The sequence below is a fragment of the Citrus clementina genome, unplaced genomic scaffold (assembly GCF_000493195.1).
Source record: "Citrus clementina cultivar Clemenules unplaced genomic scaffold, Citrus_clementina_v1.0 scaffold_3, whole genome shotgun sequence".
NCBI classification, from domain to species: Eukaryota; Viridiplantae; Streptophyta; class Magnoliopsida; order Sapindales; family Rutaceae; genus Citrus; species Citrus x clementina.
Window position 1 is genome coordinate 30,462,412 of NW_006262339.1, and position 71,885 is coordinate 30,534,296.

Genomic DNA, 71,885 nt, shown 5'->3' on the forward strand with positions numbered 1-71,885 from the left:
TAATTTTACAATCTACACTTTATATAATTGAATATGTAAACGTGAGAGTTAATTTTCTTCTTATTTTTCACATTCACTTTTGTATGGCTGGGCTTCTAGGTTAGGCTTTTGTGGGCTATTTGTATTATAAAACATAAATAATTAATTTTTCTTTTTTAACAAAATAGTCTACTCATGCAGAAAACACAACATGTAGCCTTGGTTTTCTTTATACAATTATTTATCTAAAAAGTAGATTTTCTTTTACACTTGAATTAATAATTTATAATTACGCCGTTCTGTTTAATAATCTTCACATCATCTGAGCAAAACAATGGGTTAGTTGAGTGAAAAAGCGCGCAACAGCAACTAACTGAAGCTGATAATCAAACTGCACTGAGCAATCCGCCATCTCAAAGCCGTAGCAGAATTTTCTAAAATGGCAGCAATTTCCACACCAATTTGTTTTTCATCACTCGTTATTCCTTGCAAAACTTGGAAGACAAATTCCAGTCACCTTTTTCTGGGAAAGTTTGCAGAGCCACATGCGAATTCGTTCAGAAACAACCCTTGCTCTTTGCTTTCTGCATTTTCTGCTACAAGAATTCAACCACATTTCACCGTTAAAGCTTCTTCTTCTTCTTCAGGTAAATTTCCATTAGACTCCTCCAAATTGCTCACATTGCCTTACTTTTCTGCTGGTAAAAAATGTCATTTATTTATTTATTTATTTATTTTTTTGAACTTCTATATGCAAATGGGTTTTTGTAAGAAACATATTGAACTGAGAAAGTGTGTAAATTATACATTTTGGGATTACAAAAATTTATCAGTGGATTCATTTACATGTAGATTGGTTAAAAAGATTTGGCTACTAGGAGCATTAGAGAAATAAAGTTAAAGACTTGTTGAGTATGCAGAAAGTTTTGAAATTGGGAAATTTTCGAATCACAAGTTGAAATTTTGGGAAAAATGATAGGCGTTGTACATTTTTCAGATTTTAAACCATCATGAACACAAGTTTTCACGAAAATGTGAGAAGTAAATTTAGAAGGTATTTTAACTTCGGATTATTTTACATTGGTTTACAATTAATCGTGGAATTTTGTTTTAATGAGAGTATTGACTGACAATTTTACCGTGAAATTGGACTCCTTTACAGTTGTTGGCTTTCAGCTTAGCAGTTTCTTTGGTTATGTTAGATTCAGGTAAAGAAATACAGTATGAGCCCAAAATTTCTTATTGTTGTATTGGACAAGGTGTGACTTGAGAAATTGTCCTTGTCAAAGAGCTAAGAAATTTTCTTCCTTCATGTCATTTGTAGCTAGAACAAACACACACCAAATTTATGTGCATACTATGTAATAAGTTTAAGTAGTGACATCCCAACTTCAGATTACATATGTATTGTATAGAGCTTTAATAGGGTACACAAGGTACTCACAATTACCAGTTGATATCTCTGTTGATCAAACTGATCCCCTTGCGAGCTGCCGTGAATTATAATTTCTCTTTTCCCACTTGCAGTTGGAAGTGCAGAGTACACGGAGGAACCTGTAACTAAAGTGAAATTTCAGAAGTCTTTGAGTTTGCCAGGTTACTCGAGTCCATTGTCTTTGCTTGGAACAGGTCAGATGCTTTAGTGTGATACTGCATTTTATCAATGAAGATCGAGCATAGCCATTGCATTAAGCATATGAAATAGGATACGCATGCTGACAATTTAATGAATTTACCAAAATAGTTATAACTAATTGGATTACATTTACAAATTCAGAACTTCCAGATGTATATCTCCATGCAGAATTGTTTATGATAACTCCAAGAGAAATCACATTATCCTCACTTTTTAAAATAGGAAGTAGTACGCACATGTCTCACATGCGTGGTCCACAACATGGACCACTGAGTTTCGTTTGTCTCTGATGTAATTGCAGAACCTATAACTTGCTCATGTATAGGATGCTGGGGAATATAGTAGTTCTGCCAATTCCTATCTTTGCAAAACGTGAGAAACAAGAAATTAAAACTTTAGCAGGGAGTTGTTTTGGGGAATAAGTAGTTGATATGCATCTTATTTCTTATACTGTTAACCAATTTGCTGGTAACGAGTAACCTGAGTAGGTAATTGATTTCTTTCCAAAGTTGTTGGAATATTTTTCTATTTTCTTCTGGGTTAAGGATCTTTTGCTGAAACATTGTATAACACCTCATGGATTGATATAAAGTAGCATTTTAAAGATACAGACTTGTTTTTTTGAAACATTGTATAACACCTCATGGATTGATATGAAAGTATCATTTGAAAGTATTGCTAAATTATACATACAGAGTACTTGTTTCTCCCTATTATTTGTCTTTCATATTGTGAATCATTTCATGTAAAGTATCAAACAACTATACAACCATGCATACATACAGACTCTTGTGATTTTGTGTGAAAATTAAACGAATTAGGTAGTGGCTCTATTTTGGATATGCTAATAAGTATTTCGCTTAACATGCCTCTGATGTAGTCTGAAGTCGGCCCAAGATCTTACTAGCCTCTCAGCTGAATATTTGCAGGACAATAACTTTGATTGTTTGCAAAATTTCAGGATATAGGGAGAAAGTTTTTGCTATCATTGGCGTTAAGGTCTATGCTGCTGGACTATATATTAACCAATCCATCTTAAGTAAACTGAATGCATGGAAAGGAAAAGGGGCAGCTAACATTCAAGAGGATTCATCTTTGTTTGACACAATCTATCAGGGTAATACACATCATTACATCAATACTTTAATTTCTCATATAACTTAAACTTCTGAAGCCAAGCTGATGTTGTTAAATTAACTTCATACCGCAGCTCCTTCGGAGAAATCATTAAAGATTGTTCTGGTCAGAGATGTTGATGGAAAAACTTTCTGGGATGCTTTGGATGATGCGATCTCCCCAAGAATCAGGATACCAACACCTGTTGATGAATCGGCCCTGTCCACATTCCGAAGCATCTTCCAAGGGCGAAATCTTATGAAAGGAACTTTCATATTCTTAACTTGGCTGGATCCTTCGAAGATGCTGGTAAGTTTATTCTATTAGACATGAAATGTACATTATGGTACAAAGTACTTTTTGTTTACTATTTTTCAGATCTTTTTTCGGTTTTCCCCTTGATGTACTCACCTGATGGTTGTACTGTGATTCAGGTTAGCATTTCAGGAGATGGGTTGCCATCCGGGGTGGATGCTACAATTGAGTCAGAAAATGTCACTTTTGCTCTTTATGATGTATTTTTTGGAGGAGCTCCAGTTTCCCCTTCTTTGAAAGCCTCAGTTGCCACTGGACTAGCTACAATTCTCAAGTGAAGTTAATATCTTAAACTTTTTGTTATCTCTTTATTCCCTTGTTGTTCTTGATCATGTCTCTATAACTTATGTATTTTTGTATAGTTTTCTGCTTTAAACCTGGTCTGGATAATGCCTTGTAAATTGAGCTTGATGTTATCCATCACAATTAACATGTATAGCAGTAAGAGTCTTTCTGCACATGCGTCATGCTCATGGATGCAAAATCTCATCATTTGAATAAGCATTTTTGCTGGTAATTTTGTTCATCATCTTTAAAATTGGCTGCAGCTTTCTTCTTTCTTGTTAAAGATATTCCATTTCATAATCATCTTCATTAGTGTTCCCCCCTCTCCCCCCTTTTTAGAGAATTGCTCTAATGTTTATTATTAGATGTTTCTTCTAAGAAATTATCCTGCATGTTTAAGTGTCAGCATTTCAATAGAGGCAAACTGCATTTATTTATTCTTTCTCAATTTTGGATTCCCTTCTTGCCTATTATTTTGGGTCCAGGGCTGTTAGGCCACAAGTACGTTTCACATATGCAAGGCGCAAGGGTAATTCCGGAAATACCAATCGTGGCTGACGTGTTATCAAGTAGTATAGAGAGAAGAGTTTGTTATGCATTTCTGTTAGTAATAAGTTGATGGTATTCTGTTTTGATAATTCGTTAGAGTTTTTCTGTTATTCTATTTGGGCGTAGAAGTGAGGAGGTTATATGGAGAGGAGCTGGTTTTTGGGAGAGGGGTGTAGAGAATTATTTTTGTAGTGAGCTTGCTCATTTTGGGAGAGATACCAAGCCTCTCGAATGCTTGGGTGTTTTGAATTTTTTCTGCAGATAAATACCAGTTTTCCTACTTCCCACAATATTCTGCTCTCTACTGTGTTGTTTATCCAATCCTTTCAGTTTAGGCCGTAACAAGGGCCCACTAGTTACCGGTTTAGATATGTGCTTCTCTTGCTTGGAAGACAAGTTCTTGCTAATTTCATTTATTCCTTATTCTTGAGAAATAGTTACATCCTGCATTACTCTACTTATGTCATTTTGTTCAGTGCATGTTTATATCTTCTGTCATTTGATTACCTAAACATGTTACCCTTTTAATGCATTGGTCCTCATATTGTCCTTGTATTACCTTGATGATTATAAATTTGATAATGATCCTAAGAAAACATGCGTGTATATGGTTTCTGGCTCTGTCCTCCCTTACCTGTGTTTGTTAGCTAAAAATTTCACAATTCTCATTAAAACAAAGAAAATGAAAAATGGGAAAGAAGGGACAAAAATTGCCATGTCTAATTAAGAAGCTGTCATTGGATATCACTATTGGGATAGGCATCAAGGGAAGCCTATTAGTCTTATACAACTTTTTCTGATTTAATTAGCTCAAGCATCTTGACAACCTCAGTCATAGTTGGTCTCTTGGAAGGTTCTGGTTCGAGGCACATTGATGCAATACTGAATACATCGTTTATCTCATTGATCGGACAACCCTCTAAGCTGGTATCAATCACGTACTCCTCCCTCTTGTCCTGCATGACTGCTTTGACCTGTTTCAACATTAAGAAACAATTTGTAAGGTGATGACTAATCTATCAATCCATACAAGACGCAATGCCAAACTTGTCTAGTGCTTTTGTAGAAGGATACAGAGAAATGAAACTGTGAAGGAACACATTCTTAGTATGACCACCTGGTCAATGAGGCCAAACTTGATGTAACTATGTCAAAATACATAGAAGAATTAGAAACATAGCAATCGGTTAAAATTCTTCAAGCTATGTGTGTCCTCTAGCCACAAATTAAACAGATTATCATAAGCTTATCTTTTGTTGTATACTCAATAACTCTCTTAAACTTAACTGCACCATTCTATAATACTAAAAGTTATAACTTCAAACTCTTAGAACTTTTATCCTTGTACTAAAAACTAATGAAAAAGAAAATTGTTTTAATGGAAATTTTTTTTGCTGTCTTTCTGTTTAATGAAACCAGGAACAGGGATTGTATTTGTCGCATTTAAATAGAGTAGCCTGAATTCCAGCTTGATTATTTTTCTACTACAGCGCAAAGGGTTTTTACATTCAAATTATCCCAAAGTTTCAGACTAAATTATCTAGGGTGAATAACCATTTTATAAGAACTATACACACACACACACACACACACACACACATGCTGCTATGATTGGTAAAATAAAAAAAATAAATAAAAAAAAGATTAAAGCAAATGTGCATACTTTTGAAAACTTACCCATGTCACAAGCTTCGTTCCTTCCTCTAGAAAAGCTTCATCCATAGGTCTCTTTCCTGTTAAAAGCTCAAGCAGAACAACTCCAAAGCTGTAAACATCGCCTTTTGCTGTAGCCCTCCCTGTATCAAAATATTCTGTAGAACATATAATAGTTAACTCAGTATATCAGATAACAACTTTCCAGAGGGGAAAAGTTTTAAACTTTTTATCTATTTAATGCCTCCTACCAGGGGCCAAGTATCCAAAAGTGCCAGCTACAATTGTCGAAACATGAGTCTTTTCGGCTTCCATCAATGTGGCGAGTCCGAAATCAGACACTCGAGCCTCCATATTTTGATCCAACAAAATGTTGCTTGACTTGATATCTCTATGGATTATGTGTGGAATGCAATCATGATGAAGGTATGCTATTCCTCTTGCAGCACCTACTGCTATTTTGTATCTGGATGGCCAATCTAAATTCTTCTTGTTAACTGATTTTCCTGCATCATCGTTAATGTTACAATCACAGATGCAAGTAATGCAAAATGCAATTTTATTGTTTCAATACATTTTTCTAATCTCCAAGTAGATTATGGTTTTCACTTTACTTCAAATTTAAGTAATCTGTGTTGCAAAATTTCGAAAATATGCCTCTTTTTGAAAGTTCCCTGACAGGTGAATTTGCTATAAAAGGAGGAGCTTTTAGTATAATATTCATTTCTCATTTTTCGGAGATAGTTAATCATACCATGTAGAAATGTATCCAAGCTTCCATTAGGCATGAGCTCATATATGAGAAGATTGTACTGAGAAGAAGTGTAGTATCCATGAAGAGTGACAATATTCCGATGCTTTATATCGCCCATTGCCTCCAATTCTCTCTCAAAACCTCTGTCTACCTCCGTGGTTCCCCTGTGTAGTCTTTTCACGGCAAAGGCTGTGGAGTCATTTACAGTCAATCTATAAACCGTTCCGAAGCCTCCAGAACCAATGACATCTTTGCTGCTGAACTTTAGTGTCTTCTTGAATATTGCGTCGGATTGCAGAGAATGTATCAATGGAGACCTAAACATCACCATTTTCCCACCTGTATTTTACCCGAAACACAGATTAGCAGCGTTTTTTTAAATCTTTATTTACTTTCCAGGAAGCTAGAATTCAAGAAAATTTTCTCATAATAGCTACAATACCTGAGACGCTGTCTGCATAAACCATGTTCTTTCTTTTCCATCTTCTATAAAGGAGAACTGAAATAATAATCTTTGATATAACAAAAGCGATACAGCATATTGTGACGTAGAATGCTATGATCCTAGCATTGCCCATTTAATTCTACAGAGTGATATTCAACGAACAAAATAAGTGATTTTTAGTAACTTAAAGAAGAAAAAGGCTGCAGTATGTGAAAGAGAAGAATTCAACCCTGAAGGGTTATTAGTTTAGATGATCTGCTCGGAGAACTACAGAGGTGTGAAATGAGAGAAGACTTGAACTAGCAGCAGCCTCTTTGTAACAGAAAGCACGTTACGTTGATGAAAGTGCTTCCAAGTTTTAATCATTTGATAGTTTGACGCATGCAACGCAAAGGTAGATGAATTGAATAATATGTACATATGAAGGAGCAAATTTCTTCATCTGCCAACTTATGTCGACGCAACGTGTTAATTTGTGACACCTAATGGTAGCTTGTGACTCTATGATTTCTTTTCTCACTTCACATCACATAGGCTGAGAACTGCAAAACGCTTTTTGACTTTTTAGAGAGTTTTTACCCTGTAATCATGGAGTTTAATTTAGTATTTTTAGTTTAATTCAAGTCTCGGCGGCTTATTCCAGTGAAAATTTACCTCTTCGGAAGGGTTATGGGACCCCAGTGGGGCCTCTTTGGGGCTGACACACGCCATTATGGGACCCACGTGGGGTCCAGTTCAAGGACATGGGCTGCAAAAGATGTAGCGTGGTGGTCTGTTACTGTTAGGAATCTGAAATAGAAATGTGGGCAGCACGACTGCTAGCTTAACTGCTTAAGCTTTCGGCCAATTAGCGAGCACCTAATCCTAGCAAGACTACATTGGCAGGCTCTTGCAGCTATGGCTACTGCTAGTATCACCATCTTTCATCAACATCAAGTCATCAAGGCAGTTTGATTCAACAAAACTTCAGTTATCGTAGTTAAGCTTGTGTATATACATTTTATGTGTTGAGTAAATGGTTCTACAGGCTAGGAAAGTAGTGATATATGGGGTTATATATAGGATAGATTACCTTCTAAAAGGTTATTATTCTGGGATGAATACTTTGAATGTGCAAGACTTGTCTCTCAACAAGTGATATCAGAAATGTGCTGGACTCAATATCACACAAATGGATCAGGGTCGATGCCACTTCCCCACTAGCAAGAGATTGTTGAGCAGTTGAGAGTTTTTTCACAGTTGCTCTTGCTCTATTGTAGAGGGATCGTTGAATAAATTGAGCTGTCTCATCTTAGTTAAAATTGAGTCACTTTACCAAATAGATCAATCTTAAGTCGGCCTCACCATTATGGGAAGAGAGCAATAACGTACTTTATATTTTTATGTTAGTTGGGAAATTGAAATGATAAATGTCTTTTCTACTTGTGTAAGGCCAGATTTTATAAAATATTCACTAGCATTAAATGTTTTGGATGACTCGACAACCTGATGATGTTGATTTCAAAAGGGTCTTTTTATCCAAAAGAACAATCGAGAGCAAAAAGGATGAACACATCATGTGAAATATTTGCTGTCATCATATGGTTTCTGCCACCTGTTTTTGCTGTACGAGTCGGGAATTTATAAAGCCAACTTAAAGTCACAAGGGAATCATTTTCTTGGTAGAAGAAGTGAATGCCGGTGTAAAAGCAATTGATTGCTCGGCAATTTTTGAAAAATAAAAAACTTACTGGTTTAAATTTATGGGGGGTGTTCATCTTAGTCGGTTGGAATTTTGATTTCAAAAAGATTTTGCCATTTTAAGAAATATACGATCAGCATTGTGTTCATGTGAACTGAAGCATTTGAGATCAGCGTCACCTAGACGAAATTATTACAACAAATTAGACACAACATATATTTCTGTTTAAGGGAATAAATAAGGAAACTAAATGTAATTCCACAAAAAAAAGTTGAAATTTCATGATTCATAATATCACATTTTTATGTTATAAAAAAGGTAATATTAATTTCAAACCATTTCTGATCTCTTCTTGTTGCCAAGGTAGGAAGTATAAGTATAATAATTAATTGTCAAAAAATCAATCAATTAAAAATCTCGGGGAGTAGATACTAAAAAATTGATTTAAAATTTGTCCACTTCTTTTTTTTTAATCATACAAAATAATGCTAAATATATGAAATTTCTGTTTAATATTCCAAATAACTTTTTTCTCCCCAAAATACAAAGTGCTGGAGAATTATGGCACCAAAAATAAAAATAAAAGTTATTATCATTTGACTACTTCTAGTATTACGAAATAATAAACTTTGAGGTGTATCGTTTTACTATTATTTCTTTTCAAAATTTAACATTTTACTATATTTTTCGTTATCATCTTTAGTTGACTTGTTAGTTAAGTTGTAAAATACAAATTTCGACTATTCAATGAAACATATATAAATTAGATGATTTCTTTCATTTTGTTTCATTTGTTCCATTGGTTAAAAAAAGATTTATTATGGGTTAAAAAATTTGTAGATTAAATTTGGGTTAAACTGAAAATTCTGTTCTTCAAATTTTATGGTATATTACAATTTGGCTAAAATTAAGTTCAAAAAAAGTCATTTTTACGCTTGTAGCATCATCATAATGTTATGTGTGTGTTCATATGTATATATAAAAAGGTTTTATAGAAAGCCGCTACTAAGTCACATTATCTGTAACTTATACTTGACCTAAAAGTAATTTTCCATGACCTCTAATTACTTAAATTTAATTTTGGATTGATATAACTTAGCTAAACCCTAAAGGCCTGGACGACAGGTTAATAATGTATCGGGATAATCTGTCGTTAAACCTTGAGCTTTCTCCATGTGCAGATCTCGGTTAATAACTTATTATGCTGAGAAGATCATATAGATTATGGATGTACATATTATATATACAAAACAGGCAAGAGCTAGGCAAAAAGAATACAACAAAAGTAACAGCCTCCCTCTTATCCACACCACCCAAAATTTGTAGAAGCAAAAAATATGACCACCATAACTGAAAGCAGTCGGCAATAATGCTACATCTGAAGCAAGCTCAATGAATTCTCACGATCCTGCATTTTCAAGCATTGAAGTTGTTAATATGAATCAAGTGAGCACATCACGGCAATTGGTAAGAAAGTATCAGCAATAATACTCTTAACAAATTGTAAGTGATGTAACAGTATGGTCATCACATTATTTGGGATAAACTACTAGAAAAGAGTAGAGTATTTAATGATTTAAAATAAATAAATAAATGAAGTCGAGATATCTTGCCTGCCCAATCGAGAGAGCTCAGGCTCTGTGAATAGCAAATCTTGCAAAGGTTTCACATCCATGTCCCTTCCATCAGAGTTGGGGGTAAAAAATCTCAGACAAATAGTCAATTTTGCGTTTTTGAAGGATATCAATTCTATCCTCCTTTACCACTTAATACAATATTTAGCTTTTTAAGGCAATGAAAATGAAAAATGATTTTACTCCCATTGATTATGATGCAAGAAGGAATGAAACAAGAAAGAAATACCTGTAAATATAATCGGAAGAAACCTGCCTGTGATGAAGAGTGTAGTCACTGCCCACGTAAGTCACAATTAAACTACCTGCATCTGGGTGCGGCCAGCTCCTTGAAGTAGGAAACCGTAGTACAAATGTCCCAGGCTCTTGAAGGCCTCTTGGACCCTGAAGTGAATATTCAGCTTCTTCCTTTGTAATAAATCCTTCTATCCACTTGGGAGATGTGGATCTCCATGGTTTATTTATCCAATCGCTTGATAATGTGAAAGCAACTGGGTATAACCAACACCATAGCTTCTCAAAGTTCTCTTGGGCTAGAAAATCTCGGCATCCAGCAATTCTCCTCAGAAGCTCAAAATCCTGAATATAATTATTTGACTCATCACATTCATTGCACGTTTATTCCGTTTTGGACATGGGATGCACATGATGGATTTTTCATGCCAAAAAGGGGAGAAAATTATTTTCAATATCATTGTTCGTTCACTAGTTTAAGAAAAGAAGCCAACAAACTTTACCATGATACAAAATTACAAAAAATGTTATTTCATCAACTTTCGAGGGTAAAACTGATAGAAGAATTGAACTGGTATATCAGCGATTCCCATAAGTGAATTTTCATCAATATTTACATTGAATAAACTGATGTTATCACATCTTCCAAAAATGCCATTAGTTAATCGTATGATTCAAAAAGACATAAGCCACAATAGCATGCTGTATGTAGGACCTCAAGAATACAATATAGGGAAATTATCAATCGTATACCCTCAGTTTACTCCGTTATTAAATTTACTACAACACTTTCAAAGTATATCAGTCGTCCATCCTAATTCGACAAAATGTATCTGCCGTCCACCAAACCGTTAGTTGCCGTTTAAATATGATGACGTCAGAGGGGTAACCTAGTCTTTTCAGATGATACAAGTGATAATTTAAGGGTACATAAGTGATAATAAGAGATTTTAAGGGTATACAAGTGATAATTTTCAAGGATAAAATCATCAATTCACTATAGTTCCGTTAACTTTCAAACAGCAGCTGACGGTTTAGTGGTCGGCATATAACTTTTATCAATTTAAGATGGACGATTGATATACCCTTAAAGTGTTGTAGTATTTTTAATAAAAGCGCAAATTTAAGGTATACGAATGATAATTTCCCTACAACATATTTAGTTATGAATCAAGAGCCAAAAAAAGAACAAAACAGAAAAAAAAAAGTGTTTTGGCGACTTGTGTGATGTAAGATTGCGTGTGCACATGCTTGTAAGAGAGAGAACCTGATGTGAGAGAGGTCGAGTACTACAGCAGGAAATCTTCTTGAATTGTTCTTCAATCTCAAAAACTGCACAATCCCAATGAACATGGGGGTTGTTTTGTGAGATCAAATTCCAAGCATTTCTTCCTTCTTCTATCAATCTCTTTGCAATCATTATCTGAAATCTGAAAAAAGGGAGTAGATTTCCTTGTTTAAAAGGATTCAGATTTATGGGGTACCAACAAGCAGAAATGAAGATTCCGTCTTGAGAAAGATGTATACACAGTCACTGGCAAAAAGCATCTACAGTACCATGTAATTGGTTCAGTTATGGACCCCTAAATGGGGATACAAAATCCCAAAAACATGCATATGTGTGATCCAACGAGAATACTAATATCATGATGTTCAGAAAATGGAAACAGAAGTAGATCACCTGTGGTGGGAACATCCTGTGTAAATGGAAACCTGATGTGCAAACTCCAATATTTCTTCATCAGAGAAAGAGGTCACAATTTCCTTCAGCAGATGAGATCTATCAGCCAAGCCTCCAAGGCAGTACTTAAAAATGGTCAAATCTGAAACTGACTTTCCACTATTCTTCAAAGCCACGTTTCTAACTCCCTTGCTCTCATAATCAGCCGGAGAGACGTCTGCATCTTCAGTGTTTTCATGTGTCCCATCCAACCCTTTTGCAAATGCACCCTCAGCCTAATAAAAAAGGTGAGCGATGAGACTAATGTTTCTATATTGTAGGTGTCATCTATTTCAATTGATAAAATCTCTTGAGTTGAAACAAGAGGTCTGGAGGCCGAACTCCATTCACATGGGTGGGGAGTGAATTGGGTTGCCATTAGGCTATAATTAATATATATTAAAAAAAAAGGAAAAAAAGAAGATTAATGTGCCCAAATAAATGCATATTACCAGAGAAAATTCAAAATATAGCAAGATACATGTCACCATCTACCAAATATTTGTGAAGATATAAATAGTTTCTAAGGGCACACCATGTCAAGAAAGAGTTTAAAGAATGATAGAAAACCTTTATTATAAATATACATATACGACCAACTTTTCAAGAATTTTTTAACTTCAACGCAAATAAACAAAAATTAAATGTTAAGCTACCACTTCAAAAAAATTAAAATCCTTGGCTAAGCTCTAACATGCCCCTCAAGTGCAAAAGGCCACCAATCAAACAAAAACACAAACACAACCAGAAAGAAAAAAGAAGAAAAAAAATGTAAAACCTGAAGTCAAATAACATTATATGATGATCCGAAACCAGACCACTACGTAAAACTAGCTCTGATACCGTGTTATATCTTCATCTGGAAACTAAAAGTTTATAAGGAAAACAATATTTAACTTTAACACTAGTCTAATATTATTCTCTTGTTACATTTTCTTTAATTCTGAAATAAAGAAGTAATCAACTTGCCTTCACAACAAGAAGGCTGACAAGTAACAAATCATTAAGCATTGGTCATGGTCATATAATAAGGAGGCTCTAAGACTACTAAATGCCTATGTCAATATATTATGATGGTTCCCTAACAGTTCACAGCTTTCAGACTGAAACTTTGACATGGTATAGAAGCAATGCCCTCAAGTTTCATTCATAATGGCCAGTTTTCTGCTGTTTTTTCAAATTTGGTTTTATTTTCAGGCTATGTTTCAAGCTCCAGGAGCACAGCCAACTGTCTCCAAGGGCTATTTGTGAGGGGAGTGTTAAAGATATCACCAAATTGGTTCTATGTTAAGTTCCACTTCGTCTCCTGTTGTTGAGCCTTCGGTCAAGAGCAAAGTTTTCAGTTGGAAAGATCAACCAGAGGGCGAAACAGTTATTTGTCTATTTCATTTACGTTTCAATTTACTACTAAATTATCTCAAAGAAGGGGTTAGAAGGGTTCTCATATTTTCTAAAATGGGGTTAGAAGGGTTTTCAAATTTTCTAATTTTATAAGTGAAGGGTCATGAATACATATTTGTACAAATTTTCTCTTCAGTGAATATTTATACACTTCTAAAGCCAACTAAAAACATATATATCAAACGTTTAAAATGCATTTTATAAAACTTTGGAGTTTTAAAATTAAAATGTACCTGTGTGGTAATGATTCCAGTAGATATGAAAATAAAAATAAATAGAAAATTAAAAAATAAAAAGTTCCACCTATCCTTCTAATTTCTGAACTATTTTAATGCAGTTCAAACAGTGATTTTGGGTTTTTCAACAAGTTTGAAAAATAATGATGAACAAAACTGTTTAAATACCTTATTAGCAGTCAAAGGATGAGGGCTGCCTTCCCCATCCAGTTGCTCCATTGCAGATATCTTTTCTTGTTCCAGCCTCACCCGCTTTGATGATGGACTAGGTTTTGCTTCAAGTACAGTGTTGTGATGAATTTCTAAAGATCCATCATCAAATCCACATGATTGAGATCCATTGGTTGGATGGATAGAAGCTGGTGTTCTTTTGAAGGGAACAGAGAATGTCCGAATAGTACGAGTCCTTGAGATACAACGAATTGGATAGGAGAGAACCTCTAGGAAAGGAAACCCCACAAGTTTCGGTACTTCAAACCTTATACAGAATAGCCTATTGTCGCACTTGGATGAAAGCTGAAATTAACAGAAGGGAGGGAAAAAAAAAAAAGTGTAAGCAACTGGACAAATTCTTAATGGTAAAAGAACATCATTGTCAAATCTAATTATCCAAAGCAACTTGCTCTAATTTACAAGAAGCCAAATTATTCTTGACGCTGTCTCTCACTTTACCCCATTGTGACACATCATAGGATGAAACATTCAGGGTGCATCATCAACAAAATCAAACAACCATGTCAAATAACTTAGTTTGAAAATAAAGAATAAATTTTCCGACAGGATATTTCAAATTAACCACATAAATCACAAATTTCTGAACTCAGACGCATGTGCAGAATTACAATTACAAGTCTACAACGACCACCACTTTGACTTTAATTCATAATGGCCTTTTCACACACAAGCAGAGCAGGATTTCCCTTGATATGTACTTAAATATTATCAACTAGAAGAGTTGAGCTGTTCAGAAACCAAATTTGGATTTGTCAGACACAGTATTGGGACACTCTGAGCACATGCAAAGTCCATAGGTTGAAATGAAAAAGTTGATATAAAAGCAAAGGGTATGTGATGATGGCATTCAACTCCGCAATCACCAAAGACTAAAAGTTACTGCAAGTCTTTAAAATATATGGAAAATAAAAGACAATCAATTTTGTACAGCACTAAAAGTATAATACTACAAAGTTAAGATTCACTAAATAGTTACAGTGATAAAGGTACTAATAAATATGCTTTCATATTAAGGAAAAGTGGTTTATCTCGAATGTAATAAGATAAGTGAATATTGCACAGCTACAAATAAGTACACAGTGATTAAAGCTCACAAGAAACATTTCCAAACTTCCTCAGGCTGCAGGCTGCACCTGAACTTTTATTGCAGTTTCCCATCATGCAGTTCTATGCTAAACTTATATCAAAGAGAAAACCATACCATATGACGTGTTTCTACATAAAGATGACAAATCGTCTGTGTAGGTAATGGGTGGACACTAACACATAAATCTTTACTGTTAACATAAGAGGACAGCTTTCTAGGAAGTCCCAAGTAACAACTTTGTTTTCTGTGGAACGAATGAAGGTCTTCCCTGCAAAATTCTTAGATGGTATCCCAGAAATCACCACACAAAAAGGACCAAAACTAAGGTTGGTATCTAATGTTTTACCTGAGATATTTTCAGCTTAAAAGATGCACACCCATTCAATAGTTTACTAGGCCTGTCATAAGTAGGAAATTCGATCCCATCATAGCTCGTCAAAAGGGGAGCTTCTCCATCACTTGTCTTCTCGACAAGGCTGCCATTGTCAGCATACAGAAGTGCAGCAGTGATCTGTTATGACAAGCAATGTTTCAAGTCTCAACATAATACCATCAATACCAAGAATCAGAGGCGAATATTCTATGATAAGCAAAAACGAAAGATGAAAACCTCCACTTCTTTGTTTACAGGCTGGCCAAAGGCATTTAATAGAACAACATCCAAGGAAAAGATCCTGCGGCAAGATGCCTGAGAAATAATAAATCTATAAGTTGAAATTAAAAATTACAATCATTGGATTACAAATTCAGTAAAAACAACTTCGATAACACAGCATCTATAATAGAATACTCAAAATCTGAGGAAAATTGAGATGACATTAGCATATTGAATGAACATATGAGAAATTTGATGTGATGCAGCCATAAACCCACATCCCAACTACTATGGGTCAGAGAACTGTACAGATGAAACACCAAATGCATAGCTTTCAGAACTTCCCTAATAATCTAACCTTTCCACCAACAATGCTCCAAACACCATCGCTGTCTTCTTCAATCTCAGAGGCAGACGAAGTATCGATAGACAATAGAAGTGGTGGGTCCTAGAATAAAACAAGTATATTTGTGAAATAAGAAAATAAAAAACACGGCTTTGACATAATAAACAAAGTAATTCAAGAAATATAACAGAGCACCTTATGGTAGTGATCCTTGATGGACAAGTTTAGGGGCAAGATTTTTGCATCGTGGACATAACCCTGCATATTGCTACCAACCAATGTTATCCTCGTCCGAGAATTTGACAAGGAACCTTTACAAAAAGATGAAGACACAGGCTTCTCTGCTACAATTTCCCCATCAATATGAAGCTGCACAGAATCAGTAGAAACCTGACAAAATAAGGCCAACCATTATTATTTCCCTATCTCTGAAGAAGAACAGGAACTGTCACATTTCAACAGAGTTGACATAAGGCCAAAAATGAGATATCAAAATACCAAGAGCAAAATGCATTTGACCAGGCAAAAAAAGTAAAATTAATAACGACATAAGATGGAAGACTGGACGTAGTGTTAGCTCAAAATGCAGAAGATTTAACCCAAATTCTTCATTATTGAATAATAATATTAATAACAAAGACTGGACATATTGTTAGCTAGCATGTTTCTGCATAAGATTCCTATGGTTGAAAAGTTGGTAAAAAGGAGTGCATGCCCCCAACTTCCGCGTTAAACTCCTTATATTTAGATTTATCAATAAACAATAGGCTTAAAAAATTATCCCATGCCACATTTATCTTACTATAAACCCAATTTTTAACATCTCAACACTCCCTCTTAAGTAGGAGAATCAATGTCTATCATGTTTAGCCTGATACATAAATAGATTAGCAAGTAGGAGCAGAGATTTATACAAGATACAACCAGGAGATTTCAGTGTTTTCTATCTTTTTACTCTCTAGAAATCAAAATATACAACATATGATATAGCATCACTCTATTCTGAACTCCCCTAAGGAATCAACCAATTTAGGTCACAAGAACTTAATGTCAAGTAGAAACAAAAAGGTCTTAGGATCACTATATTCTCTTCTTTCTCTATTTTCCCAGTTTCTTCCCATAGGTCAGTCACAGTTTCTTTCTGCAAGGATTAGATTGGGCAAACTTCTAACACAAGAAATATTGAAGAAAAGCCTTCCATGTGAACATGTCAATAGCTCACTCTTTCTCACTCCAGATACATCGGCCAATAGCCAAGTAGCCAATGAGGAAGTTACTATTAACATATCCATAGTGTAATTACTACAACTCAGTATATACCATAACCATAAAGTTTCCACTCCATCTACATACATATATATCAAAGCAGTCAAGATGAAAATGATTTTCACGTGTGCAGTGCATAATGATGACAATTCTATGCATACAGAAGTTAGTTGAGAACAGATAAAAACCATATTTCTAATAATGTTCCTTCCAGAGACAAAATATGCTTAAGTGGTGAGTTACTAAAGCGTACACAAAGAGAGTCCTAAGAGTTAAAAATCAGCAAAGAAAGGTATCAAATTATTTGGAAGATTTAATTAAAACCTCAATCTAATCAACTTGTTATATATTTAAAACACACCCTGCATCCAACATGAATCCAGCTTTCTAAAGGAAACTCAGTGTCCATAGATGCATGTTGAAGTTCCGTCAATGGAGCAGATTTTCCGGGATCAGGAGCTTCTTTGTGTAATGAAATAAAAGGAAAAAGCATCAGTATTTTCTTCTCATTTAGCGCAAGAAAAGGAGCATTGCCACCAATATCAACCTGCAAAGGTAATAAAAATCAATTCATTGTTCATTGCGTTTGAAGATGACTACTAATATCAGGCACAAGTACAACAAAAATTTCCAACCTAGAAGCTGAGTTCTATTTTTCAACGGCTCATCAAAAGAAAAACAATATAAACATAAGATAAAACAGCAAAAGATTCATACCCCATCAAATCCTAACAAAGAATCAAAGTACCGTAGAGGATTTACAATGCACTCAATAGGATAAAACAACAAATTTTCTTATATGTCAAATAAGCTTGAATGAAAAAGATGAATTCACCACAAACACCGCACGAGATCAAAAAATACAAATCAAAGACATATTTTCTTACTCATGAACAGAAAGTTAAATCCTTAGCCCTCTGAAAACTACATTAGAATACCTTAAAAACAGAAAATTTTCCACATCCCAACCACAAACCAGACGCATGATGACAAGCCACAAACTTGCATTACATTTTGAGCCACAACAATCCTAACAAAACCATCAAAAGACAATTTCACATAAAAGATTTGTCCCTACTGATGATAGTTTTGGGGGGGGGGGGGGGGGGGGGCGCTCCATTTTTTCAAATAACAAGTAAAACACAAATTAAGATTTAAGTTACATTAAAATTTTAAAAAAAAACTACAAACAGAAAGGCAAGACAAAGAAAGGGAAGCTTTTTCAGAACCTGGCTAATAAGAGTAGCAGAAAATGTAGTGGACTTCATGAGATAAACCCAGAAACATAAACTGAAACCCTCTTCATCTCCTTCAATTTTAAATCTCAAATCCTTCAGCAAATAGTAATCTTCACCCTTTATCACGTTCTCACCCATTATCTCCCTTCTTTTTATTTTTGCCCCTCAGAAGTACAAGAAACCTTATACCCACCAACAAAAACACAAAAAAACCAACTCTCTTCTGCGTCTCGCACTTCAACTAAAATAACAAACAAACACTTAAACCGTTTTTTTTTTTTTTAAAAAAAAGGGTCTGCAAAAGCAAACTGTTTTATTTTTTTTTAATATATATATTTTAATGACGGCGGCTGTGAAGTGTTAACTAACGGGTGGGTAGTGGCGTTGCGTTTCGGTTGTCGTTTGATCAGGTAAGTAGGAATCTGCTACACGAAATGTAACAAATATGAATCAATATAACCAATAATAGGACGCCACGTCACGCCACAATAAAAGTAATATTTTATGGCTTGTCATGCGTGTGGTGAATTTTATTGTATTTCGCTTGTAACTTTGGTCCGAGAATTTGAAACTAAATTCTCAAGTTTGGGACAATAAATCTTGGGCAGAATAAGATTTGTACTTGTAAAAACACTCTACTTATACACCAATTACACTGATTCTTCTGGGAAAAGTAGGAGCCCAAATGAAGCTCATTTATTGATGGTTTAGAATTAAAGGAAGAGTAGGCCTTTCTACACCCCCTCAAAATTCCTCATAAAACTCCTTTTTTTTATTGCAATTACCCAAATATTCAAAGACTGAAAATTCAATTAAACACTTAAATAAATAAGCTTTTTAATACAAATTTTACACCCATCTCATTTCATAATTTATATTTATATTTTAAATTTTAATTGAAAAAATTTTTAGAAAAAAATTATGAGAGTTTTGAGTAGGGATGGAGGAAATACCTACAAGGACGGAGGTCCCTGAGATTTTCTCTATTCAGAGAGGACACGAGAACAATTTTATACCCATTTTTTATTCAGAAAAGGGATAGAGATGAGGTTGAATCCTTATCTTCTCCGCATTTTCCCATTTCCCCATTTTAATTTTTAAGTTTTATTTTATTTTTCTAGAATTATTAGTGAATAAATAATAAAATTTTAAATTATAAAAAATATTAAATATCGGTACAAATAACAAATATCAAAATATTTATATACATTATATAAATATTAGTTCATATAAAGACTTTAATATAACTTAAACTTAACCATAGCCCACAAGCCTACAATCCACATATCAAACCCTAAGCCACTCTCTTATGGTCTCATTTATCTTTTCCAAATTATTCGCACTATAGCTAGCACTCTCTCATGGTTTCATTCATAGTCCAATAACATGTTGCATCGTCAACCAGAGGCCCAATTCGTGATGCTCGTCATGCCATGGTCGGTGGCCAAGAGGTATAATTGCTTATGGACAACACTCACGTCAATATTGTATAAAAATCATATTATTTGAATATTATATATACCAAAAGTTTGATAGAATATAATGAAATAAGACATATTCATGATTATTATCATTTTATTTTTTTATATTTTTAGGTTAATGGAAGCAAAGATGTAAGTGCTACACCACAATTAGTAGATATGGACTATTTTGATTTTATTAATATTTTCACTTATGAGTTTTAGATTTGATACCTGAAGCTATCTCTCAATTTGCCACCTTCATTTGAGAAGAATAGGAGGAGCATGAAGAGTAAGAGGTAAATGCTTTTATTAAAAGTATTAATTTAAGTATATATATTCATTTTACTTATTTCATTATCAATATAAATATTTTTTTTATAGGTTATGAAGGTTGAGGAAGATATTTATTCTGATGATTTGTACTTTGTAGTTTTGTAATGGATTGATGTTAATGTAAGATATATTATTAAACTTTACTTTTATTTAAATTTTTTATTTTAATATGATTAAATCAAGTTCGGAAATTAAAAATGTATCAATTATTTAAGTATCAGAAACCCTCGAGGATCCTCTATTATTCTTTAGGGATCCCCATCCCCTCCTCTCAAGCAATTTAGATGAGAACAGGGAAGAGACGAGGACATACGCAGAATATCGAGAATGGGTACGGGGATGTCCGTCCCTCCCCTCTCCCCCCTTCCTCTTCGCATTGTCATCCATAGTTTTGAGTTACGGATATATAAATAATATAATAAGAAGAAAATAATTAAAAATTTTAGTACTTGTATATGTTTTATTAAAAAAAATTAAAAGAGATACTTTTTTAAGGCTAAATTTATTGGGAGCTTGGTTAATTTTTTTATATGGATTTGTAAATATTTTATAAATTAAAGCTAGGAGTATTTTATGAAATAAAATTCAAAAAGGGTGTTACACAGATTAAAATGATTGTTAAAAGCTCCAGTCTTAAAGAAAAATTAAACAAAAAACTAAAATAAGAGTAAAGCCTTTCATAACCCATTAAAATCATTATAGAACTTATTTTTTGTAATCCCAGCTCTATTGCTAGATGAAAGTACATAAAAGAACAATTATGAATTTAACTACTTTAAAATGTATTTTCACCTACAAATTACTAACCCTCCCATTTTTAAATCCTAATTTAAAATAGGAAAATTATCATTCATATACCCTAAATTTGTGCTTTTATCAAAAATACTACAACACTTTAAGGGTGTATCAATTGTCCACCCTAAATTGACAAAAGTTATCTGATGACCACTAAACTGTTAGCTACCTTTTGAAAGTTAACAAAACTATAGCGAATTGATGATTTTACCCTTGAAAATTAATCATAACTTGTGTACCCTTAAAATATGTTATTATCACTTATATACCCTTAAAGTATCACTTGTATCCTATGAAAAGACCAGATTACCCCTCTAAAGTCATCATATTTAAACGGCAACTAACGGTTTGATGGATGACAGATACATTTTGTCAACTTAGGGTGGACGACTGATATAACCTGAAAGTGTTGTAGTAAATTTGATAACGGAGTAAACTAAGAGTATACGATTGATAATTTCTCTTTAAAATATAATTAAGTTTTCTTAATAAACTCAAAATAATTTGAGACAATGAAGTAATAAAGTAATTTTATTATTAAAAAGTATGTTTAAAACTTGATGTTCATCCTTTTTTGTAAATTTGACAATGATTAGTGTTGTAAATACAACAAGTGGAGTTTAATAAGAGTTTTAAATGGTGTTAGGAGCTCAACCCTTAAAAAATAGACTAAACTAATTAACAATGATTGAAGCCCTAGAAGAATGAAGAAAGGCATTATTTATTTATTTATTATTATTTAACCTAACAACAATTTAATTGTTGGAAAATTAAGACAAAAAATAACCAAAGTTTGGGCGAAAAACTGGACTGAAATGATAAAAATAATCAAGCCGTGCGACAGCACTGTCCTTAAGACTAAATTATGTGCCTCAAGATACAATATCTTAATGCAAGAAGGACTAATGAAGGCGGTTATCTCCAGGATACAATGACTATTATCGCAATGTTGCACTTCAACATGATAGTTTAGAATAGCAAAACATTCAATGATGAAGACAGAGAAAGCAATGTAGAACAGAGAATGTTTTCTAAATAATCATAATGTGATATAATCGGCTCCAAATAGATACGCCCTAAGGCCCTTTTTCTTTGTAAATCCAAAATATAATTATACAAAAAATTAAAATAAATCCCAATTCGATTAGGAATCGAATTCTCAATATAAATCAAATTAAAAATAACTAAAAGTAAAACAAAGGGGAAAAAAGTAAAATGTGACCAAGTCTGCGCACATACACGACACCCTAGTGGGAGGTCCTTCTGCACATGAGTTATTGGGCATGAGCGCATAGTTAATAGATTCCCAAAATGTGCTCTTTTCTTAGGCTTGGTTTTGTGTATGGGGGCCTCCTTTTTATAGGTTATTACCACACCATATTTAGTTTCTATATGTAAACTAACTTATACTCTCTTATTTTAGTAACGTGGGATATTAGTATTTTGAAATATCAACTTAATCTTTAACAATCCCCTACATATTGTAGCATAGCCAATTTCATTCATCTTCATCCTCGTCCATAGAGTTTAATGCATATAAACTAGTGCCTTTTCGGCTATGAACCAACCACTGAACAACTAATTGTATCTCACAGGAACTTGGAAAAGCTTATAGTTTCTATGAACCAATATTCATTTTGTGTAAGGCAAGGGACTAAAAGCTCTCATTAAACCTCACAATGTTTTATTGTTCTACGATTTGGCATTTTAATGGCCTTGTGCCCCTGGATTCATGAGTGCCCAAGAGAAACCTGTCTAACTCTCATAGGAACTGACTTAATTCTACACTCATATAGGTGAATCTCTATCAAGTGTGTCATGCAATTTTGACACACCACCATACAAAAAAGGTGACCTATGGAGTTCATTAAGAGCTCAATTGCTCAACCTAAATCACTGCAATAAGCATTATCTTGCCATAACAGGACTCATAAATAAAGAAAATCTTTATTAAAAAAATTAAGATTACAAAATATCAATAATGCTACAAGACAACAAATAACTTGTTTATACCTTTATGAACCTAATTTATGGGATCTCTAATCATGGAGCTATAGTTACCATCACTCTTGTCTTCTAATATAGACAGTAGTCTCATCCCCGTTGACATGATCTCTATTAAACTCTTGTTTAGCGATTTTATTAGAGGATTAGCCAAATTTAACTCTGACGTTACAAAGTCTAGGCTCACAACACTTGATTCCACTAGTTGCTTAACAATATTGTGTCTCATATGTATATGCCTATTCTTCCCCTTATATCATATGTATATGCCTATTCTTCCCCTTATATATTTCACTCCTAGTTCTTATAATAGCGGCTTGATAATTGCAATGAATTATCATAACAGTAAGAGAATAAACAAAAAATGAGAAGATCTACCAAGAGGTTTTGCAACCACTCAGCTTTAGAACAAGCTTTTCCTAAAGCTTTTTCTCATCCTCGTACTTCTTTTTTGTTTAGCATTTGAACTTTCAGAAACATCAAGTGTTGACTCAGTATAAGATAACCGCTTTTCAATGCTAATATTTTAAAGAAAAATAGATTTAAAGAACTCAGCATTCTTGAACTCAATGATAGTATTAGCCTCAAATGAGATACTTTCATAATGTAATACTAAGAATCTTTATGCAGTACTGGGCATACCATATACACATACAATTGATAGTTTTTTTGTCCTAACTTTGTTCTTTTGGGATCCAATTTAAGAACCTTAGTGAGACATCCCTACACTTTGAAGTATGATAAATTAGGCTTATAGCCTTTTCACAATTCATAGAGTGTCTTACTTTTTTTCTTATAAGGCAACTTGTTTTGAACATGACAAGTAGATAACATCGCTTCTCCCCATAAGTTTAGGGTGCCCCAAAACTTATTAACATGGCATTTACCATGTTTTTCAAAGTTCTATTTTTTCTTTCAGCTACACCATTAGATTCAGGTGAATAAGGAGGTGTCATTTCATGGATGATATCATAATTCTTACAAAAAGCATTTAACATGCTTGAATCATACTCACCTCCTCTATTAGTTCTTATTCTTCTAATTTTGTTATTAAATTAATTTTGAACTTCACTTTTATAGATTAAGAAGTGTTCTCTTGCTTCATCTTTATTTACCAATAGAAATATTTTTGTATACCTTGAGAAATCGTCAATAAAGGTAATATAATACCTTTTGCTTTTTCTAGTCATGGTCTATTTCAAATCACCAAAGTGCTATAAATTAATCTAAGAAGCTTAGTTTCTCTATATTGAACTTATTTACATGTCTTTTTAGTGGATTTGGATTCCACACACACCTCGCATTTGTCATTAGACAAGCTCAAATTAAACAGTAAACTAAGTTCTCTCATTTTCTTAATATAAGAAAAGTTCACAGGACTAAGTCTCTTATGTCAAAGATTAATAGAGTCAATAATATAAGTAGAAGAAGAAGCATTTTCATTCATTATAGCATTGAGTACATTGAGTTTGAAAAGCTCTCTAGAATAATACCTTTTCCCAACAAACATTTCATTTTTTGTCATTGCAATTTTATCGCCTTAAAAGGACACTTTGATCCTTATTTTCCTTTGTATATAAATAGACACTAGATTATATTTAATCTTAGGAACATGAAGTACATTACTTAGTGAGAAGGTTTTTCCAAATGTAAACTTGAGAAGAATTTTACCCTTACCTAGGACAAGTGTAGATCAAGAATCGCCAAAGTAAATGACTTCTTCTCCCCTGTATATGTGTCTAGTAGCGCCAGAATCAATCACCCAATCCTTGTTTCCATCCACCATTGTCAGGTTAAAAACAACCATAGCAGTAATGATGTCATTTCATTCCCCTTCAGCCATATTGGCTTTAAGAGGTTTTCTCTTCTACGCTGAGCTTTATGCTTGTATTCATTAGCGTAATGCCTAATTTTTCCATAAACAAACAATGACTTCCTTCTTAACAATGGGCATTTCGGGGTTATTAGGGTGTCTGTTATTAGGATTGTTCTGCTTTTTATTAGGTTGAGGAGTGTTCTCAATTAGATTTACATTGAACAAAATTCCTTTGCTTTATCAAATGCATCTCTAATTCTATTCTTCTCCTCAATCCTAATATGTATAATAGCATATTTAGAGCTCACTTTCTTCTTCGTATGTTTTGAGGTTTTCATATAATCTTTTCATGATGCTAGTAGTTTCTCAATCAAACAACTAGTTAGAAATCTTTTAGAAAGAAATATTTCCTTCTTTTTAAGATAATTAATTAATATGTTGTATTCATGGATTTAGTATGACACAAATTTATCATCCACCATTCGATAATGTAGAAAATCATCAATATAATATTGTTGAGTCCAAGCATCTTCTACCACATATTTTTTTCTTCAGTAGCTCCATATCTTAGATGCATTCTTCTATGATAATAAACATCATAAAGGAACTAGCAAAAGTATTGAGTATTGTATACCTACAGACCTTATTACTAGCATTCCAAATCTGGAGTTTCTTGTCATAGTCTCCAATGCCTTGTTCTAGTGGTGATAAGTATTGCAAATAGTCAGTAAGGTTATGAAATCCAATACATTAAAGACCTTCTCCAGCTAGTGTTTGAAATTTTTGTCGTTGAACAATTCAATATTAGAGGTATCTGGTAGCAGAAACAAAATGATCGGCAACAAGAAGATCAACAAATGCAGAGGTCATGAGGGTAGGAAGTCCAGCAGTCAGTGACAATGAAAGATCAGTTATAATTTGGTCTTACGATTGTTGGAAAATTAGGATGGAAAACAGCAAAAGTTAGGATAGACAATTAAATTGAAACGGAAAAAAAATTGAGGCATGTTACGGTATTGTCCTTAAGACTGAATTCCGCACCTCAAGATATAATATGGTGCAAGGACTAACAAAGGTGGTTTGATCTATAGGATACAATGACTACTATCGTGATGTTGCAGTTCAGCATGATAGTTTAAAACAACAAAACATACAATGATGAATGCAGAGAAAGCAATGTAGAACAAAGAGCATTTTCCAGATAATCACAATGTGATATTGGGGCCCTTTTCCTCTGTAAATTTGAATTATAATTATACAATGATTTAAAATAAATCCCTATTCAATTAGGAATCGAATTCTTAATATAGTTTGAATTAAAAATAAATAAAATTTAAAAAAAAGGTAAAAAAGTAAAAGAGGGCCAAGCCCGCGCACACAGACGACACCGGTGGGTGGAGGGTTCCCCCCTGTGCATGAGTTATTAGTTTCATGCGTGTGGGCTTGCTCTTTACAGGCTTATTACCATACCATATTTGGTTTGTATATATAAACCAACTTATACTTTCTTATCCAAGTAATATGAGATATTGATATTTTAAAATACCAACTCAATCTCTAATACCAATTTCCTTCCCACCCATTTGACGGGATTTTAAACCCCAAAACCCGATAAATGGTTAATATAATAGAAGTTTAATAATCAACGTAATAACTATTTGACAATCATCAATTCAGAAACCTAACAACAAAAGTTTCTCAAGCTCTTGGAAACTTTAGCACTTTTATTCAGAAGTGCTTGCTTCTTCATCCTCCAAGGCTCTACCATTCTTCAAGAAGAACTCAACCATATTTAGCTCATATTTCCTCCCATTGAACCTTTCATGAAGATTCCCTTGATCTAAACAACAAATATTCATTCACATTTATTGTTGATCTCCAATCATATTCTCCAATATTGCATCACAGAGGTGGATGGTTTTAAAGATTAAAAGAGTTATTGTTAAATTATATTTTGTTATCCATAATTATAATTTGCTTTAGGTGTATTTCAATGAATAATAAAAATCTTTTATTAAAAATGGGTTTGGTAATTAATATTTTTGTCGGTTGAAATTAGCCCTACTCAAGCGCATATATATTTAATTCTATCACTCTATCACTTGGAAGCACTAGCAACACTAGTAGTCTTTAACAATATACTATTTTTTTTAACTCAATGTGAAATAATATTATTTTGCTCGTGTGTCGCACACTTTGAGCATTAATTCAACTCCCATGGATTAATTATATATGATTTGACGCTATAGCTACAGAGTTGCCTTCTATAATTGCATTAGAATCTTCAAACTTTTAACTCTTCCCCACTAGAAGATATCCTCCTTTTAAGAAATTTTCACTTTTTTTCATGTGCTTATCATTAACAACTAGCATGTCCTTTAATATCTTTCAATTAGACTTTCATTTCTGATCTCTTAATTCCTCATGAAACAAAACAATGAATTTTCCTTTATTTTTCCTTCTCATTCTAATTGCCTCCCATTCAAGTTTTGCCATGAGAAAGCTTCAAGGTTTTTAATCCGTCTAATACCCTCTTCTTTTTATTTTTATGGTTTCCTAATTTCATATTCTATGATACTAGCTAATGGAATCTCAAAATTATGCTTTCCAATCAGTTGGTACAGTTGATCAAAAAGGGAGAGATAATTCATCAATGAATAATGATGCGGATAAGCCGGTAAACATGATCAATTATGTGCGTGCTTGTTTTTTTCTTTAATTTTCTCTCTATTTCAATCATTTAATCTGTTGATGGTGCATGCTCAAGTAATTTATAATGCTTGTATATACACACTAATCAGCAAATTTCAGTCATTTGTTGAATTAGGTGGGGTTGATGATCCTCAAATTCGGAGAAAAGACTTGCATGAAGTGCATTCAGGACCCAATCCTATAGGTAATTCCACTCCACAACGACAATGGCTACCCACGTCGCACCGAAATCCATAAGGACTCTCTCTTTCTTTATTTAGTTTCTGCCAATATTAGAGATTTGCTGTATATCAAATTTATAATATATGTAGTTTCAAAAGAGTTCATATAAAATTGGCAGAAAAAAAATAAACGAATAAAATAAATTCTTTTTTTTTTCCATAGAAATAATTGTATGATTCTTAATCATTGATCTTAACAGCCGCAGTTTTTTGGAATTTTGCTAGTTCACGTACGTGCGTATCATGTCACTTCTTGAAATAGAACTGTCTTTAAATTTCAACTTACTTTTGTAAAGTTAAAGTAGAAACATTTTGCTTCTCAAGAAAAAAAAAAAAGTAGAAGCATATTACTTTTCTAATATATGACCATTGACTAGGTCCGTGTTAATCGAAATGTATTACTTTTTCTTTCAATCTCTCTAGAAATTAAGCAATGAGGTAAACATATGTTTTCTTCGCTTAACAGATTATCCCATGAAAGATTCATTCATGGGTATGTATTTTGAGCAAGTTGATATCAACATCAACTTCTAATATCAACATCAACTTCTAACTGAAGTGATATTTATTTATTAGATATTGTTTAAATAATTTTATAAGTTATGAAATTTATCATCTAATAGATAAGTAATACATAATATTGAGATTAAAATTAGAACTTAGATATTGAAATCCGTAATATTATTGATGGTTTTTTAACATTGTGTATACTTCTGGTTAATTTTAAAAGCATAACATACAAATTTTTGAATATATCATATTTTTATTCTGTCTTTAATATTTAATAAATATATATCCAAATAAGATGGGGCTATTTCAAGTTGAATTCTTGAACAGATATTTGACATAAATTTTAAGTTCATTGATATCATGCAATCAAATGATGGGTGATTTAACATCATTAAATATTACTTTTAGTTTGAATAAATATCATTTAATTACATAAGATGAATATCTCAAAATTGATTTGTGTCAAAAATTTAAGTTTAAAGAGCCTAACCCAATAAATAATAATAGTAGTGACTACATTAGTTCCACAAACTTCAATAAAGAAAATAATTGAAGGACTTGAGATTTTTTAGCTTACGACTCTTTATATGTTTCTCAAGACTTGGGCTTTATTAAAATGATTTCTGGAACAATAGTCTTTTCCAAGCTGTAAAAGGGTAAAAGGTAGACATTATCAAAAGCATAACCCTCTAGCTTTTTGAAGCTAAAGCCTAAAGGGTTCCTCGTGGCATCCCAATCAATCCACCAGGTTGGCTTTGCTATTAACGGCTGCTGAGGTATTGCACAATTCTGAAAAAAATGTAAATTGTTCTTTTTGTTGTTGGCTTTTGCCAAACAGCTAGAAAATGCTTTAAACATACGTGTTATATACTGCTATGGTGTAATGGTGATAATGAAAAAGGTGGTCAATTGAGCCCAAATATTTTTTGATATTGGAATATTTTAAAAATAAATGATAATGTTTAATTAATTGTGACTTAAAAAAAAGTATTTTTCCACTTAACAATGCATTTATTCAGGGTGCCATTTGATTTGAAATTGTGGTGGTTCAACTTAGACCATTGATCAAAATCAAATTTTGATACAATGGTCATAAATGAAGGATAACATAAAAGATGACGATCTAAATAGAGAGGTATAAGTATAATTATAAAGCAGAACCCATGATTAGGCCATTTAGACATTTAAAAAAAAAAATCCTACAGCACTCCTTTCTGAGTCCTTTTTCCTAAAACGAATTTCAACATATTTTATCTATATATTTTATGCATCAAATATCCTATATATTGTTTTCTACAAGAACATTATATTGTTTCTTAGCGAGTTTCAAACATTCAAGGGTGTTTAACTTTATTTTCATCAGTGTGTTTCATTGTATTCTGAAAGCATAAATACTTAGCATATATGCATCACTTTATCATTAGAGACAAATAATGTATTAAGAAAAGCAACCTCTGTAACACACCTCAAAACACACATTAATTTTCTATAGTTTATTTGTACCTATAAAGATATAAACACAATTCTTTATTATAATAAAATTCCACCATTATTTCTCCAATTCCTCACATATATATATCCAACACCACATGATGGAATGTATATAATATTACTGTCAATAGAGCTCAAGGAGTTGAGAAGATAAAGTCATAAAACGATAGAACAAGTATTCTTAAAAAATTAATTATGCTTTAAAGTTTGAGTATGTTTAATAGTGTCTTTCAAATTAAAACCATTTTCTCTGTTAACAGAAAAGAGCAAAAAAATTATATATTTTTTAAATTTTAGTTTCACTAGTAGGTAAGTTAACTTTTACGGACACATCTATACTAACAATAAGTATCATGTAATTCCGTATATGGAAAAGTAAAAATAAAAAATTATTGTGTGCTGCAGCAAATCTAGTTTCAATTGTCCTTTAACCTTTATTTATGAAAAATGAATTTTGAGTTTCCTAAATCATAATTTTGGAATATATAGCATATGTATTTTTTGTCGAAGTTAAATTAAATTAGTATAAAAATAATATATTATTGATGCAAATTTTTGGTCAACCAGATAATTAATTTATATGGGAGCGATATAATAAATAGACACATACAATTGACGTGGTTCGGCTTTTGGCCTACGTCCACGGGCAGAGAAAAATAAATATTTTATTAAGATCACGCTTACAACTCAACTCTCCCTCTCTTTGTTATTCTTTTTTTACGATGCCTTATACTATGAGAGGCTTTACTTTTATAGCCTTCTATAGATAAAGTCATTTTCTAACTTAAACTTTATTTAACTCTCCTTTATCCTCTAGGATTTTAATTACAAAATATTTCTACCTTTTCATAAGTTGTATCCATGTTAGACTCTATTTAATTTGCTTCGGGACCAAGCAATGTCCTTCTATTTGTCGACTTATATTTTGCTGGGCTTGAGTTCAACGATAGCTCCTCTATTTGGACTTGGCTTTTCCCATGCGGTCCACAATCTAGAACTGGGTCAAGAGCCCCACAAACTAATTCTTGGGAGAGCATGGTTTTGTTGCTCCCCATTCTTGGGGGCATCACTTTTTGCTTTATTAATTATTTTATATTTTATACAACAACTGCTCCCCAACTCTTAACTTCTTGTCCCACCAGAAGCATAAGAGCTCAAGTTGTTTCTCTGTCTTCTCATTTCTATATAAAACATCCTTTACACCATTTGTCCACCTCGTAAAGTTTAAACCTTTTGGTTTTCACTTTACTTGGTGAGTGCCTCTTCTCTTCTCCCTGTTTTTAGTAATTTCAATGTCTTTTGATTATGAAAATAACTCTAACTCCCTTTACCATCAGTACCTTGAAGATGATGATGCTTACTGTCATATATCCTCCGACCACATACCCCTTGTGGCAAATTTTGCTCCTACGTCATTTATTCATGATGACTAAACTAACCTCCAACCCGACTGGTCCATCGATGGGATGGGGAATGCAATTTCTGAGAAATTCATTCCATCTCTTAGAGTCAAGTATGAAATTCCAAGTTCAATTGAACTTAGTAAGCCTCAAATTGATGAGCTCGCCAGCCAACACCCTCCTAAGGTTTTTTCCTTTCATCCTAATTTTTTTTCGCTATGGTGTTAGGTTGCCATTGCACCCCTTCGTGAGATACATGCTGATATGCTTAAACTGTGCCCTGGCACAACTTTCCCCCAGCGTCTGGTGTGCCATGATTGGCATGTGCATCTTATGGAAATTGAGGGGTTTTCCAAACCCCACATTTAGTCAGTTTCAGAGAATTTACCAACTAATGAGTCTTTCAGGTGATAAAGACCCCCTTCTCAAGAGTTGGTATTATGTTCGTGCTTGGGCTAAATCTTCCCCTTTAATCACCCAGGGCAAATCTCATGATGGTTCCTGAAAAGATTCTTGACCTTTCGCCTTTGAGGATTGGGAGCTAGGAAATTCTCTTGATATGTATCCTACATATCGGGTTCAAACCCATTTTTCTACTCTATGTAGCTTTATAAGAATTGCCACAGGATGTGTTTTTTATTTATTAGTGTACTTACTCTTTTTCTTTGTCTTTTTTTACAGTGTCATGGAGTTGCATCTCTATTGATCCTGGTGAGTAACATCAAATCGATGAAGTTTTTAAAGACCCTATAACCTTGCGATCCTAGAAATATCTTTTTCAATCAGGCTTTCTAACTGCCTCTAGCTTTATCCTTTCTACTTCCACCAACATTCCATCTCCAAGTGAGTTTTATTTAAGCATAATTTTTATGCTACTGAAAGGTTGTAATATTTTGTTTTTCTTTTGTTTTGCCTTCTTCCGTTAGTTATGGCTCCTAGGGACGATGCTACACGAAAAAAAGAAGAAGATAGAAAAATACCCAGCTTCGAATATTAGTAGGAAACTTAAAGATAAACTGGTCTTTCAGTGTGTGGAATCATCCTCCTAAGAAATTGCAAATGCTCAAAGGTTGCACCAAACTCGTCAAACTACATCAGGGTTGCAGGCAGAAACTTTGTTTTCATATTTAACTGGTGAAACTCCATTTTCCCAGTCTGTTGGCTTTCATTTTGCATCTGCTTCCATTAATGCACCTGCTCAAAGGTCGTACTAAACACCTGCAACGGCTCAAGGATTGTAGCAAGAAATTTTATTTCCAACTTTCACTCATGAGAGTTCATATCCACAATCTGCAGGCTCTAGCTTTGCATCCGCTTCTACCAATGCTCTTATGTCTACACCTCTTTCAGTAGGCCCAAGCCAAGGAATTCTGCCCGTGTTTAATGGTTTACAAAATTTCACTTTGGAAGATCCTTCTCAAGCATATCTGAGCTCTTTTGCTCAATCTTAGCCTCAGTATGTCTATGCTGATAATATGGGGTAAATGGAGAACTATGATCCTATTGAAGTCATGCTTGCTAATGTTTATCATGTAGTAATAATATTACTTTTCTAAATATTGCTTTTATACTAATATAAAGTTGGATCCTAACTATGTTCATCTTCCTGTAGTTTGGTTGTGTTGTTCAAATATCAAAGAAAAAGATAAAGTCCTTGAAGCTGGAGAGGAATGCTTTACTTGAATCGGGCTAAGCTTCTAGAAAAAATGATTGATTAGCTAAAGAAGTGTCTAAGTGAAGAGAAAGCTTTGTGGTCCAATTGAAGTTGGAACTTAATGCTGCAAATGAAGAATTAGCTCAGTCCCAATCCCAAATTTAAGAACTGTCCAACTCCCTTAACCAATTGAACCTCCAAATTCCAAGTATGAAGGCTTTAGCCGTTGAAGAGTTCAAAACTTCTACTGATTTTTAGAATATCCTTGATGTAGAATTTCTAAAAGGTGGTGCCAAGGTTAAGGCCATAATTGAAAGTCTCTACCCTCAACTCGATCACCGTTTTCTAGAAGACTAATGATGCTCGTTATCAATTATATCCGGGATGCTGTGTTTTTTATTATCTCTTTAGTTTTTAGTTGTTGTTTTTCTTCTTTTCTCTTATTCTTGCACCAAGGTTGTTCTAGTAATAAAGTTGTAACTTGAGCATGCTCCAGCTGTCTTTATTAATTTATTTGCTTTTAGCGCCTTACTTCTCCTTACTCCTTACTTGCTTTTGTGGATTTTTATAAAAGTAACAAAAAAGCTTTTACTTTCCTTCATTTTCTTTTTTCCTTAAGAATTCTATTTAGTTTTTCTGCTTGCTTCCATGGGAGTATAATTTCTAAGGAGCATAGCTGCTCTTCTTACTTTTAAGGACATGGTTTCTGCTCCCAGAAATTCTTTTTACTTTTCTTGCTTTTCCTTTTTCTTAGGAATTCTGTTAGTTTTTCTGCTTGCTCCCATGGGAGTATAATTTCTAGGGAGCATGGCTGCTCTCCTTACTTTTGAGGGCATGGATTTTGCTCCCAGAAATTCTTTTTACTTTTCTTGTTTTTCTTTTTTCTTAGGAGGGTAATGAATACTTATTAATTTTTCTTGCTCCCTCTCTCTTGGAAGCATGATTTCTGCTTCCTAGAGAGCATAGCTGCTGCTCCCTATTTACTCTTGAGAGTATTCTTTTTGCTCTCAGGAGAGCATGACCTTTCATCTTTTATGCACATCTTTGTTGATTTCTTGCACGTTTTGCACCATGGCCGCCCTATTTCAAATAAAAGAAAATTTTAAACAATAATATGAAATTCTAGAATAAGCTAATGATGCGCTTTATTATTAAACTATCATAAATGCAAATTGGTAATAACTTTCTATTAGCATAAAAAGGAATATTCCTAATGGCTTAAGAAAGCCTTATTAACTGACTAAACTTTTAGAAAAAAAATCGACCAATGCTGCTTCATTACTAATAGTAAATCCTTAAATGTTTTGCATTCCAAGGATGTGGAAGCACAACTCCATTCATGTCTCCGAGCCTGTAAGTCCCAGACTTGACAATTTCTACCACTCTATAAGGGCCTTCCCAATTTAGTTCTAGGACACCAACATTTTGCTCTTTTGTGCTCTGAAATATCTTTCTGAGAACTAGATCACCAACCCGAAAGCTTCTTCGTTTCACCTTTGAATTAAAGTACCGAAATGCCCTTTGTTTGTGTGCTGCTGCATTGAGCTGAGCTTGCTCCTTCTTCTCTTCCACCAAGTCTAGGCTGAGGTTCAGTTGTTCTAAGTTCTATTCAGCTTGAAAATACTACACCCTATAGGAGGGCATACTAATCTATACAAGGGTCACTACTTCTGTCCCAAATGCAAAAAAATATGGGGTTTCTCCTTTTTTCGTGGTGTGTGTGGTTCTGTAAGTCTATAATACGAATGGTAATTCATCTGTGCAAGCCCCTTTATGCTTTTCCAGCTTGGTCTTTAAGTGGTACTAAATTATTTTGTTAACAGCTTTGACCTGTCCATTTGCTTAAGGATGAGCCGGCGAAGAGAAAAAGTTTTTAATCCCAAGGTCTTCTCATAACCCCCTAAAACGGGGATGATCAAACTGTTTCCTGTTATCCGTCACAATGGCTTGGAGAATACCAAATTGACATATGATAGACTTCCATATGAATCTAGTAGTTTTCCATTCTATAATTTGTGCTAAGGGTTTTGCTTTTGCCCATTTTGTGAAATAGTTTACAGCTACAACTGTAAATTTTGTTTGCCCCTTACCAATAGGCATTGGATCGATGATGTCTACCCCCATTGAGCGAATGGCCATGGGCTAGCAACTGAGGTGAGCTATTCTAGGGGTTGATGTGGTATATTGGAAAACCCTTGACATTTGTCATATTGTTGCACAAATTTCTATGCATTTTCCTTCATGGTAGCCCAAAAGTACCCTTGGTGAATGGCGTTATAGGCCAACGACCTTGCACCCGAATGGTTCCACAAATACCCTCATGGATTTCTCTCATCACGTAGTTTACTTCATCAGATGTTAGACACCTCAAGTACAGTAACAAATATCGTGCTGAATTTAACCTGATCTTCTTTGCTTCATCTTTATTATCGGGTAACTTCTTATCTCTTAAGTAACTAACAACAAGATCCATCTAACTCCCAATTGTATTTATAAGATTAATCTTCTTGTTTTCATCGTGATTAATACTTGAATTTTGTAAAAACTCAACAAGGATTAATCTATTTAAGCCTGCATTCGTGGCTGATGCTAGCCTTGCAAGGGCATCTGCTTTGTTTTTTTTTTTTTCTCTTAAAACTTGAGTGATAATGTATTCTACAAAATTTATTAGTAGCTCTTTTACCTTTGGTAGATATGTTAACATTCTACTTTCCTTTGCATGGTACTCTAAAAATTTCCAGCTTCTCTGCCCCTCATCTCTTTTGTTAATCTAAGACCAGCAAGTAAGGCCTCGTACTCTGCCTCATTGTTGGAGGCCTTGAACCCAAACGTGGGGGCAAAGCTGATCTTTGTATGCTCTGGGATGACTAAAATCAACCTTGCTCCACTCCCTTATTGGTTTGATGATCCATCCACATATAATATCTAGGTTGGCATTATTGTTTCACTAATCCTGGCCTTCTTGAATAGGTTACTAATGAATTCTATTATAAAGTCTGCGGCCTCTTGTCCTTTAATTGTTGTTCTAGGTCGGTAGCTAATATCATGCTCTCCTAACTCTACAACCCACTGCACCAACCTTCCTGACACTTCTGGTCATTGCATTATCTACCTCAGGGGCTGGTTTGTGAGCATCATTATAGTGTGGGCTTAGAAGTAAGGCCTTAGTTTCTTGGCGGATACTACTAGCGCTAAAGCCATTTTTTCTATAGTTGGATACCTTGTCTCAGCATCTAACAAAGCATGACTCACAAAATAAATTGGCTTCTACACCTTACTTTCTTCTCTTATCAATATTAAGTTTACTGCCGAGTCTGCAACAGCCAGGTATAAGTAAAGATCTTCTCTCGGTATTGGTTTAGAAAGAATTTGAGGACTTCCCAAATACCTCTTCAACTAATGGAAAGCTTTCTCACATTCCTCTGTCCATACTATTTCTTTCCCCCCTCTGAGGGTTTTGAAGAATGGTAGGCATTTATCTTTCGTTCGTGAAATAAACCGGTTCAAGGCCTCAACTCTTCCTGTTAACCTTTGAACTTCTCTAATTGATTTTGGAGACTCCATATCTAAAAGGGCTTGAAATTTTTCTAGGTTAGCTTCTATTCCTCGCTGGCTTACCATAAACCCTAAAAATTTTCTTGAGGAGACTCTAAACTTGCTTGAGTTTAACTTCATATTGTACTGCTTCAAAATCTTGAACGCTTTATCTAGGTCTGTGATATGATCTTCCATTTTTTTACTTTTGACAAGCATATCATCCACGTAGACCTCCATATTTCTTCCAATCTGGCTATGAAATATTTTATTGACCAACCTTTGATAGGTTACTCTTGTATTTTTTAACCCAAAGGGCATAACATTATAGCAGTACAGGCCTTTGTTCATGATGAAATATGTCTTTTCTTTATCAGGTGAGTACATCTGAATTTGGTTATACCTAGAATATACATCTATAAAAGTAAGTAGCTCATTCTCTGTAGTAGCATCAACCAGCTGATCAATTCTAGGCAAAGGAAAATTATTTTTGGGACATGCTTTATTTAAGTCAGTGAAATCTATGTAGATCATCCACTTCCCATTTGGCTTTTTAACCATCATTACATTAGCCAACCAGTTTGGATAGTAGGCATTTCTAATGAAGCCTGCTTTTAAAAGTTTTTCCACAGCTTCTTCTATTGTCTTGTATCTTCCTAGATTGAATGATCTCCTCTTTTGTCGTATTGGCTTGTGACTAGAACCTATATTTAATCGATGGACTATCACCTGTGGATTTATACTTGGTATGTCTTCATGAGACCATGTGAAATCTGTTCAGACTGTGATATAAGAAAATCTTCTAGTTGTTTTCGTATTTTTGGGGTTAATGATGATCCGACACGAACTGTCTTATTTTGATCATTGTGCCATATTTGGATGGTGTCTAACTCTTCTACTGGTGATCCTCTTTGCTTATTTCTCTCTTCTTTAAGATTAAGCCTAACTTAAAAGACATTCTCGTTTGTCCATTTTTCCTTTTAAGGTTGTGGCTTAACATTTTTTGGACTCTTCTTGATCTGCCCTTAAGATTTTAATCCCAGTTTCTATAGGGAATTTTATTATTAAGTGGTAAGTTGATGTTATTGTCCGAAAACGATTTAGGGCTAGTCTACCTCAGATATCATTGTAGACTGAAAGGTGCTCCACTACTAAGAAGCCCGCCATCTTGGTAGCTTGGTGAGGTGGTTCTCCAATAGTAACTGGTAGATCTATACTACCCAAAGGTGAAATAATAACTAGACAACCCAAGAGAGGGGTGAATTGAGTTTTTAAAAATTTATGCAAAACGAACCACACAACAATTTAATATAATTTCTTAATAAGAACAAAAATAATAAATTTAATCAAGCATAATAATTAAAGAGTAAGGGAAAAGAGATCAAACACGTGATTTTTACATGGTTCGGCTAACCGGGCTTGAGGATTCCACTAAGCAACCCTCCAAGGCTTCAATCACTCTTACAATTGACTTCCAAGGTGTCAATAAACCTTTACACAAAGAGATTATCCTCAATCTCTTATCCCAAGTGTATCCCAACACTTACAACCTCTCAATTTGATTTTAAAAAATATTACAAAATAAATCTCTCTCACACAATGTGTTTGATTACAAATGAAAATCTAAAGTGTGAGTAAGTGAGATGAATACAAGAATTTAAAGCTCAAAGAAAGTTGTATACTCAATAATTTGCTCAATGATAATTGTTGGAATCATTGTTGTTTGAATTTGATTGAGCTTATTTATAGTTGGAGCTTAAATATAGCCATTGTTGACTTTCTGTTCAATGTCGAATCGCCGTTAACTAGATGTCGGATCGCCGTTTTGACTTTGAGCAAGTTACCATTGGACAAAATTTCAAATTGTCGGATCGCCATTTTCAAGATGTCGAATCATCGTTAGTGTTCAGAGGCTACTCTTCAATTCTGTTCGATGTCGGCTAGCCGTTATCAAGATGTCTGTTAGCCGTTTGCTACAGTGAATTATTTTGTAAAATATAATTTAGCCCCAAAACTTTATAAAACTTGACAGATAAGTCGATTTCCAGAATTTTAAGCAATAGTTGCTAATTTCAAAGTTTTCAAAACTTTTCAATTTAAATTATTAACATGAAAATAACTAATATCATAAAATCACTTTTCATTAAATATAAAACCTTTATAATATGAAAAAATAATTTGACCTTTTAAAACAATCTTAATCGAGTTTGTTATCATCAAAATCAATATTAAAAAAATATTTATGTTAACAAAAGGAATTAAGCACACTCCGCCAAAGCCAATCAATGGAGTACGAATTTGCTTCAATTTTTTTCTTCATATATTCATCTTGTCAAATGCTGCTGCATATAAAATATCTGTTGAACTCCCGTTATCTATTAGGACTCTGAAAACTATTTTATTAGCTTGAGTTATTCCAACAACCAGAGCATCATTGTGTGGCTAGTGTATCCGTTTACCTTCTTCTTCTGTAAAAGTGATGGTATTATATTCCATCCAAACCTCTTTTAGGGGTTTACCCACTAAGTTTACTGGTAAAACCCCTGGTGCTGCTCGAACCTATCGTACGTGAGCTTTTCATGCCTTGTTGGAGTCCCTTCCTCCTGCGAGTCTACCAAATATAGTTCTTATGGGGATCTTCTTGCCACCTGTTGGTTCTCTATATGTTTGGGTGCTACTACAACAATATTTTGTGGTGCATCAGATGGGGCTTCGTTTTTAATATCCCTGTGCTCTTTCCTTTTTACAAAGTCTTTCAAATATCCTCACTGGATTAAGAATTCTATTTCCTCTTTAAGATCAAAGCAGTCATTAGTATTGTGACCATGATCTCTATGGTACATACAGTACTTGCTCATGTCTCTTCTATTTAGTGCAGTCCATATTTCTTTAGGCTTCCGCAACAAATCTAAGTCTCTTATCTGCATAAGCAGCTGTTCTATTGGTACATTAAGTGACGTGTACCCAGAGTACCTGCTTTGTGGGATTCTTGGTCCTATGTTGTCTCCTAGTTTACTTCTTTTATCCCGATTTTCAACCTATTCGTCCTTCATTTTATGTTTTTCTCTAGTCCTATAGGGTCCAAGTCTGCTTCTTTCTTTGCATTGGTCAGCTCATCAGCATTAGAGTATTTTTTAGCTCTCAATAACAACTAGGAAAAGTCCTTAGTGCATTTTTAGCAAGTGAATAATGGAATCTTCCTGGTCGCAGGCCTGCCATTATGGTCGTTAATGCCACCACATCTGTACAATTTTCTACTCTTATTGCCTCTTTGTTAAAATGAACAATGTAGTCCTTCAATGACTCATCCTTCCCATGCTTTACTAATAACAAGTAAGTTGAGGTAAGTTGATCATCTCTTGCTCCAAAAAACTTACTAATAAATATCTAACTAAGATAAGTAAATAAAAAGATAAAACTAGACTTCAGCTTCTTATACCACTTACATGCTACTCCCATAAGCATCAGAGAGAAAGCTCTGCACATAACTGCCCCTGTTGCCTCCTGCAATTCCATCCACGACCTAAAAGTCTCCAAATGCTCAGTTGGGTCTCTTTCCCCTTCATATAACTTTATTTGGGGCATCTTAAATTTTGCTGGCAATAGGACCTCTAGTATATCTTCAATGAATAATAGTTCTACATCTTCTAAGAGTGGTTCTGCAGGGCTTTTCTCAATCCCATCCACCTATTTCTTAAGTTTTTTCAATTCTGCTTCAAGACTTGCCGACCCAGCACTAGCACTAGAGCCCTCTGACTCATATTTCTTGTATTGACATTTTAAATTCAGCTATCCTGCTTGACTTCCGGTACATGTCAGAGGTCTCTTGGATGATCAGTATGACTTGCATGAGTCTTTGCTCTTCTGGCTGATTTGGTAGGGTTGCTTTTCTAATGAACCTGTTTGTGAGCTATTATTGTTAACTTGTAGAGCATCTTACAATTCATTCTGAAGCCCTTCTTCCCGTAGAGGCGGATTTGGGTTTGCTCTATATTTCTGGTTCTCTATATATTGGAAAACCCTAACTATATTCTGCATTAAATTAGCCACTTACTGCACGAGTGGTGGATGTGACCCAGCGTTAATGTGCTGCCTTCTTGGTGGATTAGGAACTGGGGGCAACCTGCTATTGTGGTTGTGATAACTACGTTGACTCATGGTTACTGAGGGTTTGATGCGACCTTAATAAAAGTCTTTATACCGCTCCCCAAAGACGGCATCAAACTGTTGACGCAAATTTTTTGTCAACTAGAGAATTAATTTATATGGGGGCGATATAATAAAAAGACACAAAGAATTAACGTGGTTCGGCCTTTGGCCTATGTCCACTAGTAAAAAGGGACAAATAGCTTATTAAGATCGCGCTTACAAATCAACTCTCCCTCTCTTTGCTATTTTTTTGTTTTTTTGTGCCTTATACTATGAGAGGTCTCTACTTTTATAGCCTTCTATAGATAAAGTCTTTTTGTAACTTAAACTCTATTTAACTCTCGTTTATCCTCTAGGATTTTAATTACAAAATATTCCTACCTTTTCATAGGTTATATCCGCGTCATACTCTATTTAATTTGCTTCTGGACCAAGCAATGTCCTTCTATTGTCGACTTTTTTTTTTACTGAGCTTGAGTTCAACGATAGCTCCTCTATTTGGATTTGGTTTTTCTCATGCAGTCCACAATCTAGAACTAGGTCAAGGGCCCTACGGAACCATGACTTTTGCCATCTCCACTTCTGGGCCCATTCTTGGGGACCATGATATGCTGCTCCCCATTCTCAAGGAAACATAATTCATGCTCCCCATTTTTGGGAGAGCATAGTTCTACCTATTCTTAGGGGAGCATAATTCATGCTCCCCATTCTTAGGGTGGGGGAGCATAATTCCTACTCCTCATTCTTGGGGGAGCATAATTCTACTGCTCCCCATTCTTGAGGGCATTACTTTTTACTTTATTAATTATTTTATATTTTCTACAACATATATAATGAATAAAACCTTCGCGATCTCTTCAAAAATTATATTTTAAAAGCATTTTATAAATATTTATTTATATAAGTATAATATATAGTAGGGGTGGGCAAATTACCTGACCCGACCTGAAAAATTTTGGGTTTGGATCGGATCGGATTATAAAGAAAACCCGATCGGATGAAAACAATGAAACTCGATCGGGTTATGATCGGATTGGATCAAACCCGATCCAATCTGAAAACCTGATCGGGTTGCTATAAAAGGAAAAAAAAACTAAACCTAAAGTACATAGCCACACACACGCCACACAACACACACAAATCACAATTCCCATTTTCACAATACACAGTTACTTATACAAACACTCACAACCCTCAATCCTCAATCTCATTACACAATCCCCAATCTCACTACACAAAACACATACACAGTCACCCCCAACGGTGTTGGGCCAACACCAAGCCGCCAATGGAGGCCGCCACACAAGTCACAGCCTCACCCGCGTCTCCATGCCCGATTTACTGTGCATCCGTGGATCTGCTGCTATGCGTCCATGGCCACCGATCTGCTGCAAGCGCCACTGATCTACTGCAAGCACCGCCGATCTGTTGCAAGGTCCTCCAATCCTTCAACTCGAGTTACCGACCCGAGTTTCTCCCCTTTGAAACTTGAGTTTTCACTTTTGAAGCTTTTTTTAAGCTTTGAATTGATGGTATATATTTTTAAATTAAACAATTAATATTTAGTATTTAATTGTTGTAATTGTGTGTTTTTAAATGTTAGTAACAAAATCACGAAAATTAGCCAACCCGAAACCGATCCTACCCGAATTCAACCTGAATTTACAACCCGACCCGATCCAATCCGAATATAAATCGGATCGGGTTGGGTCGGATTGTAAGTTCGGGTTGTATTCGGATTAATTTTTGTCAAATCCGAACAACCCGAAATCCGATCGGGTTGATCCGAACCCGACCCGAACTCGATTTTACCCACCCTTAATATATAGTATTACGTTTCAAAATTTTGTTACTCTTAAAATATTTTTTATATTTTGTATTTTTGAATAATATAATACTTTTCTACTGATGTTGCACTCATAAACCTATAATTGATAGAGTCCATCTAAAGCCCAGCTTAAAAATTTGTTCTACAAAACGATGAAGAGACATACTTTTAAATTAGTTGAAAATCTGCCACCACAATCAGATAGGAAAACTCAATTTATCGACATTAGATGAAGAGTATACTAAAGCAATTAAAAGCATTTTATTATTTGAAAAACTAAATTGTTCATGGCCATATATGGAGACAAGAATTTTCATATAACATCTAATTGTTTATTAATTTAGTCGCCCAGATGAACATTCGATGTGCCGAAATTGCTATATCAACTGAGAAGAAATAAAAAACGCAGAATTTACAATATTATATTTTATATTAATTTAATAAAATTAAAGTTCTGCCAATTTTTTTTTAATTAATAAAACGTAAAAATCTTGTGTTGAATGCAAAGAATGAGTAAGAAACCACCAAACCCTAAAGAAATTTTACAATAAATTATTTTTTTATTATTGAATGAACAAGTTATCTTTTCCATCAAAAATTAAAAAAAAAATCTTTTAATGAAAGTATTATATATATAAAAGTAATTCGATTAATTTCATTTGCCTTTCCAGCAGTACTCTTCTTCTTTCAGTTATATTAATTATATCCTACATTGAGTAGGAGAAACCATTAATTAATGAAGACTCTCAAAAAGATACATTATTTAATGAAGATCTTCAAAAAGATTCTCGCCATTAAACTTCAAACTTAATTACTACACATAATTTCTAGACTTAATTACTATGCCTAAATCCTGCGAGCACAAGTACCTCCGTCCGCAACAAGCAACCAAAGCTTATAAATAAATACGGAAGCCTTTATTAACTGCTTAGATTTCGAATTTATTCATCTTCTCAACAATGGTGGCCGTTGGAAAGAGAAGGATTCCATTGAAGAGACGTGACACCAAAGAGCAAAGAGCCGTCAGCTTCAGTAAAAGGCGACATGGGCTGCTGAACAAAGCAGCAGAGTATTGCTTGCGTACTCGTTCTCAGCTCGCCCTGCTGGTTTCGTCCCCGGTTTCGGACACAACCTTTTACACATTCGGACACTCTTCGGTTGATGCAGTTTTGGATGCCTTTGTAAACAATCGAGCACCTGAAGCTGCAGATAAGGATCTTGTGCGTTTGGGGATTTCGATGTTTAATGAGGTAAAGGACTTGGAGCTTTATGACAAGAAGATAAGTAAGGCCATAAAGAGCGATGGTAATCTTGAGAGGGAAGGATTTTGGGAGGATTATGAAAAGTTGGGAAATTCTGATGAATCAATTGGAGAGTTGGGGGTTATAGTTGATAAATTGGCGAAGGCGAAAGAGAAGGCTATTCTTCGGCTGACTGATTTGCTTGCTTCTCCCCAGGTTTCGAATTCAGGTTCTCGTAATGCTTCTGCTTCCAATGTTGGCTGTGCTTCTGATGAACAATTTAAATTCGGAAACAACTATGCTTGTGGTGAACGGTTTAAATTCGGAAACAATCATATTCATGAAGATGATAATAAAAAGGAATTTATCAAATTCGGAACAGGTTATGTTGAAAAGGAAGTGATGACTGGCTTGGAGTTGGAGGAATATTGTGATGCCAAGCAGGGTTATTTTGGGAATTTTCTCACTTTGGGTGCGGATGCAAATATTGCTCACCAGAATTGCCTTGTTTATCAACCCGATCCAATTGCCATTGCCAATGAGTTTGGGCAGCATCTTCCCTATGATGTAAATTTTTTTAACATATAGATCAATTGCAAGTCTTTTTGAAATTTTTTTCCCCTTTCTAAGTCAAACTCTACATGTTCAGATTTATGGGTTTCCGATTGGATTCGGGTTTTCTCTAATAACTGGATGGTGCTATACTGAATTTCTATTTCATGTTTCTGTTTCCGATTTTTCTGATTTTAATCTGTTGAATACCAGGAGTTTTCAGAATTCTAGATGTATACATTATTGCCGGTGGTTTTAGCTTGAACTGTTTAGCTGTATTGTTGTTAATTACGCTCTGTTGGATATTATGGTATTGTGGCTTCTAAACCGCAGTGGCTGTGGAATGAAAATTTTAAAGAAAAAATTTATAGGTATTTTGTAAATATATATATATTTGTTAGTATTTCTAGAATTTCTTCTCAATAAATAACTGTGAAATGTTGTGTAGTTAGAACTAAGCTACCGTTGTTTACCAAACTTGACAGCTTAATTTTGGTGGCTAAATTACCAAAAATAAAATTCAAACAAATGGAGCCTTAATAAGTTAATATTCATGCTGGCGGATATTTGATTTTGACTTTTGAGTGGTGATGCTGCAAATCTCAGGATTCTTGCTGCATTGAGGACTTGCGATGATAGCAATGGAGTTCCTTTTCTCTCTCTCTATCTCTCTCTCTTTTCCCATTTTTGTATATCAAATTTGTGTATGTTCGTTAATTAGCGTTTATGGGTAATAACTAATAAGTGATTATTCTTTAAGCATTTGTTAAGTGGAGCAGAGAACTTTTGAAGAGTGTTTGGTCTTGATGAATTTTAGGCATACATTAGGTTCCCCATTGAAAATTGTCCATGAAAAGTATCCGTTTGATTGCCTTTATTAATTTTCTTTAAAAGCACTTTTAATATTAAAATTTACAACCAAATGACCTACCATAATCTTTTATAGGCTAGTTTGGAATTGCGATGGCTAATGTAATAAGTTATTTTTTCTATGAAAAAATAAGTTGTTAGTTAAAAATAGTAGCTTGATATTTGATAACTTATATTGTAGCAATATTGTTATAAGTTTAAAAAGTAAAGTATACGTATTTAGTAAATTTTATCACGAAAATATTATTTTATTATATAATAATCAACATAAATATAAGTTTAAATTACCTTATTTATATATTAGGGTTTATAGAATAATAAGACAGTTGTCTTTTTGTGAAATTATAATAGGAACTTTGAAAATGTATGATGACTAATGTAATAAGTTAATTTTAAAAATAGTCTTTACCTACTTTTAAAAGTTGCTGTTAAAATGAAGAAACTTATTTTAAGAAATTATCAAACAATATTTTTATCAAAACTTATGAAATAAAATGCTTAAAATATTTCAACCTTGATCCAAATGCTGCTCATATCCAACCAATTAATTAAGATGTTAAAGGGTTTTTTTAAGAAGAGATTCTTGTAAAATAAAATAAAATATTAGTAGTAATAATAATAATAATAAGTGGGGAATCAAACTTTGGTGTAAATTAGAAAAAAACTTTTGGTGTGAGAATCTTTTGAAAAAATGAATTTGACAATCTCACAACATTTCACATTGTCACCAAACATCTAGTTTACCATCTAAGTTAGGACATAAGTTAATAGAGTTCCTTAGCATAACTAACATATCTCAAGTGGCCGTTTTAGCAATTATTGGGATTGATCATGGTTGTGTAGCTCAGCCACAATTATTGAATTTTAATTAATTGTTATTTCAACGTTTCGTTCCCTTGCAACTTGTTTCAATGATTCTCGACAACATGTACACTATATCCAAATTGAAATCCAACATGGATATATAGATTTTTTTCCCCCAATCAAATTAATTGGATGGTTTCACAAGGCTGATAGGATTTATTATACTTTTGGAAAGCGCCATTTAAAAGGTATTTGATGGATGACAAGGAAATGAAGCAGATGATTTTTGGAAGTCGATAATTAGAACCGAAAGCTTGTATCAAATCTCGATACGTAAATTACTTGAATTTCACTTCAAAAAAAATTTTCTAAGATAGGAGAGGTTTGCTTCTCAAAAAATGCCAATCACTCAAAAAAAAGAGTTTAAAATATAAATTGAGAAAGAAAAATTTAAGATGACAATCAAATTGCCTTTGAGACGGGGAAAGTTGCTAATTAATATAAAGATTGAAAATTGTGGGACATTACTACATTAGTACTTTAAAATTGTGGGCATAATTTGTCGAAAATGACTAGACACAGGGCATGCCCCACTTACTCAAATTATTGCTTGGTCACCATATTGAACGTTGGCAAAGCTTTCTCTGATCCTTTTCTGATTCTCGGTTTAGCCAATTTCAAAAGAGAGATTTAAAGAGCTAATATATAATAATAATAATAATAATAGTAATAAAAATAAAAATAAAAATAAAAAAACTGAAAGAAAATACCAAAGTACATGCTGGATGCAAGTGAATTTTGATTATTTCCTACTTTTCAGAAAAATATTTAGATGAGGATGAGAAAGACAACCACTAAGTATTAATTATTACTCTTTATTATTATTTGAACTTGAATGATTGTAGATGCAAAATGTATTTACAGGATTTTTTTTTTTATATAATTTGTAAAATTCAGAAACAACTTTCGATGATGATTTCAATGAATCCCAGCAAAGATTGCTTTGCTTATCGTTGCGGGAATTTGGAATGAATTCTAAGGCATATAGAACCTGCTGCCATAAATGTGGAAACGTCTAGATGATGCAAAGTTGTAATTAAAACAAAACATTTATTAAAATATTTGCAATATATCATATTTAATTTTTTAATTTAAGGTTGTAGTTATTCTATTTTATTTATTTCATTTTCATGACTTGATGCTACCTTAAAGCTCAAGAAAAACTTTAAAGGAAATTAGAACCTAAAGAAAAAATTAAAAAAAGATTAATTAATTAGGTCATCTCCACATAGATCCAACGTGCTTATGTGCATTGTCTTTACAGAAAGCAAAGACTTTACACCTAACAATCATATCATAAAAAATATATATTAAATTTTATTTGATTAATATAATTTTGTTGGTACAGCCCTTGACCTTGACATATTGAGAGTTACATTCCTGCCGTTTGGGATCTTGACATGCCATCCAAACCTTTGGTACCCCTAGAATTAATTTGTTGGTCGTAATATAATGAAATTAAAAATGTGTTTAATTCCATAAAAAAAAATAAAACTAGTGTTGACTATTTTCATGAATTATAAGAAGTACTTGTAATCAATTCAAAAATTAAAAATGGTTTGTGATGAATTTTAAAATTAGTGAAAGATTAGGAGGTTGCTTTAATTTAATCTAAAAACTGTGCATTTAGCATATGAGCGCTTTGGAGTTTAATTTGTTCCAACTCTTTTTGAGTGCTATAGCATTAAACTCATAAATTCGTAATTAAAGTTTAGAGTTTAATTTAATTTATAGATTTTATATTTTTAATTGTGTTAATAAATTATAGGACATGTTAAAAATTATTTAATTTGTTTATGTTTTGTCTTGATTAATGTTGCCACATACATACGTACATATGTATATACATACATACATACATATAATATGCATATGTATATCGGTTAACTAAAGGTCGACACAGTTGTTTCAAGGTTGTTTTAACATTGTTCAATGAGAAGCCGGCTAATACTTTTTATCAAATTGTGTGACTTTGTAGTACAAAGATCCCGCATAATATCAATAACTAAGGTCGTTCTATGGTGCAGTTATTTTCATTTTTACAATATTAATAATGCAAAAAAATATATAAATTCTATAAAAATATTGGAAAAAATTTGAAGCTTATAAATTCTAATGATTGCATAATATTGTATTCTTTGTGGGAACTCAAAAAACTTTTGTACCTATTCTTTATTGATTTTTTTTTTTTAATATCACTATTTGTTAATGGAAATACACTTGGTCGGCCCTTGATGTCCTGCTTGTTAACACTTTTTTTTTTCTTTGGGTTCTGTAAAGCATTTAGATTCTGTGTTGAGTAGACTTTTTCACTAATTTTTTAGAAAGATTCAATTGGTAGTTATTAGATAAGAATATAAAATTAATTAAATCTTAACTATATATTACTATACATATATGTGTACTAGAAAATTATAAAGAGTTAACTGTAGGTGAGGTTAGCATTGAATCTAATTTCTTATGTAAAATACACCTATCTTGATGATGATGATCATCGTCATAAAACAAATAAAAGGCCAATTTTATCACTTTTTGTTATGTTTTAACCAAATTCAAGTGTCAATTTTATCACTATCTGTATATTAAGGATTATGAAAAAAGTAAGATATAATTGTACTTTAATTAAAATAGTAAAGTTATAATAGAATGAAGAATAGAAAATATTATTAAGGATTATGAAAAAAAAAAGATATAATTGTACTTTAATTAAAATAGCAAAGTTATAATAGAAAATATTATTTTATTATATAGTACCAAATTTTATTTGTATATTAAGGATTATGAAAAAAGTAAGATATAATTGTACTTTAATTAAAATAGTAAAGTTTTAATAGAACGAAGAATAGAAAATATTATTAAGGATTATGAAAAAAAATAAGATATAATTGTACTTTAATTAAAATAGCAAAGTTATAATAGAAAATATTATTTTATTATATAGTACCAAATTTTATTTGTATATTAAGGATTATGAAAAAAGTAAGATATAATTGTACTTTAATGGAATGCATGAAGAATCCTTATGGAAAAAGTTTTAAATGCTAAAGCAGCTAGTGTGAATTGAAATAAATTAAATAATAGATAAACAAAAGAGAGAAGATTTTCGTTTTTAGAAATTAAGAACACAAGGCGAAAAAAAAGAAGAGGAAATTGAAAGGAGTTAGATCAATTAACTAATTATTTATCTATTAAATTAGATGAATGGTAAAGATTAAAAATTTACAGCCAATTTGAGATTGTAGTAGCTATTGAAATAAGTTATTTTTGTTGTGCAAATAAAATAATTTCATATTTGATAAATTATGTTGTTCCAGTTGCCCTACGTTTGAAAATTAGAGTATATGTGTTTATTAAATTTTATTATGAAAATATTATTTTATTATATAATACCAAATTTTATTTGTATATTAAGGATTATGAAAAAAGTAAGATATAATTGTACTTTAATTAAAATAATAAAGTTATAATAGAATCTTTAAAAATATGTAATGACTTATTTAATAAGTTATTTATATAAAAAAAAATCTTCTACATACTTTTAAAAGATAAAATTAAACTAAAGGAATTTATAAAATAAGCTTAAATATGCAAAATGGAACCGCAATTCCAAACATGGCCTTAAATCCAAAGATATACAATAACCTTCATTATTAATGTCGTAAAAATTCATACAGCATCATTAAAAAATTCCAATAATTAACTTTTCAATGTTTGATTGCAAAAAAAATAATAATAATAACATAACATACAAACAGACCATAAATTGATAATATGCAAAATGCAAATCTAATTTGTTGATGATGATGATGAAATGATTAGATAATATAAAACTTGTAAATCAGTGATTGATGGATCTCTTCCCTTCATTTTATTATTAGGATTAAGGGTTTTATTCTTCATGTGTCTATTTAGAAGTTGATTTTCTTTCAAATAATTAGAAATAAATTAACCCATCTAAGCTTAAATTTTTGAACTGCAATACCACTTAAATTTTCAGATTGTCCTATCATAAAGCTGATTTTGAATTTTTATTATAACAAAAAGCTTTGAAATTAATATCTATTTTTTAAATTCATTGATTTTCTAATCTTAGAGGCATGGTTTAGTTTGGCGAATATTATATGACTTTGAAATGTAATTTAGGACAAAAATTTAGTACTGAGTTATGTTTTTATTGAATATTAAATTTTTTAGATAAAAAAATAATAAAAAATAAACCTTGGTAATTTATTAAGCACTTAACAAAAACTGAGATTAGCATTGAATAATAATTCTGTAATTTGACCAATTTGATCCGTGATTAATGTAATTGATGTAGGCAAAATATTTTTACATTATCGTTTTTTCCAAACGATTAAGTTAATTTGAAAACTAATTAATCCAATCAAACGTTTTTATTTATAATTAAAAGAAATGAGAAAATTATCTGTTTTGTGCATACCTTTTAAAAACTATTAATTTTGCGAATAGGTAAAGAATTTATTGATGTAATCACAAAAACAGGCACGGTAGATGAAATTACCATACCGCCACTGCCGTATCCGTTCACTAGGCTCCGTACCCACTAAAGTACCACCACAGAAAATAATAAAACAAATTTAAAAACAAAAACACAAAAAATAATAAAAACAAATTTAAAAAACAAAAAGAAAAAAAGAAAAATTGGAAGTACTTCTATTGTATGTATTACTCACACCCACCACAAAACCTTCCACTCTCTCTCTATGTTCTGATAAATAATACTAATAAAATTGACAATCAGATCTTGCTAAATCTATACTGCCCATTTTACTTTCATCTTCAAGCTTCTAATTTTCAGATAATAATAAAATTGGAGTTTCTTCAAGAAACTGTAGGTTTTTTTTTTCTTTTTTGGGTGATTTGATTTAATAAGAGAGAAGCTTCTTGGCTATTGCATGTGGGTTGGTGTGGTTTTGTGGTGCCTCGCTGGGGGAAGTGAATTTTGATTTGATTTTGTTGCCGGGTTCTTGGGTTTTTTATTTTTATTTGTCTACTTTCTTTGTTTCCCGAGAAAGTTTATTGCTTCTCCCGGAAAGTTCAAATCTTTACACTCGAATTGAAGTAAAAAGAGAGAGAGGACAGATCTTTGTGTGAAAGATGCAGCAAGATCAGACAAAGAAGGTTACTTTCTCCCTCTCTGTTTTTCTCTTTGGTGAATTTTTTTTCAGTTGATAGTTTAGGGTTTGAGTTTTTTGTCCGTTTGATTGCTGGGAAAGTTTGAGAAAGATTAGATCTAGTGGAAAGGAAATTTGTGAAAAGAAAATGAAATATTGGGTACCCTCTTAAAAGTAACTGAATATTTGTTTCTAATTTAGGTTTTCCCTTTTGGGAAAGTTTAGCCAATGTACATCACTTATCATGATTTTATTTTGTTGTATTTTTTTGGTAATTTTTTTTTCAGTCCCATTTTTTCGGATAGCACTCAGCATATCTAAATTCCTTGAATGGTCTTGATGAAAAACAGTTTTTCTAATATGATTTACTTAGATGTGTGTTTTGATGCCCTTTTGGTTATGCCGGACTGCAATTTCAGGGAATGAATTTAGCTTCCGTATCATATGTATGATTCTTCACTAGGGCTGTCATTAGGCTGGTATCACTTTCTGGAGCCTGAATCTTTTTCCTAAATGATTTGATTATCTAGAAACTGGTATTATTATTTTCTGTGTCTAAATTGTTTTCAGTCTAGAGAAGGTTGCTGTCTCCTCCCTCTGGTGCATGATTGGATTCTTCATGCTCTAGGAATTTGAAATTGTTGGTGTTAGAGTTGTCGATAGTTAGGCTCTGTGTTTCTCTTTCTCCTTCACCTGCTTGTCTGACTTCCTATTCTAATTTTTAAGCATACATGTGGAATTTGTCAAATTTCTTTGGTTCTTATTATTTGATGTTTCTAGTTATACAAGTCTTGGCATATAGGTCTAATGTTTTTCTTTTCCTTGTTTATCATTCAGGAACTGAAAGACAAGGACTTTTTCACTGAGTATGGTGATGCTAACAGATACAAGATTCTGGAAGTTATTGGGAAGGGAAGCTATGGAGTTGTTTGTGCTGCTATTGACACGCATACTGGGGAGAAAGTTGCTATAAAGAAGATACATGATGTTTTCGAGCATATTTCTGATGCAATTCGGATCCTGCGTGAAGTCAAGTTGCTTATGCTTTTACGACATCCTGATATTGTTGAAATTAAGCGTATCATGTTGCCACCCTCAAAGAGAGAGTTTAAAGACATATATGTTGTATTTGAGCTAATGGAGTCTGACCTGCACCAAGTCATCAAAGCTAATGATGATTTGACCCGTGAACACCATCAGTTTTTCCTTTACCAAATGCTACGTGCATTGAAATATATGCATACAGGTTATTCCTTTACTCCTTTTTATACTAATTGAAGTATATTTTGCTGTGTTTTTTAGGCGGCTTATGATATATGACACATATGACAATGATTTGCTGTCCTTTTAGCAGCTCAAGTGCCACCATTTCATTTGTGATTCTTTCTTTCATTTTGATTGTGTTTTGTTTAACTTCAGTTATTTCTTTGCTGGATCCACTTTTTATTAAGTTCATGGTATCCTGGGCTTTTAATCTTTAATATACTACGGGAGGGGGAAAAAAAAAGAAAAGCTCAAAATATGTTGACAGTTTTCTGATTCTTCTTTGTTGTTTGCTTGCAGCAAATGTGTACCACCGGGATCTTAAACCGAAAAATATATTGGCAAATGCCAACTGCAAACTCAAAGTCTGTGATTTTGGATTAGCAAGAGTTGCATTTAGTGATACTCCAATGACTGTCTTTTGGACGGTTTGTATTTCCAATACCCTTGTTTTGCAGTCATATAAATAGCTCATGTAACTTGATATTTTGATTTGTAGAAGCATGCAAGAATTCTAACAAATTTCATACTTTTCTGATGTTCTTCACAGGATTATGTGGCTACCAGATGGTACAGGGCTCCAGAGCTGTGTGGATCTTTCTTTTCAAAGGTATGGGTTGCCCAATGTGGGGCATCATTTTTCTTATCTCCCATTTCTAGATCAATGGTAATAGATTTGATGGGTTATTTGATAAAATTCTGTTGCTACTCTATCTGCCATATGAACTTCTTTAAGAAAGATGAATATATGTAGCATCTCCAGATTTGCACAACATTTCTTTTCCTGCTTTTCTTGAATGAGTGTTGTAACTCGAGTGACATGTGTAGCTGTTATGAGATGGTATAGCGCTAAAGTAACACATATTTTTTCTCTATAAACTGCTTGAGTACTTTATAGTAAGCAGTAATGCCTAGATTAAAACAATTGTTGTTCAGGGAGGACTATGAACTCTCCTGGAAGTTGAAATATCTGTCTTATCAGGTAATTGTGTCGTGTTATGTCCGTTTCTCTGGAACGGTTTACTTGCAATGTCAATTTTTTTATTTCTTCTCTGGTAATCTGACTTGTTTTGGTATCTTTCTTACAGTATACACCTGCAATTGATATTTGGAGTATTGGCTGCATATTTGCTGAGGTATTGACAGGGAAGCCATTGTTTCCTGGTAAAAGTGTTGTTCATCAATTAGATTTGATCACTGATCTTCTTGGAACACCTTCACCAGAAACGATTGCTGTGGTATGATGCACATCTCTGATTTCTTTTTTTCTTTTGTGTTTTCTTCTTGATTGTTTCTTAAGCTGCTACATTTATTTGCATTTCTTTCCCATATAGTTGATAGTATGTTTTCTTTCAAAACAAATGCAGGTTCGAAATGAGAAAGCTAGAAAATACTTGACAGAAATGCGGAAGAAACCTCCTGTGCCATTATTTCAGAAGTTTCCAAATGTAGATCCTTTAGCACTTCGTCTATTACAGAGATTAATAGCATTTGACCCGAAGGATCGGCCGACTGCTGAAGAGGTTGGTATTCTGTGACATCTTTTCTTCCCTCCTATAAGAAGCTTAGCAGATGAAGCATTTAACCCATAGAGGATTACAGTTTTATCATTTCTTTTTTAATATTTTTTGCAATAGGTTTTTTTTAGTCTTTTTTCTTTTATTTTACCTGACCTTTTCAATATTCTGGTTTTGACAGGCGCTGGCTGATCCTTACTTCAAAGGCCTTGCCAAGATTGAAAGAGAGCCTTCTTGTCAGCCAATTTCAAAGTTGGAATTTGAATTTGAGAGACGCAGGGTGACGAAGGATGATATTAGAGAACTAATATATCGAGAGATACTAGAGTATCATCCTCAGCTGCTCAAAGACTATATTAATGGAACTGAAGGCACAAATTTTCTCTATCCTAGGTTCTAAATTTTTCCACTTAGAACCCTTAAATGTTATTAGTATTCTTTATATTGAGTTATCTTTTTGTTTTATCTCATTTTGCCGATAATTTTGAACATCTCGTTCCATTGCAGTGCTATAGGCCAATTCAGAAAGCAGTTTGCATATCTCGAGGAAAATGGTGGAAGAAGTGGTCCGGTGATTCCTCCAGAGAGGAAGCATGTCTCCCTCCCGCGGTAAGACTACCTGCGAAAGTGAACTATCATTAGTTACATACCATGGCCTTAGCATTTTGCCAATTTTTTTGTCCTATTATTTGCGAAATTCTACATAGTACCTTGTCATTTTGGCTAAGGCTGCTGGGGAATCCAGATGAATGTGTGCTTCTGTTCTTGTTTCTTAAATTAAAATATTAGTGTATGAATTTCCTTAAGCTGATCCAGAATCGTTTAATAATTGGCTGTTAGAGAGCTTAATGTTGGCCTCTAATGATCTTGACGGATTTGTTTCTGAACCTCTCTGTTTGCAGGTCTACAGTTCACTCAGGCACAACCCCTCCTATTGTACAGCATAATGCTGCTTCATCTGAGAGCCAGCAAATGACAGAAGACACTTCTAGAAATTTTAGAGTAACTGATGAAATTTCTGGAAATCATTCCAAGTTTCCACGACCTCCACCAAGAGTGCCAGCAGGTATACAAGGAGCTCTTATTTATCTCAATCTCTTCAATTCTTTTTGCATCTGATCTGACAGGCCTCTGCTAGCACCTTGTCAAATAGGTTTGGTAGTTAGAAGTTGTAATCGGTGTAATATGGTAGCTGACAGTTTCATTCTTTTTCCTCTTTCTTCTCAGCAAAACCAGGGAGAGTTGTCGGTTCGGTCATGCCATATGAGAATGGGAGAAACATTAAAGATACCTATGATGCAAGAATGTTTTACAGAAATGCAGTCCTTCCCCCGCAGAATGTATCGCCACAGTGTTTCTTTAGGACCAACACCATAAACCAAGAGAAGTCGGGACTAGAGTCTGGGCGGGGTTCTTCTCATGTTAAACCAGAGCCCACACAGCACAACCCTGCTGCAAAACCAGCTCATGGCTTGCCTGTTGATGTCAACATGAATCCTTATTACCAACCACAGGCCAAGGTAGATCAATTGAATGAGCGAATTGCTATTGATGCAAAGTTGCTACAGGCACAATCCCAGTTCGGTGCTGCAGCAGTTGCCGTGGCTGCACATAGGAATGTGGGAACTGTGCAATATGGATTATCATAGCTGCAATAAGTTTAACGGAGAATGTTGTTACGCGAATGGTAGAATAATGATCAGGCTAAGAGGGTAGAGGTTGGAGGTCTTTGGAGTCTCTTCTCTGGAAGAGAAATTATTTATGCCCTCATGTAATTAATTAACACATCATTGAATTAAGTAATGGAAATAATTCGTTTGTTATTGCCTTAGAAATTCCTGTTTTCTGGTCTCAATTCATCTGATTGCCCATTCAATTATAGCCCTGCAGGTGGCTGTCTCATATAGTCGTTTACTTATTTAAAGATTGTCAAATATTTACAATTTTCTTCTGGGCACTGAAATTGAGAGGTAGTAAATTTTTTGTAACACCTGAAGTATATTCACTTGTAAACCCCGAAAAGAGTATGTATATGTATGAATTTTAGTTTGAAGATGTAAATATTTTTTAACACTAATATTACAATTAAATTATAATTGATATTACATAATATTATTATTGATACTTACAATCAAATTATTATTGAGATTAATTTAATATTCGACGGATGTTTTATAAGGGAAGAGATTAGTTTTACTCAATTATACAATATAATGAAGGAAGAAATTAATATTGTGGGGGGTTTGAAATTATATAGGTGCATGTAAATTTGAATGCATTAGCATACGCCATTTTGAAAATGGCAGCAAAAAGACAATTTTTAGTTGCCTGGAGATGAAAATAATTAATACTACGAACCTTCTTAAGGTTGCAAACCAAGAACTTAAACAATTGAATCCTAATATTCTAATTCACTTGGAAACGCCTAGTGATTATTTTCTGGAACAATAACATCAAAATCACTGACTGTCCATTCTGCCACCTGATTTTCACTAACATAAATTTCAGTTCCCAAATCAATTGATGACCAGTGTCTCTCCACAGGTTTAGAGCTAGGATCCTGATAAAAGTAAAGCGACTGTGACAATCTTCCAACATCAAGCTCCCAAGTCCTCGGATCACCAATCCAGCCCTCACCCTTCTTCGTCGGATACCCGTAATCGCCCCAAACAGGATGTGGCACAATCTGCAGGATTTCCTGAGGCTGAGGATTGCTGTATTCGTCACAATAATTGAATGGCTCCTCAGGATGTTCAGCATTTCCTGGAGTACAATAAACATGGTAAGCATCATATGGGAAATTTTCAGTGTCGTTTCGATGAACACGGGTGCCATTGGGAAACGTGTGGTGTGGCGGACACAGTCGGAGATCGTCAGGTTTGCACCAGGCTTCTATTTCAGGATTTATGATCATTTCGCTGTACCGCGTAACATCCGTAGTCACATCTCCATCACAGGGCTTGCCATTGTTTTTCCAGCAGCTTCCAATGTCCATGAGATAGAATTGGCTACTTGGTCCCCCTCCTTGCTTTATGTCCAATGTAAACCTTACCTTGAAATTAGGTGACTTGGGAATCTACAATTTTTTGAACAAACAATCAACAACGATCATAAGTTATAGCAATCCCCTTATCAGGATGTTCGCATCTTGGACCGAACTAAAGAAAAAAAATACATGCTCCAATGCAATATATAAAAACTAATTATATATAAGTTATCTTACTATTTTCATCATGCCTCTTGTTTGGTAATGGTACCCTCCGGAGAATCCAGTAGTGGCATCAGATCGTAAATACAACATTAACCAAGGATATTTTTTTGATGTCTTCAACACATGGTGAAAAAGCCAGCTTTCTTTTCCAATTCTCTTATTCCAAGTGACACTATAATAAGAAGTGCCATTACAAGGCACTACTCCATCAGTAACATTAGCATCCAAATCCCATGTCCCATAAAAACTTCCCTTCAGGATTTTTCCATGCTTCCCATGGACACTGGTGTACTCATGGTGCATCAAGGGCATGTTCATGCAGCCATCGCCGAAGCACGGAAACCGATTTTCAGGCGGAAATGGGCCTACTTTGTGGCCATTGGAGGGGCATCTTGATGCATATGTGTCTGTGTTGCCACTCTTGAGCATTACCATCCAGAATTGCCATGGACCTGGCTTGTCTTTCACTTGGCATTTTTTGCCCAAGTAGATTTCTTTTTTGGCAGCATACTTATCGACACTATGAGCCTTGATTCCGCCATAGGTACCGTTTAATATGCCAAGCCTGTTGTCTTTCTCATCCACCAAGTGATTCAATGTGACTTTATGATTAATAACAAAATAACGTTAGCACTTAGCAGTTAGCAGCAACGTTATGCATATAATAAATACTTAAAAAGAAAAACCATATATTTGAAAAGCATAATACTAATTGTATAGAATCGGGATTTCTTCCTAATTTGAGTTTCTATTGGTGATACATTATCATCAATGGACATGTGACACAAGATCTTTATAAGTTCATGAAAACTCATCATATTTCAAGTATACAATGATTTTTCATAAAAGGCAATGAATGAAAGAATTAACCTGCTATTTTTTTTTTCAAATAAAGAAAAAAAGGTACAGAGAAATTCGGATAAGATATTCTCGTTTTTAAAAAAGGAAATCTAGGAAATGTTAAGAAAATTGTTTAATAGGGGTTCTAAAAAAGATAAGTACAAAATCTGAGTAATCTGGAACTCGAAATTAATATACCATAAATTTTAAGATTCATAGTTATTTTTGAGATTAAGAACAAAACAAATTCGCTCACTTGAAATTTTGTATGGAATAGGTATTTTAATTTTAAAACTTGTGAGTATAAAATATTGTGACTTGAATCGTTGTTCATATCAAAGTTTTATATTTATAATGTTCACCAAAAAAAAAAAATCATTTACGTATAAATAAAAAATGAAAATATTTGTACTTAACGTTAAAAACTTAAAATTCTGCAGTGAGTTGTATATAAATTCACTTGCTTTTACTCATCATATGTAGCCAAAAATGATTATCAATTTTCTGAAAACATTTTCAACATTTCTAATTTAAACTTAATATATTAAAAAATAAAAATAAAAGAAAGTCTCACCTGCAGCTGTCGAAGCGATCAGCTAATAAAGTGAGAGTTATCTCAAAAGAAAATTTTATACTAATTTTTATAGTTATTTTCAGATTGAGAGCAAAACAAATTCGATTTCACACACTTGAAATATTATGTGGAATAGGTATTAATTTTAGAAACTCAGAAATGAGGATGGTATAAAAGATTGTGGTTTGAATCGTTGTTCATATCAAGTTTCAAAATGGTAATGTTCCCAAAAAAGAGTTCTTTTTTTTTTTTTTTAATTTATGTATAAAAAAATGAAGATTTTTCGGCGTAACATCAAATTTCTGCCGTGAGTTGTGGATACAGATTCACTTGCTTTTACTCATCATATGTAGCAAAAAAGATTTTTCTGAAAACACTTTCAACATTTTTTAGTATGCCTTAATATATTGAAAAATACGATAAATAGAAAGTCTCACCTGGGGCTGTAGAATGATCAATGTCAAAGCAATCAGCCATTCTGGGGCTTCCCATATTGATGGCTTCTTCACCAACCTCATTGCATTGATTCCATGACTCAATTGCAACTCTAAGACCATCTCTTCTCATCCCTGGATCACCAACGGCTGATAAATAATTATCAGCATCAACAGCATTCACATGATCAAATCCTTCTATAATAGTAAAAGCAAGTAAAAATAATAAGCTACAAATTCTCCAAAACTCCATGGCTATGATGATAATATTTTGTTGATATAATAGATAAAGCATTTGTTGGATACTGAATATATTTATACTAGATACGAAAATTGTTAAATGACTTCACTCATATTCTCTTTGGATTAAAATTTTATTAACCTGTTCTACTTGTAGGGGATATTGGTTTATCCATTCTTTGAAAAATTAAAAAAATAAAATAATAAATTTGCATCTTCAAACAAATATTAAAGATATTTCCATCTTAAACAAATATTTTTCTCATAATCCGTTTAGAATAAAAAGTATATGGTTTTTAATCCACAACAAATTAGAAAAGAAATAGACAATTAATTAGTTGGGAATTTTATATACTAGGAAGAAAAGAATAGTTGTAATTTTGTAAAATCTTTTAGTTAAAATTGGTCACCACCACTACTACTCTTTCAATGATCTTCTTATCCAATTCATTTGAATAAAATTTCTGATATGCGCATGTCGATTTATAAAAAGTATTAGCCATCTCAAATGATAATTATATAATTAATTGACCAAGATAAATATTGATAATTAAAACTTAGAAGTTCAGTAAATTTGTTAACTGTTTTTTTTCTTTTTTCCCTTTCATATCTGGTCAAGCAATTAATTTTAAAAGAAAATGATCAAAATCACTTGTTTCAATAAACAAAAGTAATTTCTCTCCCTCATGCGAAAACTTCTCAAAAACTCCTCACCGTTTATTAACTTATAATTCTTTTATTGTGTATTTTAATATCTTGCCCTGACGTGGTAAAACCATTGATGATCAATAAAAAAATTTCTAGGGTTAAAATAGTTGAAGACACAACATAAAATGTTAAAAGTTAACTATCGTTGTAACAACAGCAAGTTTTGATGAGTTTTGAGACAATAAGGGGGAAATGATAGATTTATTTAAACACTAGGGTGGTTTTGATAATTTCCTCTAATAACTTAATTTGAATCAAAATTTGTGATGACTGCGAAACAATTAATCTGTTTGAGTTGTCATTTGTCAAGAAGCTTTGCATATCTATAATGGTTTCCTCTGATAAATTCAATTATATTCATCCCATAAATGACATTGAATATGATGGCACGCAAAATTAAAATGATTGAGATTTTCTTTTGATTTATTAGTATGTTTATAGCAGGAAATTTAAGTTATGTCCAAGTATATATAAATGGATTATTCAGTAATAACTTAATAAGGGAACCTCATCGGTCATGAATGCCAAGTTCATGCATAAGCTGATTAATGCTTCGACTGTTTTTTTTTTTTGGTTCCTTTGTTGACATCCGGATTGGATCGATTCATTAGATTACCATTTATTATTATTTTTTTCCTTCTGCGGATAAGTTCAAATTAGATTCCATCATTTTTCACGTATGATGAAAATTGTCAATGGCATTAAAAGAGTTACTTCCTGATCATTCTACATGGACATTGATCTTCATTTATTTTGCTCTATTCCCCGTATTTAAAAAAGAAGAAGAAGAAGAAGATATTATTGCATAAAAAACATTTAATATTTTTGTGATTGCTAATTGCCATTTAGTTGAATTGGTAAAATTTAATTTTTTGTCTTGAAAACAAGAGGTCTAGATTCGAATCTTACTCACCACTCACGGGAGTGGGGAGAGAATTAAGTTGCTGTTAAGCTAAATGATAAAAATTAATTATATAATGACCTTTTAAATCATTCTTGATTGAGGGCTTTAAATAAAAATGATTTAATCTCTTTATTATTATTTTTTACTTAAGCATAACATACGGGTAATTAAAATCACTCAATTAAACGAGCGAGTTCATACCCCATATATCTTATTGATTTTACCGTTTAAAATTAGCACCCACAATTATATAATCTCTCCAATTTAATGATACATATTTTTATTATTTTTAACACAATTATTATTTAAAAATCTTATTTATTATATAGTATTAACTTTTTATTTTATAATTATAATATTTTTTATCACAACAACTGTAATTTAAAAGTTGTCACACCTTAATATCAAATAAAACCTAAACTTTATTATAGAATCTAATTTTTTTTCTTGTTAGTAATGTGTGATATATATTATAGTTTTGGTGGGCTTTAAACATACTGGGAAGATAGTTAATTCTGCCAAGTAGAGAGAGATTTTAGTCATTTTCAATTATTTTCTAGAGGGAGAAGAATTTACTATGAAAAGTGGATGTAGCCTGTAGAATGGGAATAATTTTGGCTTTTTTTTAAATCTTTTTCTTATTTTATTTTCTTAGTATTAATTTTGTATTTTACTTTAATTAAGGCTTGATTTTTTTACTCATTATTATTATTCTATAATAAAATTGAAAAAAGATTCTTAATACATTTTTCGTCAGTTTCTCTTAATAATAAAATACTCACTTTATATTTCCTATAATAAGTCATTTGGATTAGAGCTTCATTCAGTAACAAAAAAAAATCTTTTAATGTTAGACCAAATTACTTTATTTTGTACTTAGGGACTTTCTCCAAGTGCTCTTTAAGCAGTTTTACTTGACTAACCACCCAATTTCAAAACTTGGAGAGGTAGAAGATTCAAAAATTAATACAAAAAAAAAATTACTTTTATTCCGTTTCTGCTAATTTGCTGCTTTGATAGTTAACTAAAAGTTAAAATTCATTGTCTTTAAATTGATTTATTCTCTTCACAAATTAAAAGCCTAACATATCCTACTGCTACTAAACTAGCAGTAACAACATTTCAACAATAATTGTTTATTAATTTTGGCATATTTTTTAACAAATTTTAAAACAAGAGAATAGTATAAAAACATAGCAAGTGTCTTGTAGTCTGATCATTATTATTGTCATCCAAAACAACAAAGCCTTTGTAGAAGCCAATGATCCTACTATGGCATTAGTACTCTTCAAAGTTTTGTACATTCTTCCTCTCCTGTTCATTTCTGGGCAAGCACTGTTCTTCCAAAATCCTTTCTTTCGATTTCCGGACCCTTTTTCCAAATTTCGACATGGGCCAAAAGACAATGACAATGAGAGGTCTTCAGGATTTTTCCGAAAAAATGCTAGCACAAGAAAATATAATAGAGAATGGGAGCTTGTGTTAGAAAAAATAATCACAGTGAGTTAAATAAATAAAACCAGTAGGTAAATTAACTGCAGCAAAACAGCAACTGATTAAACAACAGCAAAAGAAAAACAACAACTGGAAACGAAATGAAATGAAGAAAATAAAACCCGAGGCCTGTAATACAGTGTCCTTAAAACAGATTTACCACCTATTGAAGTGCTTTAGGTTTGCTGGTAACTGTTTCTCAGGATACAATGGGCACGAATTTTCCGTCAAGCATAGACAGAAAATTTCGGCGAACCACAATAGCAGCAAACTCAATCACAAAACAAGACAAAAGAAAGAGGAAAGAAAAAATTGTAAGTGCTCTGTGTGCTAGTTTCAGTGTGTGTAAAAATAGAAGAGGAATGTGCCTTTTTATACTCATGTGGGTACGTAACAGCAGCGTAGAAAATTAAATTTTGGAATTCAATATATGCAAGTTAATTGCTGTAACAGCCATTGAATTTAAACAGTTCAATTCAAAAATTGAATTGCCTAACAGCCCAAAAATAATTGCGAAGCTGTTACAAATCTTTTGAATTGAAAAGGTGTGAAACTGTTACAAAAAATTTATAAGGAAATTAAAAACGTGCCATGCAAGCTTGGGTGATTTTGTGCTGACATTCGCGCACGCAGGACGCGCTGGCGCATACGAGTTCAACCAAATCGATCATGGATTCGCACCCACCCTGTGCACGCGCGTGTGGAGAGAGCCTCTATCCTTAAAATTCTTGTTCATGCATGGTTAAGTGTTTATATATAAACACTAATCCCTTGGCTTCTTTTTCCCATGTGGGATAAGTCTCATTTCCTTTCAAATGTCCAACTTCAAGGGTGAACTTTGAGAGACAATTTCTCATTCACCCAAGCACTATTTTGAGAAAATGAAAATACGCTTTTGAAGTATTAACAGAGGAGAATCCGAACCTCACAAGATTTCCCACTTTCGCTAAGTAGGATTGATAACTCTAAGAAGTGAGAGTTATTACAGCAATTCTAAACTTAAATCAAGATCACTTAGAGAATAAATGAGGTGTTTTAATTATATTTTGGTTATATTTTGCATAAACATTCATTTTAGTTGAGCCTTAATAAGTTTTGCTTGAATTAAAGTAATTTGTGCTGCATAATTGTAAGTTTTCAGAAGTTTATAATTCATGAAGGGATGCTGAGATATTAGACTAGTAAGAGGAGGAAAGAATATGGCCACAAAAGAAGTGAAGCACAACCGGGAACAATGTAATGTTATAGCCGTTGTTAGAGCAATCATTGCTGTAACAATCCTAGAGCACTGAGGGAGAAAACTTAGCGCTGGTCAGCTACAGAATTACAATCTGCAGTTTCCTAATTTAACTCATGCACGCTCGAGGCTTTTGTTTACCCTAGTTTTTAGTTATAAAAGGAGGTACGCACCACATAAAATGGCGGCAAGGAATTAATATTGGAAAAATCGAGAGGAAGAAAAGAAAACAATCGGAATTCAAGGAAACCAATTATGCATCAGTGAAGAATTCAGCAGAGTTATTTGGATTCAATCTTCATCGTTCTCTACTTGTTATTTTCCTTACTCGTTGATTGAACCGATGTATTTCATGACCAATATTTTGATGTTTGGTTTTCTCTTTTAGAATATGAACTAAATTTGCTTGTAGTTGAGTGACAAATAATCTAATGGGTTCTTGACTGTTCTTATGAGTTGCTATGTCATTGCTGTAACATTTTACTCTAGTAGCTATTATTATAACTGTTATTTCGGTTGACCACCCATTTAATAGTTCAAGTTAAGATAGAGCTGCAAAAGGGCACGTCTTAGCGGATATTATTAGAGTAATACTTCATCTTAATTTAAATTTCCTGGATTAAGTTTATCTTGAATCCCATAAGGGCTATACTTGAAGTTAAGATTTGTGACAAACTAGACATAGGTACTCACCTTGTAGGGTGGAGAGAATAAAGGTTCATAAGGCCATGCCGTAGGTAGAATAGCAATTGGTCATTGCTAATATACTTAAGGGTGTGAGAATTCCAACACGCGACAGCTGAGGATGCAAAATAATTCTGCCCAGTGCTATAGCAATTGCTGTAACAACTGGTGTTAACTTAAGAAAAAGCAGTCAGCCCATAAAGAGAGTTTGATCATTCAACTACCTTGTTCTCAATTGATTCTTCTACACATTTTATTTCATTACTGCATTGTTTCATTTTATTCTGTCACAATTATCAATTTCAATAGAACCAACTTTTACATTTGTTAGTTTCGGGATTAAGGTAGATTGCACTATTGTGATTGCTGTAACATTTTTAGTAACATCAATCTCTGTGGAGACGATCTTGAATATTCATCACTTTATTACTTGTTGTGTACACTTGCACATTGGCACTAATAGTATTAGTAGTTATACCCAACAGGGACCCACTCAAAATAGCATATTGATATGCTATTTTTTCAACAATCCCCCACATGAATGAAAATTGGCAGTAAAAATAAAAAAACCACTAAATTTTGACATCAAAACCATTTTTGACCTTAATGATCGAGTTTATTGGATCGATACCTAGCTCATGATAGGTAGGTGTTATCCTTTGAACCTTCCCTTGTGATAGTATATTTACTTTATTGGTTGATCAGTAGACGCGATGTCTTTGAACTGTTCTGCCGTTAGTGTAAACGATTATATACTATACATAGGTATTTCTCCTAACACTGTTGAGTTCTTATGGTTATGTTCGTTTTGGCCTTGAGCATCTACCTGGTTCTGCAAGAGTTTCTAAGAGCTGAACCCCTAACATCTCCCTTTGAAGCGATCCCACTTCTCTCTCACATAGATGATATCTTAATTAAGAGTAACCCGCATTACTCCACTCAAATGTCCAACGCATAAGAATCATTAAGAGCCTAGCTCAATCTTATTCCCCACATGCATCATTGTTTTATTATAGGAATGGTCAATGAGGTAATCCTCTCAAGAGAATGACCCCCACAGTGATCCAACTTTAGTCTTTAACAATTAGGTTGTCCCATTGAACCTAGATCTTGGGATCTCCAGTCAACTAGGTTGGATTTTCCTTTGTTATTGACTAATCATTCTATGGGTTTTAATCTCATTCTCCTCGATGATTTTTCTACTAGCTCTCTATTTAATCCTTTGGTTAGCGGATCCGCAATGTTATCCTTTGACCTCACATAATCAATAGAAATAACTCTAGTAGAAATAAGTTGTCTAATGGTATTATGTTTACAACGTATGTGTCTAGACTTACCATTATACATATTGCTTTGTGCCCTACCAATAGCTGATTGACTATCGCAATGCATACAAATTGTAGGCACATGCTTTGGCCACTTTGGAATACCTTCTAAAAAATTATGTAGCCATTCTGCTTCTTACCACATTTATCTAATGTAATGAATTCAGATTCCATTGTAGATATGGTAATTACTATCTGTTTAGAAGATCTCCATGATACAGCTACACCTGCTAGTGTAAACACATAGCCGTTAGTGAATTTTGAATCTTTTACATCAGATATCCAGTTAGCATCACTAAATCCTTTTAATACTTTTGGATACCTAGTATAGTGCAGTCCATAATTACGAGTGTATCGAAGATACCTAAGTACTCTTACGATAGCTTTCCAATGATCAGTTCCTGAATTACTCCTATATCTACTAAGTTTACTTACTGTATAGGTTAGATCTGGTTTGGTATAATTTGTTAAGTACATCAGACTGCCTATTATTCTAGCATATTCTAATTGAGAAATACCCTCTCCTCTGTTTTTCGATAGATGGATACTCATATCTAATGGAGTTTTAGACACAATATTATCTTCTTTATTAAATTTCCCAAGAATTTTATCTACATAATGAGTTTGACTTAGAATAAGTCCATTAGAAGCCCTTGAGATTTTAATTCCCAAAATGACATCTGCAAGACCCATGTCTTTCATGTTAAACTTAGACTTCAACATATTCTTGGTAGATTTAATCATGTCATCATCACTCCCAACAATGAGCATGCCATCAACATATAAACATAAAATGACATAGCCATTTTCTGTTTATTTGACATAAACACATTTGTCACACTCGTTGATCTTAAAGCCACTTGTGATCATCGTATGATCAAATTTTTCATGCCACTGTTTTGGTGCTTATTTCAAGCCATATAATGACTTTACCAATTTACAAACTTTCTTTTCTTGTCCTAGAGCTATAAAACCTTCAGGTTGGTCCATGCAGATTTCTTCATCTAAATCTCCATTTAGAAAAGTCGTATTTACATCCATTTGATGTATCTCGAGATTGCGCAAAACTGCAATTGCTATTATCATTCGAATGGAATTTATTCTTGTAACATGAGAATAAGTATCAAAGTAATCAAGGCCTTCTCGTTGCCTATAATCTTTAATTACAATCCTAGCCTTGTACTTATTGATTGATCCATCAGCTTTCATTTTCCTTTTGAAAATCCACTTATACCCCAAAGGTTTACATCCTGAAGGAAGATCTACTAGCTCTCAGATATGATTTTGTAAAATAGATTCAACTTCACTGTTAATGGCTTCTTTCTATAAAGCGCCTTCAGGTAAAGTTACAGCTTCTTTGAAGCTTTGAGGTTCACTTTCTAGCAAATATGTCAAAAAGTCTGGACCAAAAGACTTTTCTGTTTTAGCTCTTTTGCTACGTCTGACCTCTACTTCTTGTTCTTCTTGTTCTTCTAAAGTTTCATCATTTTCTTCATTTTCAATTGTTGTTTCATGAAATTGTCGTAGTTCTCTCGATTCCACTCTAGAATTGCAAGAAAACACATGTTCGAAAAATAATACATTTCTTGATTCTATTATCGTATTTTTATGGACATTTGGAACTTTAGACTCATGCACCATAAATCAATAAGCACTACTGTTTTGTGCGTAACCAATGAAAATGTAGTCAACAGTTTTTTGTCCTATTTTCACTTTTTTATTTGAAGGAACCACTACTTTAGCAAGACACCCCCACACTCGTAAGAATTTATAAAAAGGTGCTCTACCTTTCCACAGCTCATACGAGGTTTTATCTTCTTGCTTTCGGAGTATCTTATTTAATAAATAATTAGCTGGCAAAACAACTTCTCCCCACATATTTTGGGGTAACCCAGAACTTATCAACATTGCATTCATCATGTCCTTTAAAGTTCGATTCTTTTGTTCTGCAATCCCATTAGATTGAGGTGAATATGGAGCCGTGACTTGATGTATGATTCCACTTTATTCATATAGTGACTCAAACGAAACAACATACTCACCACCACGGTCACTCCTTAATTCTTGATTTTTCTATTAAGTTGATTCTCAACTTCATTTTTGTAGAGAATAAACTTTTCTAAAGCTTCATCTTTACTTTTCAACAAACATACATAGCAATATTTTGTGCAATCGTTAATAAAGGTAATAAAATATTTATTACCACCTCTTATTTAAATGGATTTAAAATCACAAATATCACTATGTATTAAATCAAGTGGTTCAATGTTTCTTTTAATTGTTTGGAAAGATGACCTAATTAGTTTTGCCTCAACACAAGTTTCACACTTATGTTTCAAATCAATTTGGAAATTGAGAATATGCTTCATGTTAATTAATTTACGCAATGAATTAAAATTAACATGTCCAAATCTACCATGCCAAAGATTAGAAGACTCAAGCAAATAAGCAGAAGAACTAGCTTCATTATTAATTTTTGGTTTCAGAGTCATTACATTGAGCTTAAATAGCCCATCATTAACATAACCCTTTCCCACATACATCCCATTCTTAGACAAAACTACCGTATCTGACTCAAACATCATTCGGAAACCATATTTGTTCAACAATGATCCAGACACCAAGTTCTTCCGAATTTCTAGCACATAAAGCACATCGTTCAGAGTCTGCTCTTTTCTAGAAGTCATCTTCAAAATCACATTGCCTTGACCCTCAATCTCAGATGTAGTAGAATTCTCCATGAATAACTTCTCTCTATTGGTAACTGCTTCAAATGAAGCGAACAACCCTTTGTCCGAGCAAACATGTCTAGTTGCCCTTGTATCAATCCATTATTCTCTCGGATTAAAGCTAACCAGATTCACTTCTGAAACCACTGCAGAGAGGTTTATGTCTGAAACATGTTGAGTGATGTTTTCCACCACATTAGCCTCTCGCTTCTTTTTAGGCAATCTGCAATCCGAAGCCTTGTGACCCATCTTGTCACAGTTAAAGCACTTTCATTGAAACTTTATTTGCTTCTTGGAGATTCCCCCTTTTAGACCCAATTTTTTATTTTTCTTATTTTTAGGTCTGTGTTCAACAATATTTGCCTTTGCCACAGAAATAACCCCTCTTCTTTCTGCATTTCTGTTATCTTCCTTAATTCGGAGCTTAACAACCAGCCCTTCAATATTCATTTCCTTGCGTTTATGCTTCAAATAGCTCTTGAAATCTTTCCAAGCAGGAGGCAATTTTTCAATAATTGTAGTCATTTGAAAAGTTTCACTTAGCATCATCCCTTCTGTAAGGATTTTAAATAATATGATTTGAAGCTCTTGTACTTGACTTATTACAGTTTTAGAATCCACCATTTTATAGTATAGGAAGCTGCCAACAACAAACTTTTTGGTACCCGCATCCTCAGTTTTATATTTTTGATCTAAGGATTCTCATAGCTCCTTGGATGTTTTCTTTCCTATGTATACATTATACAAGGAATTACTAAGGCCATTCATTACATAATTTTTACATAAAAAATTAGAATGATGCCATGCATCAATTGCACTTGCAACTTGAACATCCGTTTCACCCTCTTTGGGTTTAGGAGCATCCTTCGTCACAAACATCGCAAGGTTTAACGTGGTAAGGTAAAAGAACATCTTTTGTTGCCAATGTTTAAAATTCTGACCATTGAACTTTTCTGGCCTTTCCGTATGATTCACAAGAATCGGCATAGCGGTTGGTTCTTTCACAATAGATGGTGCAACAGCAGAAGCTGAAACAAGGACAATCGGAACTGCATCATTGGTTTCAGTTGCCATCTCAACGTTAGAATTTGTTTTAAGATTGTTGGAAAAAATAATCACAGTGAGTTAAACAAATAAAACCAGTAGGTAAATTAACTGCAGCAAAACAGCAATTGAGTAAACAACAACAAAAGAAAAACAACAACTGGAAACGAAACGAAACGAAGAAAATAAAACCCGAGGCATGTAACACAGTGTTCTTAAAACAGATTTACCACCTACTGAAGTGATTTAGGTTTGCTGGTAACTGTTTCCCAGGATACAACGGGCACGAATTTTCTGTCAAGCACAGATAGAAAATTTTGGTGAACCACAACAACGGCAAACTCGATCAGAAAACAAGATGAAAAAAGGAGGAAAGAAAAACTTGTAAGTGCTCTGTGTGCTAGTTTCAATGTGTGTAAAAACAGAAGAGGAAGGTGTCTTTTTATACTCATGTGGGTACGTAACAGCAGCATAGAAAATTGAATTTCGGAATTCAATATATGCAATTTAATTGTTGTAACAGCCATTGAATTTAAATAATTGAATTCAAAAATTGAATTGCATAACAGCCCAAAAATAATTGTGAAGCTGTTACAAATCTGTTGAATTCAAAAGGTGTGAAACTGTTACAAAAAAATTAAAAGGAAATTAAAATGTGCCATGCAAGCTTGGGTGATTTTGGGCTGACATTCACGTTTGCAGGAAGCGCAGGCGCACACGAGTTCAACCAAATCGGTCATGGATTCGCACCCCCCATGTGCACGCGCGTGTGGAGAGAGCCTCTATCCTTAAAATTCTTATTCATGCATGGTTAAGTGTTTATATATAAACACTAATCCCTTGGCTTCTTTTTTCCATGTGGGATAAGCCTCATTTCCTTTCAAATGTCCAACTTCAAGGGTGAACTTTGAGAGACAATTTCTCATTCACCCAAACACCATTTTGAGAAAATTAAATACATTTTTAAAGTATTAATGGAATAAAATCCGAACCTCACAAGATTTCTCACTTTCGCTAAGTGAGACCCACTCAAAATGTGCTCTCAAAATAACATATTAATATGCTATTTTTTCAACAGCTTGTTTCTGAAAATTCTGGTGTCTCAGTTGTGCATGCAATCCTGCTTCCAAGAATTAACAAGGTTTTAATGTATGGTGCCACAGTCTGGAGAATACCAAAGATTCCATTGCCACCGAACAAAATACATTGTCGTGTTGCTGACCGGTCAGTGAACTGGATGGTTGGTGCCATTCAGTTCTATTTGATATTAAAACATCAAACCTGAAGGAACTAAGGGTCCATATTCTATGTTACTTGCAATGAAAAAAAATTCAATTTCAATTTGAAACAGTTTAAGAAAATGAGAATTTATATTGATTTCTTGAAATTGACAGCTTGAAACCGACACAGGGTGCTCAGCCGGTGGCCTAACTGTGGACGGAAACTTGGTTAGCGCCGGAGGAACGGAGGAAATGGAGAAGAGCAAACACTGAGAGATATCTGTCAGCATTTGACACTTGTGACTTGTTAAGGAAGCTCTTTATGCTGAATTCACAAAGGATAAGAAGGAGAAGAAGCTCCAACTTCAGTCAGCTAAAACAAGTCAGCTGTGCCAGCATACCAAATTAGTTAAGAAAGTTGACGGATCAGCATAAGTTGTTAAGTTTATTGTTAGTTATTTAGGGTATGTTTTTTACATTGTTTTTTTTTGCTTTTGCTTTATTATAATAAATAAATATAAATTTTAATTGAATATAATATTATTTAATATTTTTATTTTTTTACATTATAATTATTAATATAAACTAATAAATAATAATTTATTATTCAATAATATTATATTATATTATTATTTTTACATTATAATTTTATAATAAATTTATAATTTATTATAACTATTAATAAATATTTAAATATGAATAAATTTGAATAATATTAATTTAAAATTAATAATAATATAAATAATATAAAATATTAATACAATTTAAATATATTTATATTAATATAAATAAAATACTAATATAAATATAATATTAATATAATATAATATTTAATTTAGATTAATAAAAAAATCAATACAATACAGTGTAGCATCAAACATTGTACAACACTGTTATAATATCGTGCTAATGCAATATAGCATAATATAATACACCAGCATTAAAATAATGCAATACAACATAATATAATATACCAGCATTAAAATAATACAATACAGTGTGCTAAATGCACCCTTAGTGTGTGTGTAGGAATGGCAAAAAAACCAGCCCCTATCCATTCCTACGGGCTTTAGCCCAGACCTTCTGCATGAGTACCTAGACAAAGGCTTAGGAAAAAGGCTCGAGCCAGGCCCAAGCTCTCTATTTTTTTTAAAAAAAATTATAAATTAGAATAATAAAAAAAAGCTTGAATCCCTAATTTATATATCAATAATAAATTACAATACTTAAAATTATGATACTAAACTCTCTTTTAAGTATTAATTAATCAAGAAAATCCGTGAATTAGAGAATACAATATTAAAAAACTAAATCTCTAAACTTTAATTTACTTCATTTTCTTTATTTATTATTTTATTTTAAATTATTTATTTTCTTTAATTTATAGTTGATCATAACAATTTGATTATTATTAACTCATTTGAAGTTTACAACAATTTTAAAAAATTTTGAAAAAATAAGTAAAAGCCCAAGCTTGGCCCAAGT

The 71,885-nt window shown here is 33.2% G+C and overlaps 5 protein-coding genes and 1 long non-coding RNA gene across 12 annotated transcripts; 3 read left to right on the top strand and 3 right to left on the bottom strand.

Annotated features, from left to right (window-relative positions):
- Positions 1–197: 197 nt before the first annotated feature.
- LOC18049529 (fatty-acid-binding protein 3, chloroplastic) lies at positions 198–5,818 on the top strand. Of its 4 annotated transcripts, none has more exons than XM_024189973.1 (6): positions 198–626; positions 1,507–1,608; positions 2,577–2,732; positions 2,826–3,040; positions 3,166–3,325; positions 5,788–5,818. In XM_024189973.1, exons 1-5 carry the CDS (start codon positions 419–421, stop codon positions 3,322–3,324), a joined length of 840 nt encoding a protein of 279 aa, XP_024045741.1. In that variant the 5' UTR covers positions 198–418; the 3' UTR covers position 3,325; positions 5,788–5,818. The 4 variants fall into 4 exon arrangements, with proteins under 4 accessions (XP_024045741.1, XP_024045742.1, XP_024045740.1 ...); XM_024189974.1 differs by lacking the exon at positions 5,788–5,818 and adding an exon at positions 4,690–4,775; XM_024189972.1 differs by lacking the exon at positions 5,788–5,818 and adding an exon at positions 3,817–4,121.
- Positions 4,598–7,179, bottom strand: LOC18049530 (receptor-like serine/threonine-protein kinase At1g78530). The gene is made up of 5 exons (XM_006442257.2): positions 6,730–7,179; positions 6,288–6,626; positions 5,785–6,039; positions 5,558–5,691; positions 4,598–4,854 (listed from the first exon to the last, which is right to left on the bottom strand). The coding sequence occupies exons 1-5, from the start codon at positions 6,863–6,865 to the stop codon at positions 4,663–4,665; spliced, it is 1,056 nt and encodes a 351-aa protein (XP_006442320.1). The 5' UTR covers positions 6,866–7,179; the 3' UTR covers positions 4,598–4,662.
- A 2,386-nt stretch (positions 7,180–9,565) lies between these two features.
- On the bottom strand, positions 9,566–18,657 carry LOC18049531 (SH2 domain-containing protein A). Of its 3 annotated transcripts, XM_006442258.2 has the most exons (12): positions 18,396–18,657; positions 17,528–17,713; positions 16,096–16,290; positions 15,913–16,002; positions 15,570–15,647; positions 15,306–15,470; positions 13,807–14,154; positions 11,963–12,237; positions 11,549–11,711; positions 10,277–10,626; positions 10,027–10,092; positions 9,567–9,821 (listed from the first exon to the last, which is right to left on the bottom strand). In XM_006442258.2, exons 1-12 carry the CDS (start codon positions 18,540–18,542, stop codon positions 9,803–9,805), a joined length of 2,082 nt encoding a protein of 693 aa, XP_006442321.1. In that variant the 5' UTR covers positions 18,543–18,657; the 3' UTR covers positions 9,567–9,802. The 3 variants fall into 3 exon arrangements, with proteins under 3 accessions (XP_024045096.1, XP_006442321.1, XP_024045095.1); XM_024189328.1 differs by lacking the exon at positions 15,913–16,002 and having other exon boundaries at positions 9,566–9,821; XM_024189327.1 differs by lacking the exon at positions 10,027–10,092.
- Positions 18,658–27,227: 8,570 nt separating this feature from the next.
- Positions 27,228–27,859, top strand: LOC112100376. Of its 2 annotated transcripts, none has more exons than XR_002906725.1 (3): positions 27,228–27,325; positions 27,431–27,510; positions 27,627–27,859. It is a non-coding gene; the product is annotated as an uncharacterized LOC112100376 (long non-coding RNA). The 2 variants fall into 2 exon arrangements; XR_002906726.1 differs by having other exon boundaries at positions 27,643–27,859.
- Positions 27,860–50,488: 22,629 nt separating this feature from the next.
- LOC18047478 (mitogen-activated protein kinase 19) lies at positions 50,489–55,591 on the top strand. The gene is made up of 10 exons (XM_006442260.2): positions 50,489–50,983; positions 51,814–52,222; positions 52,540–52,667; positions 52,790–52,849; positions 53,328–53,477; positions 53,607–53,762; positions 53,938–54,149; positions 54,264–54,365; positions 54,659–54,822; positions 54,984–55,591. Exons 1-10 carry the CDS (start codon positions 50,960–50,962, stop codon positions 55,403–55,405), a joined length of 1,827 nt encoding a protein of 608 aa, XP_006442323.1. The 5' UTR covers positions 50,489–50,959; the 3' UTR covers positions 55,406–55,591.
- A 462-nt stretch (positions 55,592–56,053) lies between these two features.
- LOC18047479 lies at positions 56,054–59,081 on the bottom strand. Its single transcript, XM_006442261.2, has 3 exons — positions 58,819–59,081; positions 56,980–57,569; positions 56,054–56,832 (listed from the first exon to the last, which is right to left on the bottom strand). The coding sequence occupies exons 1-3, from the start codon at positions 59,066–59,068 to the stop codon at positions 56,182–56,184; spliced, it is 1,491 nt and encodes a 496-aa protein (XP_006442324.2). The 5' UTR covers positions 59,069–59,081; the 3' UTR covers positions 56,054–56,181.
- Between the last annotated feature and the right edge of the window lie 12,804 nt (positions 59,082–71,885).

Coding starts and splice junctions, on each gene's coding strand:
- LOC18047479 (XM_006442261.2), bottom strand. CDS start 59,068: ATGGAGTTTTGGAGAATTTGTAGCTTATTATTTTTACTTGCTTTTACT. Junction 57,570..58,818: donor TGATCATTCTACAGCCCCAG/GTGAGACTTTCT, acceptor TTAATCATAAAG/TCACATTGAATCACTTGGTG. Junction 56,833..56,979: donor CAAGAGGCATGATGAAAATA/GTAAGATAACTT, acceptor AAAAAATTGTAG/ATTCCCAAGTCACCTAATTT.
- LOC18049531 (XM_006442258.2), bottom strand. CDS start 18,542: ATGGGTGAGAACGTGATAAAGGGTGAAGATTACTATTTGCTGAAGGAT. Junction 15,648..15,912: donor GGAGCATTGTTGGTGGAAAG/GTTAGATTATTA, acceptor ATTATTTCTCAG/GCATCTTGCCGCAGGATCTT. Junction 10,093..10,276: donor TCTTCCGATTATATTTACAG/GTATTTCTTTCT, acceptor CTCTGATGGAAG/GGACATGGATGTGAAACCTT.
- LOC18049530 (XM_006442257.2), bottom strand. CDS start 6,865: ATGGGCAATGCTAGGATCATAGCATTCTACGTCACAATATGCTGTATC. Junction 6,627..6,729: donor TTATGCAGACAGCGTCTCAG/GTATTGTAGCTA, acceptor GGTAAAATACAG/GTGGGAAAATGGTGATGTTT. Junction 4,855..5,557: donor GAACGAAGCTTGTGACATGG/GTAAGTTTTCAA, acceptor ATGTTGAAACAG/GTCAAAGCAGTCATGCAGGA.
- LOC18049529 (XM_024189973.1), top strand. CDS start 419: ATGGCAGCAATTTCCACACCAATTTGTTTTTCATCACTCGTTATTCCT. Junction 1,609..2,576: donor ATTGTCTTTGCTTGGAACAG/GTCAGATGCTTT, acceptor GCAAAATTTCAG/GATATAGGGAGAAAGTTTTT. Junction 3,041..3,165: donor TGGATCCTTCGAAGATGCTG/GTAAGTTTATTC, acceptor ACTGTGATTCAG/GTTAGCATTTCAGGAGATGG.
- LOC18047478 (XM_006442260.2), top strand. CDS start 50,960: ATGCAGCAAGATCAGACAAAGAAG. Junction 52,668..52,789: donor CAATGACTGTCTTTTGGACG/GTTTGTATTTCC, acceptor TGTTCTTCACAG/GATTATGTGGCTACCAGATG. Junction 54,150..54,263: donor ACAAATTTTCTCTATCCTAG/GTTCTAAATTTT, acceptor GTTCCATTGCAG/TGCTATAGGCCAATTCAGAA.